Below are 72089 nucleotides of genomic sequence, written 5' to 3' on the forward strand. Positions count from 1 at the left end.
ACTTTTTTCTATAGAAACATAAAAAATATCTGCATGAAGTTTTTCACGTAAATTTAGCATATTAGAGTGAATAGTATAGTGAAATTGGTTAAATAGTTTGATCTTAATAAAAATTTTTATTCTGGATAAAGATTTAAAGATAATTAAAACAACGGTTACATTAAAGTACCAATTCATACCATTCAGTGTTCTGCCCAAGGACAGGTCTTTCACTGCAAACCCTGTATTCTCCAATATTTCTCATTTTCTGCCTTCGTCTTTGTCTCCTCACATGATCCATATATATCTTCTTCTGCCCCGAACTCTTCTGCCGTTCACCATTTCTTTCAATGCATCCTTCAGGAGGCATTTTCTTCTCAACCATTGACCCAATCAGTTCCTTTCCTCTTCCTGATAACTTTCAACATCATTCTTTCTTCATCCACTCTTTCCAACACAACCTCATTTCTTATTCTATCTGTCCACTTCACATGTTCTATTCTTTTCCATATCCACATTTCAAATGTTTCTAATTACTTCTCTTCACTTCGTCGTAATGTCCATATCTCTGTCTCATACAATGCTACACTCCACACAAAGCATTTCACTAATCTCTTCCTTAATTCCTTTTTCAGAGGTCTGCAGAAGATGCTTCTTTTTCTAATAAAAGCTTCTTTTGCCATTGTTATCCTCCTTTAGACTTCCTGGCAACAGCTCATGTTACTGCTTATAGTACACCCCAAGTATTTGAAGCAAATTACCAATATCTCTGGATATATTAATCAATTATGGGAAAATTTCTCATTTCCTTGTGTCAAGAATGAGGAAATACTAATATGCGTTACAAGAGCGGTATGTTGAAGTTTTCATGTTCGAGGAAAAGTTTGAAAAAGCGAAACGTAGTTGAGCTTTTTTAAGTTCCGAGAATTGAAAGAAAACAAACCGCTCGTGTATCGTACATTATTTTGTGCGAAGATAGTTTATTACATACCTGAAAGAGGAATTTCTAATTAGTTGCAATGAAATCTCCATCTTGGTTTCTGTTCAATGACGACAAATTTGCAAACCAAAAATATCTATCTTCAACATTGTTGCTTTAAAATGTTTTCTGTGTTTACTATACTCCAGCAGGCCGTGAGATACGTCTGTCTTTTTTCCCCCCAGTCTATAAATGCCGCCATGATGAGTCTGGAATCTTGTTGATTTTTTCACGGCTTCCTTAATGTTACTTGCATCACGAGTGCAGTAACTTTAGTGGAGTTGTAGATGTATATTATATATATATATATATATATATATATATATATATATATTATTTAATGTACCGAAGTACATATGATATTTTCATGCAGATATTCTGCGTCATCATACGATGAAAGAGTAATGGAACGGAGAAAAATTCTCTCCGGCGCCGGGATTTGAACCCGGGTTTTCAGCTCTACGTGCTGATCCTTTATCCACTAAGCCACACCGGATTCCACCCCGGCGTCGGACAGAATCGTCTCAGTTTTAAGTTCCAACTCTTGGGTCCCCTCTAGTGGCCGCCCTCTGCATTACGTCATAGATGTCTATGAACGAAGGACTGAAGTCCACACATGTGCTGAGGTGCACTCGTTATGAGTGACTAGTTGGCCGGGATCCGACGGAATAAGCGCCGTCTTAAATCACAAGTGATTTACGCGTATCATATATATTATTTAATGTACCGAAGTACATAGGATATTTCCATGCAGATATTCTGCGTCATCATACGATGAAAGAGTAATGGAACAGAGAAAAATTCTCTCCGGCGCCGGGATTTGAACCCGGGTTTTCAGCTCTACGTGCTGATGCTTTATCCACTAAGCCACACCGGAGAGAATTTTTCTCCGTTGCATCTTCCGTTGTCTCCGCATCTTGCACGAAATTTAAGTACCGTTCATTTACAGTCAGTCGCAATTCTTACTGCAACATTCCATCAACTGCATCTGCATCATCACTTGCCCATGAACATGTTAGGCCGCCTAAGTCTTCTTTCAAGGAAGGCGGCCGAATGACTTGTGATGATCCGACTTCTAATTGGAGCTGGCAGACGTTTCCATGTTATGTTAACACCACGTATTACAAACAGACGACGGAACTGAAGCAATGTATAACCATTACGTGCGCAGCGAATTTTACAAGAATTGCAGCACTCGAAGTGATCGTAAAGAAACTAACTGGAAATTCAAGTACAGTAATAATAAATGTTGGGGCTGTAACAGTAATAAAATGTGCATTACGACTCTTGGAATAAGATGTAAGCAGGAAGTAGTACGGTAGCAAGCAGCAACAAATAATAATTACTATTGTCTTGTGTAAACGAAGTTACGACTAGGAGCGGAAAGGAATATTCATAAATATAGAAGTGTGTAGGCAAAACCTGGAGAATAAAGAGAAATGAATTGGTAATGATAAAAATTAAAGAAAGGACTGCAGATTTAAGAAAACAGGGATGTTCTGAATACGGAAAAGAAGAAATACAAAGAATGAAATGAAGTTAAAATATATATAAGGGAAAAATTAGAAAGTAAAGAAGAAGAAGAGACAAGCAGCGAACATGGAAGAAAGGATGAAGAGAGAAGAATGCAAGAAAGAAAAATGTAATAGTAGCACGTGGAAAAGAAAGAAAAGAAATGAAAGTAGAAAGAGAAATGAAACAGAAAGAAATTAAGAAAACAAAAATGAAAGAGTACGAAATGAAGAATAAAATAAAAAACAAGGAGGGTAAATAAAAAGAAAAATTCTGAAGATATGGGAAAGGGAGTTAGAAATAAATAAAGACAAAAATAAGAAACAAAGAAAACAGGATATTGAGAAAAAAGGGAAGAATAAAATCAGATAAAAATAGTATATTACTAACAGTTAATATCTTATATATATATATACAATCCCACGTGAACTTGAACGCTTTACACTTTCTCTCAATGTTTCAATTTAAGGAGCAGTGATGTCATAGGCTATGGGAAGTGGCATAAGTTCCAGGTGTGCCAAATGACTACAACCAGATGTTTGAGGACACTTTGAAGACGCATTCCTTAGATGTGGTGGCGGAAGCTAATCATAATAAACGCAAAGTCTCTGATCTAGTGAAGTGCAAGATATCACGCGAGACACGTGTTTTACACTTACAGAGAAAGCAGACCCTGAAGGATTGCATGTGACATAATCGGTATGGCAACAAGGTCGAAAGCAAAAATATACCGCGAATAAAACTGAAGTTTATATAAAAATCACTTGGACAAGGATCCAGCTTCAGACCATACGGGAAAAGAGAACGAATTACAAATAAAGAACAACAAATGGAATAGATAAGTTCACATTTCAAGTAAACGAATCGAAGCTTGTATATAGAGTGGCGGGATACAAGAATCTAAATAAAGAATGAAATACAGTATATACTCTTATATTCGAACGAAATCCTGATTCTGCAAGCAAATAATGTCCTAGGCCTCTAGGTCTTCCTGCGGTTTTCCATTTTTGCACCCTTTCGTTCTCCTGGAACTGTTTGCACCTCCTCGGGTATTCCTAAATCCGATATCACAGACCTTCCGAATACAAGGTAGGCATGGTAGTCGCAACCATTATACCACTGTGTTGAGAAGCAAATTACCTCGAGAAAACCTACTTACAACAGCAAATTTTGTAGAATTTTTCTAAGGATCGAAACCCGATTCGACAGTTAATGAAATGTTGCCACAACAATATCGATGCTGTTGGTGATGACGCATATTGATATTTACTGCAAATCAGTACACGTGAAATCAATGCAATGTCCATTGTTTTACACGACTGGAATTCACTAGACTACTGTGTTTGTTTAGCAGCAAGGGTAACAGTTGTTTTATCAGTTGCGACAACATTTTAACATTACTAATTTCATTGTGATCCTCGAAGTAGGAGTCACGTCGACACATTCGCTACCGGTTGTGTCAGCTTCCATTCCGGACGAAGAGGAAATAATCTTCTCTTGAATATTTTGTGAAATATGTTTTAATATTATGATGCTCATTTCTATCCTTACAAAATACAGGAAATAGGCTTCGGTCACGTAAATGCCTTCGGTCTCTTATAAATCGAACGCGACTGTCAAGGAAATAGTGCGTACATTTCCCCTGGATCGAATGTGGGAAGGTTTTGTGTTGCTTAGTAGGGACACATAACACAGATTGAAGGGATGTCAAGGTTAGTAGATTAATATAGTTGATTTCGATTCTGTGCAGTTCAATTTAATTTGTAACAATGCAGTATATATTGCAAGAATGAATCTTCATTTAGAATCCTACATAGGCATATATTACGAAGAAATCGTACAATAAGTACTGCGATACGTTTTCATGGAAATATCCTGGGGTTCAACAACCATATGATTCAATAATCCAGGATTTAGTAAAGAAGTGAGAGAAATCGCCTCATTTTTAAATATAAAATCCTAGCCGAAAAAAATCGATGATACAGGCCAATGTTTCTCAACAGAGGGCTGCCCTCTGGAGGACCAAAGAACAGTTAATGAGGGGCCGCAAAAAATTTAATAATGATAATTTTTAATATGAAAATTTAAACAATCGACTATATGTGTTACATAAAAACATAATTACATCATTTTCTTTTTAATCTGATATTATCTACGAGTTTCCCGTCTCTCATTGCCAAAGACATGTTTTTATTAGAACGCAATAAAATATGAAAGGAGAATTTATTCGTTATCTTTCTGTTCATTGTTGGATTACGAATCTTTACTTTCGGTTCGATTCTCGGCGAGGTCAATGATGTTCGTGTAAAATCTATACTTCGGGACTAGGAGAGGTGGCGGTGCACAACTTCGAATCAATAGATTGTGCACCAATATGCCTGGGTTAAATCCCAAATATTCCGGCAGTGCATATGAAAAGAAGGTATATGTCACTGTTGATAGTGATTCGTCCGTTGGACGGGGACGTTAAGCCTGGCGGCCCCCTTAATGCTATTCGACAGGAGTAGGCTACGTGCCGGCACCGGATTTGAGTTTCCCCTTTTCCCTTCCTCACATTCATCATATTCACCTTTTCCTTACACTACACTAACACGAACACATACACATACTCATCCTAGTATACGACATAACTTCCCACAGATACGCATCATACACAGTGTGGGCCGCCGAAATAGTGTGAAAATTGGAAATGGGTCACAGTCCTGCCATCTATCCGCAATATGCGGAACCCGAATCACGTAAGTGAAGTGGGTAGGATTTGGATACACACACACGTTCATTACAGAATGCATGACATTACTAACTTTTAACTTGGGGCCTCACTAATGTAATGTGAGGAAAAGAGACCTAATCATAAACGCGGTTGAACAACATTGAGTCCACACCTGTGGAGTAACAGTCAGCGCATCTAGCCGCGAAACCAGATGGCCCGGGTTCGATTCCCGGTCGTGGCAAGTTACCTGGTTGAGGTTTTTTCCGAGGGTTTCCCTCAACCCAATATGAGCAGCAAATGCTGGGTAACTTTCGGTGTTGGACCCCGGGCTCATTTCACCGGCATTATCACCTTCTTCTCATTCAGACGCTAAATAACCTAAGCTGTTGATAAAGCGTCGTAAAATAACCTACTAAAATAAAAAAACAACATTGACACAGGTTATAGGCTAGAACTGTATTCCTCGAAATCGTTAAGAAACTTAGTTCAACATTATTCAATACATTAGCTTGGAAAACAACGTAAGTATGTACCGTAAACCAGGACAACTTTGTGACATATTTTTCTGTTTTATAAAATTAAATATATTTAAATATAATTAAAATTCATTTCAATTATGACTATGGGTATAATTACCTCTCGTCTTCTGAATACCATTAGGCCTATGTCTATTTATAAATCTGCATTAGGACAGTTAGAATTTGACAAATAACTTGTCACTCCTTCGTAGGACAACTTTGTGACAGCCAATTTTCTGCTATCTCTCCTTAGTATTGCAACATCTGTGACAAACTCAGAAAGCATATTGTGATGATTCAAACTGTAAATGTTATAATACAATTTTATATTGCATTATCTGTGACAAAGTTGTACCTGTAAATCACTACTTTAGGACCATTAAAGGATAAAAGGAAGCAAAAAATTCAGTTTTTTCGATGGAACAATGTCATCAATGCATTTTATTAGGTTATTATGTTAGACCTTATACTTCAGCACAAATATTTTTTTTGCAGAAATGAGGGTAGAAACTCTACTAAAAACAACAAAAAGAAACCCTTTAAAGCAGTTACTAATTTCATTACTCATTGGATTGAATAGAACCGGGTTACTTCTAGTAGGCCTAGGCCTACATCAAAAATTGCTCGCTTCCCTCTCTGCTAAGGAACTTTTATCTTGCAAACGATCTCCTTGTCTTCATACCAAAATTCGTCATTTTCTGCAGGCCATCTCCAGTGTTTTGCCGTCGGTTCCATTAAATTAATTAATATCCCTTTCTTACTTATTTTATTTATTGTTCCTGAATAATGTTTTCCCTCGTAAGCGACAACAGCATGGCTTCCAATAACTTAATCTTCTTCACTGAAAGAAACGAAATCTGGTATATACTGGACTTCAGGCTCAGATTCTTCTTCCCAGCTGTCAGTGGGCTCTGCATATACTGCGTTTAATTTCGCTTCATGAGTACTGCATAGTAGTAATAGAACCATTTAATTAGTGCCTTAGAGTGATGTGGCTCGTATTATTATGACGTCTTTGTTGTGGATGGTGGTATAGATTATTGTTGTTTAGTCAACTGTCTGAAAACAGGTCTGAACCTCGCAAGTGATAGTAATAAGACACCACTTATGAGGCAACTAAGCCAGGAGATAATTACCAATTATTCCTCCCTCCACTGCATACATCGCCGACTAGCTATGTACATATTACAAAAATCAGACTTTTTTATATACAAACAATTGTTCTTCCTCTAACACATATCATCAAGTGAGACGTAGGTCTAATACCTATTAGACTAATAGCTGTACAGATACGGAATTAAAATTTAAGAGTCCATGTAGGCAACAATTTCGCACGACTGTCCACAAGTAGCATATATACAGGGCAGGCGCTCTTGTTTACTGCACATGTGCAGTGTTTTGTAAGTGAAACTTATACAATAAGGGAGCTCCAAATCAGCGACGACTCGTGATATTTTTGTATGTAGGACATGAGATTGACGACTGATGACCAAGACAGAAACTAATATTAATAATAATAATAATAATAATAATAATAATAATAATAATAATAATAATAATAATAATAATATAAAAGAGCATGCAAAATCAATACAAATAGGCCTGTGTTAATCTTTGGCTCACCATTCTGGAACTGCCAATTTATTTGTAGTGAAGTTCGATTCTCCTCCCCATTTTAGTTTGCGAAGATGGCTCTTAAGCCATTATACTGCCCGGTATTTACCGATGTTCCGTCGTACGTTTGCGCAATTAATTTCTTGCTACAATTAAATTCTTATAAATGATAAAATACAAATTTAGATATTCTTTCGGCTATCCTGTCATCTGAAAGTCCTGTTAATTCTTGTATTTATTATAGCTTATTTAATTTATTTTTATGTAATTTTGTTTTTTATTCATTTTATTTTTATATTATATCGTTTTAAATTATTTATTATTTCGTTTATTCTATTCTCTTAAAATGACCAATGAACTGCGTTTAAGGAGGCTATAGGGATACTTGAAAATTCTTATTTTAGTCTCTGACAGGGTCTCCATTACCCAGAAAGAAGGATGGGTGGTAATATTAGGATACGCGGTTATATCCTCAAACTCCATACTCCGCCCTCCGCACCCTCCCCTGTCCATAACTTCACTGTTAGAAATACCGTTTGCTGTAAGATATTTGGATGGTTCCTCGGAAATTATTTCTGAACTGTGCAGTGGCGACAACTCGCGACAGAAAGTGGAAGCTTGAAGGCAATTAATACGTCGGAACGCAATGAAAATCAAAATCTGTAATGAAAATGTTTTCGCAGGAGTTAACATATATTTTCTCTTCTCAGAGGTACATAATTAAACTGTAGGATCATCCTCATATCCTTCATGGAGAAATCGCCACTGGTTCCAAATTTTATTTCCGTATCTGTACATCCAGCCAACCAGAACCTCAATCAGAGGACGGTATACAGTAGATTATCAGTCATAAATGGACAGAAATTCCCTGCGGATATCACCGTATAAGAATATAATGTGAAACAAAGGAATACAAATACAGAGTAGCGATTGGAAGGCTATAAATTTATAAGTTTCTCGTGAATCTAATCACAGTAAGCTTAATTTTGATTAACAATGGTAGTACAAGTGATATAATTTTGATTTCGACATGATGATTATGATGATAGTTATGATAATGACAATCGCCACTACGATTACTCGTAAAGTATTTGTTCTAATTCTCTTATTAATGGAGCCATGTTTATGAAGCTGTCAACAGCCACAAAAAGGACTTGTAGGCCTCATCATGTACATCCTTACACAATGCCTAATGAAGATGTTGCCTTGTCAAGTAAATGAAGTGCTACAGTTACATAGCAACCAAAGAAGGACAACATCTGCACTAGAAGTAGTGACGCAAGGCAATGCACCACGCCCCACAGTTCAGACTTCGAGATGTAGCTGCAATTGCGGAGCTTTGACTTCATGGGGTCGCCATTATATTAGCAAAGAAGATGGTACTCATACATTGAAACAGACAGATGGCATGTCAGGAAATACGGTTGAATACCAGAAAATACAAAGTTATAGTATAAATACGTGAAAAATCTTGGAATCGATTTTTGTCTTTTATAATTTATTTTCCCTGTATTTTACGTAATGATAAAAACATTAATATGATTTCATTGTACTTTTGTTTTTGACAAACAATGAGAAACACCTGCCATAGTTGATGGCCATTGATGATGGTCTACCCAAATTCGTGATAGCAGAACGAGCACTACAGGTGCAACAGAGATCATAATGGAAGGGGAACTATGAAAAGTATTAGTGGAATTAAGAGGGAAAACCTAGTAGTTTATCTAGGGTTATTAAATAATCAATACGAATATATAAAACAATGGACCAACAACAAAAATAAATTTAAAATTACAAATAAAAAGAAAAAAAGTAAAAATCGAAAGGGTCCAATAAAATTTATTTAATTAATAATTATGTTTTCAATAATTCATTTTGGTACAAAACCTGCAAATTGACTGAATAGAAAATAGGAATAATTAAATTCAATTTTTCGGTATCAGGGTTTCTGATATTAATTTACAAAGCTCAATTAAAAATTAAATTAAATTGCAGTAGGTTATAGAATGAGAATATACATACCCAAAACAAAATAAATGACCTTTCAAGGAAAATAAATAAAAAGAGTCAAAATTGTGGCGAATAATAAAATAATAGAGCAAGTGTCATCATTTAACTATTTAGGAAATATTATATCATATTGAAGACATAGAACAGAAACTACATAAATATAATGCAGTAAATGGAATTATAAGAAGACATTTCGGGAAGCAAATGTTAAAAGAAACTCAAGTCAAATCACATAACTTTACAGCAAAACAAATGCTAAAATTTGGCAGTGAAACATGGGTCATAAAGCAAAGAGAAAATCTAGAATACAGGCAGCTCAAATGAAATTTCTGAGATAAATTTTAGGAATTACAAGATTAGAGGAATGAAGATATTAAAGCAAAATTTAAAATGTAATAACAGAAATAGTAGAAGATAGAGATAAAGAATGCAAAATTCCCGTTATCCAAAGGCAGCTCTCTCGTACACACCAATAGGACGAAGAGATCAGGGAAGACCACAAACAAGATGGTTAAAAACAGTGAATGGAAACAGACTAAAGTGTCTAAACCGAAAAGTCAGAATAAGAAGAAGAAGAAGATGATGATGATATATCATCATGAAAATCAGGAAAAAATGTTTTTGTATTATTACAATACTTGTCACAAAATGTCAGCAGAATGCAACTCTGGGAATGTATAAACATTCCAGCACTTTCTTGATCAGTGCTGTTGGCGGAGAAAACTAGAATGAAAACTCTTTTATTTCTACATTCTCACAATTGAGACGCTGACGCAACAGAGATCAAGTTTCGTGTCGTGCACACAGAATCAATAAGGAAACGCCTTGCCTCTCTGCCGCCTTCTTGTTCATCGCTACGCGAATAAATAAGTAACGTCTTGCTTGCTTGCATGACACAATATGAATTAATCACGCGGTCTAGTATGCGGAGGAGCAGGGTTCGACCTATACAACAGTCGACTAGACTTAAGGAATTGTACGTAGTGCTTCTCAGTCCCTCGGATTATTAACACTTCAGTAGTATCTTTATATAGTTTATTCAATGAATTATTTATTTTCAAGTGCTTGATCGTTGCCCTTGGTGCGCTATAGGAGGCTGGTCTATTCTACACCCGTGATGAGACGCTATGATGGAGATTTGTTGGGATGCCACAGGGAAGCTACATATTATAATCAGAACTAGGAAGTTGGTACCGAAACTATTAAGTTGTATGAGCTTGGACTATACGGAATGAACAGTAGTAAAGCAGCTCTAAACTTCAACAAACCAGTACAACTGATATGTACTGTCAGGTGATAACCAAACTTGTCTTTGTGCCAATGGTCCTTGGCCAACGATATTCATGGATTCATCTATCTGTATTGCAAACCACGGTGGTAGTTTAATACAGTCAATTAGCTGAGACTTTTTTATCGTCCGCCATCATATTAACACGTCTAGTGATGGTATTATTAGATAATGGAGATTTTTAACATCCTTTGCCTGCGACTTTCCAAACAATAATTTATTAATATTTATTTTTTTATTTATGTATTTATTTAATCTGACAGGATTAAGGCCTTAAGGCCTTCTCTTCCATTCTATCAGATAGCACATATAAATACAAAAAATAAATACAAACACTGATGAAAATAATACAAATTAAATTAAAACCCTATAGAGGATCAACAGAGCCAAAAAAAAACACTATAGAACTCTCATCGAGCTAATACAAGAAAAAAAAGAAAGAAAGAAAAGCAGAGATAGCAATGGTGAAAATGATAACTAATAATGATAATAATAATAATAATAATAATAATAATAATAATAATAATAATAATAATAAATACATTACATATTAATTGTCAACTTTACAACAGCACAGTTACAATATTTATTATATGTCATGGGTTAAGCCGAAGTTGCGCAACCTGACAGGTGTTCAACAAGCAATTCCATGAACTACAACTTGCAGTAAACATGGCTTAACAAGTGATTCACTATTGTAAACATCTCATTTTTAGCAATTTCGTGAGCTACTAAGAATGAAGACTTTATGTTAATGTTATGTTTTATTTAACGACGCTCGTAACTCCCGAGGCTATATCACCGTCGCCGGTGTGCCGGAATTCTGTCCCGCAGGAATTCTTTTACATGCGAGTAAATCTACTGACATGAGCCTGTCGCATTTAAGCACACTTAAATGCCATCGACCTGACCCGGGATCGAGTCCGCAACCTTGGGCATAGAAGCCCAGCGCTATATCAACTGCGCCAACCAGGCCGAGCTGAAGACTTCATAAAAGCAGCATCAGTTAATAGAGATCTTCTCATGAGCGTTTTTTGATCATTGAAGGCCTTTCGTTGTCTTTCAAAATATTCAGGAGGTTTACTAAAAAGATTAGGATGAACTCTTTTCAGATGTCGTTTTAGTTTCGTTGACTTCAGAGCTTCATTATATAATTTTAAATTACATATGACACATACTGGGAAATATATCCAATCAATACTTTCATAACTTAAACAAAAATTAATATATGAATCCATGTAATTGCGCGTTTTGCTCTTGGAACTTCTTCTCTTAATGACATCTTCTGTTCGCGTTTTAGTCATTTCAGCAGTAGAAGATGTACGATCGTTTGTCGCTACATCATCCATATTATCTTCAAGGCACTGGTTTGCTCCAGAATCGCCTTGTTCAACTTTACATAAGTTATCTGTGCCTTCCTATTACCACTTTCACGTTTGAAATATTTGTACAGATTATTTTTCAATCCATTTTAATCGAGTTGCACAACAACGCAATGATTCTGGCAGACTGAAAGATATGTGCGGTTTACAGGGGAAAATAATTACATTTGTCTCAACAGTGAACAATAAACAAATCGTTTCTCATTCAAACTCCTGTACCCACTTATTCAATATTTCACTGCAAATTGCCCATTGTTGCAGTTGTTTTCCGTTCGAGATAGCATTTTTATACTATTGCTCTAAATACCGGTAAAAGAGTTGGCTATTTAACGACGCTGTATCAACTACGAGGTTATTCAGCGTCGATGAGGTTGGTAATAGCGAGATGGTATTTGGCGAGATGAGGCCGAGGATTCGCCATAGATTACCTGGCATCCACCTTACGATTGGGAAAAACCTAGGAAAAAACCCAACCAGATAATCAGCCCAAGCGGGGATCGAACCCGCGCCCGAGCGCAACTTCAGACCGGCAAGAAGCGCCTTATCCGACTGAGCCACGGGGTGGCTTCCGGTAATAGAAATTAAAGGTATGCAATAAACAAAAATTATTATGATCCCTTTTATTTTTTTAGTATGTTATTTTACGACGCTTTATCAACATCTTAGGTTATTTAGCGTCTGAATGAGATGGTGATAATGCCGGTGAAATGAGTCCGGGGTCCAGCACCGAAAGTTACCCAGCATTTGCTCATATTGGGTTGAGGGAAAACCCCGGAAAAAAACCTCAACCAGGTAACTTGCCCCGACCGGGAATCGAACCCAGCCCACCTGGTTTCGCGGCAGACGAGCTGACCGTTACTCCACAGATGTGGACGATACCTTTTATTTTATGTTGTTAATAATATAAGTAATATATAATATAAATATATGTGGATTGTAAAATTCACATATTGAAAATTTTATGAAAGCTTCTTAGAATTTTTCACGGCTCCCCTTTTACTCTACTAAGAACCCCAAAGGGACCGCGGCCCCCGGTTGAGAATCGCTGCTATACAGGATGGAAGTGAAATAACTCTGCAGATTTTGAGAGCGAATAGTTCATTTTGTATGTAACAAAAAAGTATAGTTCATAGTTTTCTCAGAATTCTTTTTTCCACCTAAATGTTTAGCACCCTCTTATTCGGTAACTATTGCGAGTTGGATCGTGATTTTTGTCCATATCGACAGAAAATCTAATACCTAAGGAATCACTTATCTCTTTGGCGTATTTCAATAGCGGGACGGTTTTCGTGTAAATTTAATTTGAAAACCACTAATTTGAAGACACTGACCGATGCAACCAGTTTGCAACATTGTAGCCATAAAGTGATATAGGAGGTAGTTCACTAAGGCAGACAGATCTGAGTTCGTTGACCTCTTACATCTATATTACGAGAAGAAAGAGCAGTATGTTAGCGGCGATGTTGCCAGAATGCTGAAATTTCAAACTTAATTGTCTAATTAACAACGCATTTAATCACAGAATGTAATATAGGTTTTCTATTCATTTAAATTTTTCCTATCGTCCCTTTCAACCTACAGAGTGTTACACTTCCACACTGTATATTTAGCCGAGCATTTTTATAGTTTCTGCTGCCATTTTATCTAAACCTTAACAAAAACATTATACCTTCATTCTATTTAAATACTGTTAAGGTGGATGCTGGATGTAGTCACTACCACCGTAATACAATTTACGTTATTAACACAGCCGCGCGTCTAGACCAATCACTTGTCGTTAAAGAACAAAACATACGATAAAGTACCACTTTTGCGTACAATGGATCCTGGAGTGCAGCAGCTCAACATGACAGTCGGACTACGAAATCTTTGATTCCACTATGTATAACTTGTTACTCACCTGTGATGAGGATCACGAACCTTAGATTTTCGTATTCCAGTGGTTCCTTCTCGATTTGAAGACAGTATATACTGGCTACAGTTTTGTTAAGGTTGATGTCATTATCTAATTCAATGGATCACTACGAAATTTAGGGGAGAGTCGGGTAGTATCGGACATCGGGTAGTATCGGACAGTGCGTTTCTTTCATCTACTACCATATGATAGTACCTGAATGACATGGTTACGTTTCTCTATGCGACATCACAGAAACGTAACCATGTCAATCAGGTACTATCATCGTGTAGTAGATGAAAGAAACTCACTGTCCGATATTACCCGATGTCTGATACTACCCGACTCTCCCCTAATGTTGTTCTTATGAAAAATGGTAAAAAGGAGAATTATCACCAAGAATACAGTAATCCTTTCCTTTATTTTCTATAGAAACAGCACTACATCTTGCAGTTATAGACTCAATTGGATCATTATCTAATCCTTAAGAGAAATGTGACATTCATAGTTTTTCCCGCGAACTCTTCATATATATAGCCTATATATATATATATATATATATATATATATATATATATATATATATGGTAAAGAGTCTGTTTGACTTCAGATTCTTAATAGTTCATGGACACTAGAAAATATAACATATTTCTTCGAAAACTTTCATGCCTTCTGTATGTTCAGTTTTCAATCTTGATTCTGTTTTGTGCCATTGATAGTGTTGTATTTCTTCTAGGTAGAATTTTGTCCTTATTAAAATAATTAATGTCCTTGTCTGATATACATCAGCAATAGCTTTGTAGCTGTCATTGATTATTTTAACAGCTTTCGACGCCTGCAAGATTTCACCGTCACTGACATACTCAAATATCTTTGGGCAAGAAAATAGCTGAATAAGTTATAAGTTGAACACCCGGTATCGTACATAAGTCAGTACGTGTAATTTATTTCCAATGATTTTACGTAAATATTTTCTTTGGAATACTTCACACGCTGTGGAGTTAAAGTCGATAAAAGAAATCCAGGATGCGTAGGTACCCTGACGTTTGGTCCTTTAAACATCACTGTCTTTCTTGGCGAATTAAAAACAAATAACACAAAACTATTACTCTTTGTTAAAGTGCTTTTGAAAAAGAAACTGTAAACAGTTTGTAGAATTCTATTCTTATCGCTTACTAGGCAATATAATTACAATGCAAAATAAATTGTTTATTTCTATACCAAAGTGCATACTAAATTGTTGCTTGTGGCACTGTTCTCGCGCAGACGGCCTCCAAACATTGAAAGGAGTGCTGCCACTTGGCGTCTGGACACGTTCCTCACCTCTGTCTCGGAGGTCGAACCATATGCCCTTGGAGAATAACAACGTGTCCATTACAGACTTTCTCTCTTTATTACGATTATTACCACACTGAACTACAAATTGTCGACATACATTATGGTTAGCAACAAAAGATTATAATCTAAACACTGTCTTCTGTGTTTCAAGGTTCAGACCTCTTCACCTTTCCTGGCTTCAAATCCAACTGTTTATGGGTCATCCTATGGCTCTCTTGTCTATTTGTTCATACTGCATCACAATTTAAGATGTTCTTGTCAGCTGAATTCTTCCGTACGCTTCTTCAATTCTATTTCTATTAATACATTTTCATACTTATACAATATTTAAAATTAATCTTCAACTTCCTATCTTTACGATATAGTTGCCTTCAGACATGCCAATATGCAGCCTGTAGATTTCTATTCTTCATAACGTCTTTCACGTTAGTTCTCCTTTTCAATCGTGGTTTTCATTTTTGGGAAGTGGTATCTGGAAAATGTCCTTAGGTTATCGTTCTTCTTGTAATTTTTAAATAAGTATACCCATAATATTTTAGTATTACATTTTCCGTGCACTACTTTATTAATTCAAGTAGTTATATTAATTTTCTACTAAAGCATTTCATTTCTAACCTCACCTTGTTACATCACTGATAATATTCTCCTCAGATAGCCAATTAAGTTCTATCACACTTACTTTCTGTATTCTATTTTCGGTCATCCGTTTACATTTAACTTAAATTCCATTCCCACTACTAAAATTCGACTAATATCTGTCTTTTAATGTCACCGCCAAATATTCATAACCATATATAGGGTTGGAACTAGTATCCTGCAGTGTTCGAACATGAGAGAGACACCCAAAACATTAAAAACTTTATCTTATTTTATGAAAAGCTAATCGTAAGATCTGTGCTAAAATCCTTGAGGGCCTAAACCATGAGTGGAGGACAGCGAATATGTTTATAACAAAGTGAAACAAACATGACAATCCTCATTTTGTACAGCGAACATAGACGAATATCGAACTTCGCCATACTCGACAAACTTGAACCGAACATAGAGCCTGTAACGTACGACGCTAGTTGGCACTGCTTATACCAGGGCCAGGCATGAGAGCGGCTCAGTCTAGCCGGCCAGAGCTCCTCTCGCCCCGCAAGGCACTTCAATTCCAAGCCAGAGCAGAACGCTCACGCAGTGGCGGACTCGCATTACAGCTACCTTCCCTGCATTAATGTAACAAGAGCCACGGTTGTTCTATTCATTCAGTCTGTCAGTACATAATAGTTTATAAGGATATTACATCAATCCATTGTACAGTCACAGAAGAAAAATCTGGCCGATGAGCAGCAAAACTCGTAATGTTACTTGTGCCGGTTTTGTTGTGATTATCACAGTACAAAGTGTCTAAGAGGGATACTGTTTACTTCTCCTCGACGTTGCTGGGCTAGGAGAGAAAGGCTTTCGGACTGTTTCTGTTCACATTCCATAACGTTGAAACTCTCGTGTTCTTGTCGACATAGGCCTACAGAAATTTTCTTAGTAAGCATTGTAGTAATAATTTTCAGATAGGTCAGTATACAATATAATATAACATAACATAAATATTTATTTCTTATTCAGTCTAAACGACTTCTTAGTGTTTCAAAAAAAGATCAATAAAATTTATAAATATAAATACTCATTGAAGTTAAAGGTTAAAATAACGTTTTCGCCTATTAGCATCTTCAGGCACTTGAACAATATTTTATATTAGTTACTTACGATATGTATATATCATAGAACGAATTGCATCATGAACAGCTCAACTTCCTGTTGAAAGTCATACCTGCATTCTACGTTTAAACCATCTGAAATTATTTCGACGTCCGCTCAATATGAAGTTTAATATTGGAATCAGTAAGAACCATAAGATTCTATCATTGTAATACATTTATAATTACATCAATAACAACAACACAAACCAGTAATTGATAAAAATATACGATGAAATGTATACATTAATAAGACATTATAGAAGTAATCACTTTTTATTACAAGGTAATATTTTATTTAATTTGAATCCATTTTAATGTCTACAATTTAACCTTTGTGTCCTATAGTTGTTTGTCGTAAATTTAAGTAGAGATGAGGATAATCAGTTCAACTATCACACATATCAAAACAATAATTAACTCAACTGTAGTTTATCATTTAATTTGTACACATGATTTTAATATGTTAGTTTTAAGATTGAATATTATATATATTCAACAGTCATGCCTTTTACTGTAAATTAATGCACCACATGATATTGTTGGATCAAGTGCCTGAAGATCCCAATAGGCGAAAACGTTAGCATTATTTTAACCTCAAAGTCAATGAATATTTATATTTATAAATTTTATTGATTTTTTTAAAACACTGATAAGTCATTTAGACTGAATAACAAATAAATATTTATGTTATATTATATTCTACAGAAATTTGTTATTTCATTGTTTTTACCATTGCGGATATGAGGAATGTTACTGATTTCATTATCATCTCCTCTGTTCGTCTCTCCTTAGTCTATAGACCAGGGGTGCTCAACCTTATGAATACTGCGGGCCAATATTTAATAAAAAATATTATTGGAGGCGCGCAGACATCGTCCAATAATAAATAATTTACATAAATGTCTTACTAATTAGTGATTACTGTAATTTATAGTAAATAATAATACAGGTCTGTTCAAATATATATATATATATATTTTTTTTTAATTTTAAGTTTGTAACTTTATTATCGGGCCGCAGTAAACATAGTGCACTGCTGCTATAGACATACTACGTTTATTTATGGTTTATTCTTATTTTAATATCTCCCTGGCAAAGCAGACTGCCAATATGACGAAGAGTAAACAAAATTGAGAAAGATGCAATACATAGGAACTTCGTTCTAAGACGATATAGAAGTGAACAGTCAGATAAAGTAAAATAAATATAAATTGATTAAGGCAATCCAATGCAAATGATATGAGTGAACGTTAAAATAAACTGAAATAAAAAAATATAAATTAATTGAGGTAAACAATTAATAATAGTGACGGAAGAGAAACATACATAGATTTGTTAATTGGAAATAATTTTTGTGCGATTTAAGGAAACGTTTGATTATATAAGCGGTTTACTATAACTTATTTATTTATTTATTCTATTTTTAAACGTATAGTATTTACTTTAGTTCTGAAAATAAAGGAAAATACACATTCCTGAAGTAAAATAATTAATACCGAATGTTCTTTTTATCACAAATTAAAATGTTCTTCTTCCTATGTAGCTCTAGTGATATACAACACTTTCCTTCTGGACTTAATAGTTTGTCCAGAAACTATTGGCATTGATCACTGCATCCATTCTTCTACTTACAGAAGTAACAAGGTTGTGGATATATATATCTGCATCTAAAACGAGATCCCACAATTCGTCTGCATTCCTAGGACGCCGACCCTGTACTTGTTCATTAACACCGCGTTGCACTTCCGCCCACACATTTTCTATGGGATTTAAGTCAGAACTTTTTGGCACCCATGGAGCCTCTTCGACATCGTCCCTGTGAATGTTGAACCACCGCTGCACGGCAACACATGTGTGTACGGAAGAAAAGTCGTGTTGGAATTTTATTTTGTTTTCGGGCTGAAACACACGCACACTAGATAGCATCACATTTTCCAGTATATTGGTGTACTGATCCCCATTCATATGTCCATGAATCCTCCATAGCGCGCCGCCACCATAACCAGAAATCCATCCCCACACCGACATGGACAAACGACCACTGCGTTGCCTCTGGACCACATATTCAGGGTCAAATCACTTGGATTGTTTCGGTCGATATACTTGCACTGGCCCTGTGCTGTGGTTCATGAACACCTTCTCATCCGAAAAGATGACCTCTTGCCCATGGATAGTTGTAATGCATGTGGCAAAATGCGACACGATCAATTCGATGGTCTTCAGTTAGAACTTCCTTCACCACCGCTCTTCTCGGCACAATATTGGCACTATTGAGCCTTTTACGAGCCGTTCTGTTGGAAGCAGGAAATCCCGTGTCGGCCACAAGCATTTTAGAAGTGTGAAATGGAAAGCGCCTCGAACGTTCTATTAACATAAGTTCTTGTGGTGTTGATGCCTTGGGTCTTCCGCGACCAGGTTTACGAGTTATGTATCCCCGCTCTTCATACTGCGCCCACCACCTGGACGCTGTTCTAGTCGCAAATCCGTAGCGTTCTCCAGCTAGCGCCGCGCTAAATCCGCCTTCCTCGATCAGTGCAATTACTTTGGCTTTGACGTCCATAGCTATCGAACTGAAATACTAATGATAATTTTCGAAGTGGTTGTGGCTATTTATAAACAAAATCTGTTGGTAAAAATGGACAGGGTCACGTGTCTAGGACTCTAGAAAAACACGAAGTATACAGAGTCATAAATCATAAATGTAGTATGCCTGTAGAGTGAAGAGAGACGAACAGAGGGGATGAAAATTACATTAACAACATTCTTCATATCCGCAATGGCAAAACCAATGGCAAAACAACTTTCTATATGTCGACTAAAACACAACAAACGTTGCAATTATACAAATACAGTATATTGTAGATTTTAAACAAAACATTCCGAAAGCCAGTCTCTCGTAGCGAAACAGCTACGAGGGGAAGTCAATAGTGTCCCTATTAGACACTCCGAACAGAAACTGTCCGAAAGCCTCTCCTTCCTAGCCCAGCAACGTCAAGGAGAAGTAAACAGTAGCCCTCTTAGACACTCTGTACTGTGATAATCACAAAAAAAAAACCGGCATAAGTAACATTACGAGTTTTGCTGCTCATCGGCCAGATTTTCCTTCCGTGACTGTACATTACAGAATTTATAACACTCTTATTAATTTAATGAAATAAACTTCGCTCTATGCACACACACACAAATCATTAGGCTTATTTACATAACCCATACGCACATACTGCAATCTCCTCACCACGGTTCTATGAGACAGGCGTATGGCTTCCACTTCCCCTACTTGCTGTGGACAGAGTTCATCTGCCAATATAATCAAACAACGCTTGATGAATTCACTTTCGTTGGATGTTTTCAATTCCTTTGCAATTTCGTGGAAAATTTTGTAGCTAATTCTCCTAGCCGATTCACTAAGTGCATTATAGTCATCCTGTTAATACATAATATATAATATAATATAATATATGGTATGATATGATGTGATATGATATATGATATGATATGATATATGATATGATATATGATATTATATATGATATATTATATAATATTATCAGGTCGAAATTTCGAATAGATTTGCCACTTTAGAAAGTTCCGACGAAGTTGAGAAAGAATTAGATGTTAACAGCGTGTGGGAAAATATCAGAGATAGTATCAAAATTGCAGCTGAGCAGAGCATAGGTTATTATGAAACTAAGAAAAAGAAACCGTGGTTTGATGAAGAGTGTTGCATTGCAGTAGAAAGAAGGAAACCGGCAAAACTGAAATTCTTACAGGATCCAGTTGAGGAGAAGAGAGATAATTATTTCAATGAAAGACGGGAAGCAAGTCGTACACTTAGGAATAAAAAGAGAGGTTACTTGAAGGAAAAACTGAATGAGGTAGAAACAAATAGGCTAGTACGAATAAAAACATTAGAGATTTATATAAGGGTATAACGGAATTTAAGAACGGATATCAGCCAAGGGTAAACGTGATCAAGGATGAGCATGGTGAGTTGCTTGCAGACTCTCCATCAGTCCTAAACAGATGGAAAAACTATTTTGCGCAACTACTAAATGTACATAGGCCAAATAGAAATGATCGGGACGAAATTGAGATACAAACTGCTGAGCCATATATACCCGAACCCACGCTTTCAGAAGTCGAAATTGCGATAGAAAATCTGAAAAAGTATAAGTCTCCAGGTATCGATCAAATTCCAGCAGAATTAATACAAGAGGGTGGAAGTGCATTATATAGCGAAATTTATCAACTTGTATTTGCTATTTGGGAAAAGGAAATTGGACCAGAACAATGGAAGGAGTCCATAATTGTACCTATTTTTAAGAAGGGGACAAAACCAACTGTGGTAACTATCGAGGAATATCACTTTTGTTGACGTCGTACAAAATTTTGTCGAATATCCTTTTGAGAAGATTAACTCCATATGTAGATGAAATTATTGGGGATCATCAGTGCGGTTTCAGGCGTAATAGATCGACTATTGATTAGATTTTTTGTATTCGACAGATAATGGAGAAAAAATGGGAGTATAAGGGTACAGTACATCAGTTATTCATAGATTTTAAAAAGGCGTATGACTCACTTAAGAGAGAAGTTTTATATAATATTCTAATTGAATTTGGTATTTCCAAGAAACTAGTTCGATTAATTAAAATGTGTCTTAGTGAAACTTACAGCAGAGTCCGTATAGGCCAGTTTCTATCTGATGCTTTTCCAATTCACTGCGGGCTAAAGCAGGGAGATGCACTATCACCTTTACTTTTTAGCTTTGCTCTAGAATATGCCATTAGGAAAGTTCAGGATAACAGGCAGGGTTTGGAATTGAACGGGTTACATCAGCTTCTTGTCTATGCGGATGACGTGAATATGTTAGGAGAAAATCCACAAACCATTATGGAAAACACGGAAATTTTACTTGAAGCAAGTAAAGCGACCGGTTTGGAAGTAAATCCCGAAAAGACAAAGTATATTATTATGTATCGAGACCAAAATATTGTACGAAATGGAAATATAAAAATTGGAGATTTATCCTTCGAAGGGGTGGAAAAATTAAAATATCTTGGAACAACAGTAACAAATATAAATGACACTTGAGAGGAAATTAAACGCAGAATAAATATGGGAAATGCGTGTTATTATTCGGTTGAGAAGCTTTTATCATCTAGTCTGCTGTCAAAAAATCTGAAAGTTAGAATTTATAAAACAGTTATATTACCGGTTGTTCCGTATGGTTGTGAAACTTCGACTCTCACTCTGAGAGAGGAACATATGTTAAGGGTGTGTGAGAATAAGGTGCTTAGGAAAATATTTGGGGCTAAGCGGGATGAAGTTACAGGAGAATGGAGAAAGTTACACAACGCAGAATTGCACGCATTGTATTCTTCACCTGACATAATTAGGAACATTAAATCCAGACGTTTGAGATGGGCAGGGCATGTAGCACGTATGGGCGAATCCAGAAATGCATATAGAGTGTTAGTTGGGAGACCGGAGGGAAAAAGACCTTCGGGGAGGCCGAGACGTAGATGGGAGGATGATATTAAAATGGATTTGAGGGAGATGGGATATGATGATAGAGACTGGATTAATCTTGCACAGGATTGGGACCGATGGCGGGCTTATGTGAGGGCGGCAATGAACCTTCGGGTTCCTTAAAAGCCATTTGTAAGTAAGTATATAATTATGATACGATATGATACGATATGATATGATATGATATGATATGATATGATATGATATGATATGATATGATATGATATGATATGATATGATATGATATGATATGATATGATATGATATGATATGATATGATATGATATGATACGATATGATATGATATGATATGATATGATATGATATGATATGATATGATATGATATGATATGATATATGATATGATATGATATGATATGATATGACCATAAATTAATAAAACTTGAAAAACATGTTTCTCAGGTACATTATATTAGAGTATCTATTCGATATTTATATTGCATTATAAGTTATTATAGTACATTTAGTAATATATAATTTTAAATTATACAAGAATTATGATATATCATAGTGTAGTATATTACAGTTCATGATATATAATATGATACATGATATATCATGAACTGTAATATACTATACTATAATATATCATAATACTTGTCTAATTTAAAATTATATATTACTAAATGTATAATAACTTATAATGCAATGTAAATATGAAATAGGTACTCTAATATAATGTACCTGAGAAACATTTTCTTTAAGTTGTATTAATTTATGGCGTTCATTACCAACATATTTGTCATATTCAGTAGCATGTTGTAAAGAATAGTGTCGTTGGATATTGAACTTCTTAATCAGTTAGACAGCACTTATCAGACAACTAGGACAGAAAATAATGGGTAGGGTGATCCTTCTTTTCCTCCTCCATTGCATACATCGCCGACTAGCTACGTAGGACTAGTCAGACTTCAATTGCATACAAATAATTGTTCTTCCTTTGATACATAGCCTGTGGTCACGTGAGATGTACTCTGATAATAGATGTACATATGCCTATCAGCCAGCACCTCAATCAGAGGAAAGTAGGTTGGGCAACATTACTTAATAAAAGAGAAACGAAGCATATCGACAAAAAAAATAGGTATACCGAATGTCGGTAACAAAGACTGTAAATGAATGAGTTGTTTAGTCAACTGTCCGAAGACAGGTCATACCACTCATGAGACAACTAAGTCAGGAGATAATGGGATAAGGTGGCCAGTTACTTTTTCACTCCAGTGCATAACCTATATCGCTGACTAGTTACATAATTAGTAAAGGACAGGGAAAAATACCTTGCAATGAAGTTAGGCCATACACGAACTTTATTTGTTTTGGTATTGGGTGATAGTGGCCGTAGAATGACATAAACAGAGAACTGACTGAGGCGCATACTGCACTGTTTGCAGATACAGTCTGGCAGCAGAAAAATGACACAAAGAATTACGATATAATATGTTCTATTATGACGTACGAGTATAATAATGTAATTCTGAATCATATCTAAAAAAAATAAGTCTAACGCCTGCAGTTTAATTATTCAGTAAAGCCTTAGTTTTTATGAATCGACGCATGCGACGTGCGAGGTGCGAGCCCCGCCTCGCACAAATCCGGACTACAAGAGGGATTGTGAGTGGTTTCTATGGCTGCGAGGTGCGCAGACCTTGCATCTCGCAGTTATAGAAATCACTTACTATCTCTCATTTAGTCCGGATTTGTGCGAGGCGGGCCTCGCACCTCGCATATCGCATGCGTCGGTTCAGAAAAACCAACGCTTTAAATAGAAGGAGGGACAGTGGGCATCCTTGTCGGACACCAGAAGAAACCATCTTCCAGGCTAACAATTTATCTGCAATTTTAATTGAGATTGAAGTATCTTCATATATATATATATATATATATATATATATATATATATATATATATATATATATATATATATATATATTATAAATCTTCTGAACAATTTGTTGTGTGATGCAATCATCTACTAATATTTTCAATAAGATATTACGATTTACATGATCAAAAGCTTTTTTGAAGTCCAGAAATGCAAGGTGTGTTTATATATTGAATTATCCATTTTTCTCAATCAAAAGTTTCATTGTGAAGTAACCATCACAGCTCGAGCTGCGTTTCTTAAATCCGTTTGTTCTTCGCCCAAAATGTTTTCATAATATTGATATAATTTATTTTTTATTAAATTTGCAAATATTTTATAACCAGTACTTAATAAATTAATTCCCCTATAATTTTCACAATCCTTTCTATTTCCTCTCTTGTAGATTGGTATCACAAGTGATTTTGACCAGCACTGAGAAGGCTGCTTTCCATTCCAAATCAGGTTGAGGAAGTTGTGAAATCTATGCAATCTCTGGTCATTCTCAATGTACAAATGTCTGTTTTCGGAGAGGCATAGGAGCTTCACTATGAAAAACATGAAGATAACATTCATTGTTTCTCTGCATTTCTCAGTTTTAGGCCTAATGTGGGCAAAAGACAGAATTTTACACAATTAATATTAGTGAAAGTCAAGTTAGTAGTTTTACTGCGTTTCATTCCAATGTAGAATGTTTTACACACCTTTTAACAAATTGTGGATGCATTGGGAGTTAAAAAGCAATCATCTTTTTACTTCATTTAAAAGTATTTAAAAATAAATCAATTTAAAAGCTGTTATTTTCTGAAATTTTATTGCATATTATTCTGTATATTTTAAGATTTTATAGAGCAATATTTGCATGCAAATTTCAAATATACATTTTAGAAATGTATAGTGGAAAACCTGCTCTTGGTCAGAAAACTATGAATGAATTAATTAATCCTAGGAACATTTACACTGACAAGTTGGGACTTGTCTATTATTTAATTAAGTTTGTAATATGATGACTATTTTCTCTGTTTTATAGAATTATGGATTTTCAGTAAAAAGCAATTTTGTGATTCTTCAGAAGAAGGACCACTTAAATTTTTGTAAAACTGATTATTGTAATCCCTATAATGAATTACTCATGAACATTAACGGACGGACATATCGCATATCAAAAGTAATTTTTTCGATAGAAGGACCGCTGTATTGTACTTAGTAAAATCGATCTTTACAGCAGCACAATATTAATTTCTCTTAAATGTCGTTCATTAAGAAACTAAAAATATTTGACAACGTAACTATTACAATACTTCTCCTATACGATAGTCTAGAAAGCTCTATTTTATTTCTCATTTTAGAAAGATTCAATGAAACATAAATCGCACGTTACTAAAATTACCCGTGATAAGAATCATGTAACCAAGAAAAGAGCACTGGCGAGGAACTTCACGTCCGTCTTCTGAATCCAAGAGGGTGCCATTATTTACTCCAGTTGACACAAAAGATGCAGGAATTTCCATATAATATGAAGATCAGACAATTTCTTGTGAAAAACGTTATTTGTGTTGTTACAGCAGAAGTTTAAGTGTTCATCGTCTGGCAGAATTGTATAATTTCTTGTTTGAATGTGCATGAGATAAATCCGAGGTCTACAGTATGCACATTTATGTAGCATTTAGATGCGAAAATCACCTTAAACACCAAAAATGCAATAAAAGTTGCAAATTACACAGATTTGTGTACAACGTCATTACATTTATTTAAACAGCAGCTCCAACTTATAAATATATATGAAAAAAGGAAAAAAATTATTTTTTTATAGTTCTGAATCATTAAAGCGAACATTGAAAAACAAAACAAAGCACGTACTTTAGATAGAAAGGAAATCCTTGGAGAGTATTCTATTTTCCTATGACTAATCATTATTTACTGAAAGATAAGCCTGAATACAAATGACTTTCAAGTTTTTACATTGTAGTATAGTCAGTAAAAAATAATAGCATAATCATGTATTCAGAATAAATCAATTACACTAACATAAAAATTATCGGAAAGGAAATGTTGGGCAGCCAAAAAAGAAAGAAAAAGTCACAGCTAAAAGAATAAAATCTGTAGGCATAAAGTTGGAACAAATAAAGTAGTATGCAAATCTGGCTTTCAGGTAGTAGCTCGCTGTAAAGCAGGTTTGAATAATTTCAAGGAAAAATTGTTCCGGGGCCGGACATCGATCCCGGGACCCTTCGCTTAGCGCACGAATGCTCTCCCGACTGAGCTATCCCAGGAACTATACACAACACCGTCAAAATTTTTCCTTTATATCCACACAACTGAAATAGGCTGACAAGACGCCAGAACCCAACTTTGAGTGCACACAAATTCTGTACGACTTAAATTGTGGCTTCCTGTTAACGTACCTGCAGTAACGAATATATTATGCAAATTTGGCTTTCAGGTAGTAGCTCCCTGTAAAGCAGGTTTGAATAATTTCAAGGAAAATTTGTGCCGAGGCCGTGTATCGATCCCGGGATCCTTCGCTTAGCGCACGAATGCTCTCCCGACTGAGCTACCCCAGGAACTATATACGACACCGTAACAGATAAAGTAGTCTAGTCAGTGAGTACTGGCGACCATAATGATGGATAATGATGGTTCTTCAAAAGATAAAATAACATAACGAAGGCCAAAACTTCTATGGAATAACACTGTCATCAACAACGGAATCATCGAACAGATCTCAACCTTAAATATCTGATTCACAACTTATCTTAAAACCATAAATAAGAAACAGAGAAGAAATGAGACAGATGTCAGAAAAATGTTCAAAGAGATAGAAGCACTTCATAGAACAGAAAGCTAAACTCCACACTAATATTCTGCAGAGTCGAGTTACTGTATTTTCGTAACTGTTATCTTAGAACGTTGCATCACTGAGTGACTATCTCCTGTATCGACGGTGGAATTGGCGATAGCGACATAATATTTTTGGAGATGAGTCCGAAGATTCTTCACGGAATTACCTAATAATACAATTAGGGAAAATTTCGGAAGAAAAAGAGTGACAGGGGATTGCATCGAATCCCTATAATTGCGTGAAACGTTTATGTTGCGCGTGATTGTTACTGTGAGCATGGATGGGATAGTAAGGCTGTTGGAATGTGAAATTGCAATGAACAAAAATATGTTATGACAAAGGATTGGATTCATTTGGAAATTAATACCACGGTTAATACTTTAGAATTAGACCATGTTAAATCAACTATTTCTGTCTTTATTTTCCCCGCATTTACTGATCATCCCAATTGTGTAGAAATAATATTGTTTATTAAATTATATTTAAGTTGAATATTCCGTTAAGCTTTAACATTTGCTGTACATATTCCCAACCTGAGTGAAACAGCGCGGCTCTTATCGCTTGCGTGGCGCTTAAATGACGTATTAACTTAAATTGTGACCAGATTTCTGGAATGTCAAGAGCATAAATGTTTGACAGTAAAACACAGATCCAAATACGAGTAATCATTCCAATTCGGTTTCGAATCCACGGCTGAGAGCAGCCTCGGAGCATGAGTCCCGTTCGCTAACTTCTATATCGTACCAGCACTTTCGGCTTGGAGTTTGAGAACCGGTATATTATTATTATTATTATTATTATTATTATTATTATTATTATTATTATTATTATTATTATTACGGGATTTACTGTTATCCATAGCTCTTTTCATTATGTCCATTAGGCACGCTTAAATCTGAAAGCAAATTGTATTTATCCCAGTTCCATTATTCTAATTATTGTATAGACGTTGCACATAATCGTAGAAATTTTCTCAAATCCCCTATCACTTTTTAAAATCCATTCATATTTTATAATACTGTTTTACATTTATAAACGTTCAAATAATTTGAAGCAATTTGCAATATGCAATGACGATGTATCATTTAAAGGACAAACTATAAATGTAATTACAAATTTTAAACTAAACTCAATATTTAAGACGAAATTCAATCCAGAGGAAACCTGTACTGGCAAAGATTTGAACCATACACTATTAGAATTATTAATATTTTTCCGTATAAACAACATCGACACTATTGAATCTGCAACGCGTATGCTAAATGTGTGTTATTTATTTGTCACAGATTCTGCTCGCTAATCGATGAATAATTATTGTATGAATATTAAATGAACAAAGCATTTATATATTGCCTAAATTATTAACAAACAACGTACACGTTATTTCTCCGACCGCTCTACGAGTATGAACAACAGTTCTAGCGAGAAGTTTCTATCACATTGCTAATATATCTCGATATAGTTTCCAAATTTTAGAAAAATCATTATCGTAATCTTATTCTCAGGCTGCAGTTTTATTGTAGCCTATATAATATTCAACGTTCCACTTAAATTTACGTCATTGCATCTTTCTTGGCCATGTGTGTGTACAAAATTAGGGGGAGTGACATAACCTAACATAACCTGAAAATTTTATGAAAATCGTATGCTATCTTGAGGTGCCACAATGGCCTTAAAGTTTTTAAATATTACAAAAAAATTCCCTCTTTATTTTTCAACAAAATAAAAAAACTGTAAACTTGGGTGTTTAAGATGTTTATAATGATACTGTCGTTCATTAAAACTATACATCTCAAAGTGAATATTTTGAAGTGACGCAAGACCACAGAGTTTTCATTACTTTTCAATAAAATTGGTTACGGTGTAAGGCATTCAGTAACTACTATGGAAGAACATGTGGTTTTGGTTCACGAGCCTAACTCGAGCTATCTATGTGATGTAACTCCTGAATCAAGAAACTCTATATTTTTAAAGCTGTCATTAACTACTTGTCTGGAAAAGGTTACAGAACAGAAAAGTTAGTAGCAGTAGGAAGTGTTGCAACAAACGTTAATACTGGTTGAGATAGCATTATACGAAAACTAGAATTTCACTACAAGAAGCCTCTCCATTGGTTTGTTTATCTCCTTCACATGAATGAGCTGCCTTTAAGACATCTGCTAATCCATTTAGATCGTGTAACACATGGACCAAATTCTTTCTGTGGTCCCATTGGTAAAGGTTTGAATGACTGCCTTCTGCCTGTTATCAATTACAAAGCAATTGAAGGAAATCCTCTGCCAAAAATTAATTTAAAGGAGCTAAGTAATGATCAGAAATATCTACACAGTATTGTCAAGACTGTTACATCCGGCAAATGCACTGAAGAATTAGATGATCTTCAACCAGGTAGAATGTCACATTCAAGGTGGCTGACAACTGCGAGCAAGATACTTCGTTTGTATGTTAGTACCAATGACCCATTGGAAAATCTGATCGAGTTGGCCACCTATGTAGTGAAAGTATATGCACCAGTGTGATTTGTAATCAAAATGCAATCAGAATGTTCGGATGGATCACGGTACCTCTGGAAAATGATTCTGTTCAGCAGATACCTACCGGAAAATCTTAAGATCGTTGTTGATTCTGTGGTCGAAAGAAATTCGTATTTCGCACATCCCGAAAAAAAATGTTAGCTATGCTAACTCATACAAGGGAAGCTATCAGAAAACTAGCTTTTTTCTCGTATACTTAGGACCAGAGGCAAACAACCCAGCAAGAACATAAGAAAATGTATGGTACCCAAGCTGAACTTCAATGCTTCGGACTAATATGAAATGATAAATCATGAGAGCTACATCGGTACTGACCTTGTGCAGGCCTGGTAGGCTATAGGCTGACTACGACTCAATTATGTATACACTGGTTTAATAATAATAATCCGTGGCGCTACAGCCCGTGAAGGGCCTAGACCGACCAGCCGGCTGCTGGCCTCACGTCCACATGCCGAAGCAGAGGTGGACAATCATCCAACCAGAATGGAGGTATCGTGTGGTTAGCACGATGATCCCCCCAGCCGTTATAGCTGGTATTCGCAACCGGATTTCGCTACCTATCGTAGCTCCCCAAGTGCATCACGATGCTGGGTGGGCACCGGTCCCATACACTGGCCGAAATTTCATGAGAAAATTTCTTCCCTCATGAGGAATCGAACCAGCGCGCATTCCGTAACGCGAGTCCTAGGCGGGATGCCTTAGACCGCGACGCCACGGCGCGGGACATACACTGGTTTAAAGGTTTTTAATATGCTACCTGTAAATATCAGACATTTGGAAATTCCAGCATTGAAGCAGAAAATTAAGTAACTGTTGCTAGCCAAACCATTTTATTCTCTAAATCAGTGGTTCCCAAAATGGGGTGGCGACCCCCCTGGGGGAATGGTTTCGCGAGATGATTTACGAAATAGAACAAAAATGCCTTATTAACATTACATTCATTTTGTACTTAGAAACACACACAATGGTGAACATACAAATAAAAAAATGTGCCAACAGTTATAAAGTAAAAGTAATTAATATGTTAAGTGTGTCTGTTTTTCAGAGAATAGCCTACAAAATCTGGACTAAGTATTCGATTCACAAACAGTGATAACATTTTCAAGTTTTGGATTTCTCGCTTTTAAAACAAAAGAAATCATAGACGAGAAATTGATTTCGTGAGAATATGAGGTTGCAAATATTATAAAAAATGTATGAGCTTCTTTGCGAATCTGAAGTATTCTTATGATGCAAAACTGGCCAATGCTCTGCGAAAAAATGGCCTAGTTTCAACATTCCATCAGTAGATACGTATTGCAATGAGTTTTTCCTTAATATTTTTTGGAGGTTCAGCCAGTTGAACGCAATGGATTTTTTACTTGGTTATTTAATGATGTTGATGGAATTGGTGACAGCGAGATATTTGGCGAGATGAGGCCGAGGATTTGCCATAGACTACCCGACATTATTTGCCTTACAGTTGGGGAAAACCTCGGAAAAACTCAACTAGGTAATCAGCTCAAGCTGTAATCGAACCCGCGCCAGAGCGTAACTCCGGATCGTCAGGCAAGCACCTTAGCCGACCGAACTACGTCGGTGGTTGCAATGGATTCGGTATCCATCTATGACTGTCGTAATTGTTTTGAGTTTCTTCCGAAAAACACTCAAAAGCTGATGTTTAAATTCGTACTTCAGGTAGTATCCGCTAATTTTGAGTAAAATATAGTTGTTTGCGATTTTACAGGAATTTTTATTTTTTGAATGGAGTCAGGAATTGGTACGTAGTGGTAAAGGGGGTCCAAACTGAATTCTTGCCCTAAGATGAGTCGCACTTTTAAGAAATTTGGGAACCACTACTCTAAATGAATGTTTTAGATCCAAGTTTGATTTTTAATCCACAGTTGTTTTGACGAAACCTATTGCATTGTTCAATATTTAAGGAATAATTAATATTAACTTATTATTATTATTATTATTATTATTATTATTATTATTATTATTATTATTATTATTATTATTAATATCGCACAGCCATAGGAGTTAACGCTGAAACAAACGTGTGCTTTAAAATAAATGTGTTAATTTGCTTTCTATATCGCGATGTGTTACATGGTACTATGTGCTGCAGCAATGCCAATTATGCACTAGAATTCCGCTCAGCATTCTAATTATATCCTTTAGAAAACGAAGCTGCTTTCTAAATAGTAATCTCTGGATAACGAAGCATCCAAATGTGCAAACAAACAGTTTGACATCAACTGACAAACGTCAAATATTGTGTCATTCTTAACTTGAGAGGTCGACCCACTTCTACGCACAAACAAGAAGAAACAGTATACTGCATGTTTTCATAATTGAAGAGGGCAGAAAAAGGCCGCTGAAACGACTTGTTAAATATTTCAGGTATAGCTTCGAAGAATGTAGACTTTTATTAGCAAGAAATAAAAACGATTATAAAAGCCACATGCCTGCAGCAACATAAACAAAACAAAGCCCACGTGACCTTGCGCCCGGGGAATGCTGGGACTTGGATGGACATGAAAATGAAATGATTCAGAGCTCAAAACTAAACAAAATTAATAATATAAAATTAAGACAATTCGACACCTAACGTGGTTTAAGAATGGTTACGAAGTATTTAAATCTTGAAGAGATTGCTTCTTACTGGTTAAATGAGAATATCGTTCAGATATGTTTATAAACTGGAGGTAAAAATCCACAGGATCAAAAATATTTCAGTTAAAATATATTTGAACATTAGTAAGTACAAACTTACATCGGTAGACACTAGAAAAATAATGATAAAATAGTTTCAATCTAAATCTGATATAAATAGAATAAAAATTAAAATATAATGCAGCAACAGTAACAAATACAATATAAGTGACACTCAGGAGGAAACTAAACGAATAATAAATATGGGAAGTGCCTATTATTATTCGGTTGAGAAGCTTTTGTTATTCAGTCTACTCTAAAAAAAACATGAAAGTTAGCATTTATGAATCAGCTATATTACTTGTTGTTCTGTATGGTTCTGAAATTTGGACTCTCACTTTGAGAGAGGAACAGAGACTATAGCCTAAGTGTTCGAGAATAATATGCTTAGGATAATATTTGAGTTAAGAGGGATGAAGTTACAGGAGAATGGAGAGAGTTACTCAACGTAGAACTGCACACATTGTATTCTTCACCTGACATAATTAGGAATATTAAATCAAGATGTTTGATATTGGCAAGGCATGTAGCACGTATGGGTGAATCCAGAAAAAGCATATAGTATTAGTTGGGAAGTCGGAGTGGAAAAAGACCTTTGGGGAGGTCGAGACATAGATGAGAGGATAATATTAAAATGGATTTGAGGGATGTGGGATATGATGGTAGAGATTGGATTAATCTTGCTCAGGATAGGGACAATGGCGGACTTTTGTGAAGGCGGCAATGAACCTCCTGGTCCTTAAAAGCCATTTGTAAGTAAATATAACCCAAATGTACAATTTACAATAAAAAGAAGTCGAAACATGAAATGAAGAATAATTATAAAATATAATATATTTGAGCTGAACAAAATGCATATGATTAACGTGAAATTAATGTAAAAGTAGCTTTCTGCTGGATAAAATAAGAAGTGACATAAAAATCACGAAGTTGCACTCTGGCGTGGGTTTGATACCCGCTTGGGCTTATTACCTAGTTGAGATTTCTCCGAGGATTTCCCAATCATAAAGCGAATATCAAGTATTCTATGGCGAATTTTCAGCCTCATCTCACCAAATACCATTTCGCTGTAATCAATCCTATCGACGCTAAATAAGCTAGTAGTTGATACAGCGTCGTTAAATAACCAACTAAAACAAGAAAATATACGTAATCAGCATTTTAAGCGAAAATTTGTTAAAAGTCATTCTCAAATTCAATCTAGATTCTAGAAAATAAAATAACAATTTAATGTTCACCTTACGGTTGGAGAAAACCCCGAAAAAAAAAAAACAACCAGGTAACCAGCCCAAGCGAGAATCAAACCCACGCCCGACAGCAACTCAGGGCAGTGAGACAAGCGCCTCAGCCGACTGAGCTATGCCGGTGGCTGATTATATAAATTACTACTGCATGTGTGTAATGAGAAAATATCAATAGTGAAACTATTTAATTATTTAACAAAACTATTACTTTATTTTGTAGTTTGCAATTAATAATGATATTATCTTGTGAAAGAAAAAATATTTGAAGATACATGAGAGGTCATAGCCTAATTCAAATTAAGGACTCAGGCAAATCACAGTTTCTTTCAAGTTAAGAGGTAAAGAAAATCACAGCTTATTTCCAGTTAAAAGTTCAGGGAGATAACCTAATTCAAAGGTCAGAGCGAAGGTAGACCATAGCCTATATTATTATAAGAACTCACGGAGATCAGAATCTATTTCAATTTAAGATCTCAGGGAGATTACAGCCTATTTCAAGTTAAGAGCTCAGAGAGATCACAATGTATAGTAGCGGCAAAAAAAACCGGACTAACAGAATAATCGAAGTCCCCGAAATGAGCCACTGCGCATGCCACGCCCGCATTCACAAGATAACGAGTAATCTATTGAAATTGTTGTAGATTCGACTGCTGACGTAGCCCATTTCGAAAGCCATTAGAAAATAAGCTGGTAAAATTCATGTTCTGGGAATACTAAGTTAATTAAGTACCTGAGCCATTCAATGAAGACGAAAACTGTAACCAGCTGCGTGGCTGTTGTTCAACTGCACAGGTGGTTTCGGTTCCAAGGAATATGCACCGACGGTCTGGAGTGAACAAGGCTCTGAAATCAGCTACAAGAGTCGGTCCGGTTTTTTTTTTGCCACCACTGTACATCAAGGTAAGAACACGGAAAACTCACAGCCTGTTTCAAGATAAGAGCTTAGGAAGATCATAGTCTATTTCAAGTTAAGGGCTCGGGGAGATCACAGTTTCCTTCAGGTTAATATTTCACGTAAATCAAAGCCTATTTCAGATTAAGAGTTCAGCAAGCTCAGAGCCCATTTCAAGTTAATAATTCAGAGAGATCACATTCTATTTCAAGTTAAGCGCTCAAGGAAGGAAATCACACTATAAGTTAGGAGTTCAAGAAGGTCACATCTTATTTCAAGAAGATAGCAGTATATTATTTCTGGTGAAAAGCTCAGGGAGATCACTAACTATTTCACGTTAAGAGATCAAGAAGGTAGCAGCATATTTCAAATTAAGGGCTCAGGGACATCACTGTCTATTCAAGTTAAGATCTCGACGTTTACCCGAACAGAATAAAGAAAATAAAAATCATCAACATGTAGGCTACCAAGTTCACATTCGATCGCCTTCATGTTTTAGTGCCAATTATACTGTATTATATGTCGGGTTGTTAAGTTATCTAACGATATTATACTCCTATTAAAACTTCATTAAAATATGAACACTAAGATATTATGCTTTATTTGTGTTCGAAACTTAAAATCTGCATTCAGTCAGCATCAATTGAAAATATACTGCATTGTATACAGAACAAGACATTTTCCGACACTTGCCTTACGAGACGCCATCTAGTACAAAGAAGACAGAATAAACATCCGGCCTCGGATCTCCTCGTGTTTTATCTCGAAACCGGAACATCCCTCTAACTTCAGAAGTGCTCAACATGGGCTTCACGTACAAGGCTGAGAATGGCGGAAAACCATTTTCAATTAATGACAGGTATATACCTCCATTTTACACATAGCCTACTATAAACAGCAGCGATAGTAATCACTGTATTAAGTGAGATCCTTCCGGATGAATTATTCACGATCACAAACCTCTATATTATTTTTGTTTGTAGTTCATCACTGTCACTGTTTAAATACTGTACTGGCACTACAGATAATTAATTGAAGAGCTTAGTGGAAGAAGGGCATATCCCACAACAAAAACTCGTGAACGTATACACTAGATGGTGACTTCTACCATATTTTGCAAAAAATATATATAAATAAATAAATAAATAATAATAATAATAATAATAATAATAATTTTGATGGAAGGGAGGGATAGCTCCTTTAATTATAAGATCATTCGCAATACACAATAACAATGAAAGTTGTCATGTACGTGTGTGAATTACGTCACGCTTCCCTTTCTGTCGCAATCATTTTATCCGTCAGTTTAATGATGCGATGATTTGGAGATTTCAAAATAATTGCCTACTAGCCGGACGATGCTGCGATTTTAAATTAGCCTTCGGAATTTTAGTTACCGGTGCATCTTGTTCTATAAAATAGATTATGTTACTAATATGATTTTAAAGTGCATATACTGTAAATCTCCATTTATGTGTGTTTAGTCAGCATTCCGAAGACTGGTTGAAACCTCTAGACCAGAGGACTAATAAAAATTATTACTTTGAGCAAAATAAGTTTAACTATTCAATCAGCTATTTTAGTTGGCAAACATTCTATGTCAAGAAAGTAGAAAAATAGTCGTAATGTAGAAGTTATTGATTAGATACCACTATTGTGTGCGATTTTGGAATTTGAGGTTCAAATAGCCTAAAGTCGTTTTGGAATTGGGTATTGTTATTTTTCATTTCTGAAAGAAGTATTCCGTCAACTGAAATGGCACAACAGGAAAGTAATTACATATAATTGGACAGAAACCAAATTTGAGATTTGCAAATTACATAGTACTCTTTGTCCAATAAACAAAAGAACTAAGCACCACGTTGAAAGAATTGCAGAGTTTGTGTAAAAAAAGTGGAATTTCTGATAAATGTCATCAAAATAAAAGTCATGACGAACAATGAAGAAGCTGAAATTAAAGAAGAATCTCGAATAATATAGACTAGCCTATGTTTATAAATACATATATTTAGGCCAAAGTGTATCATTTCACAAATAGTGTTATAAAGAAATAACCAGAAGAATCTCCCAATTATGATTTTTTTTAGTTCAAGCTTCATTCTAATGGAAAAAAAACATAGGTAGCTGTGTACCAGTGTAGGGCATTATTCGAATAATTTTTCATCTAAATGATTATTCGAATAAATATAAAACCAAAACATTTATCTAAGATTGATTCATTCATGAATAACGAAGTATTCGTCAATCGCAAATGAAAACATTATTCATCATTCGTTATTCGTCATTTTCAATAATTTATAATAGCGATTCAAATGTGGTTTTTAATGTTAGTTTCGTACAATTATGTATTTTGCGCTGACAACTGTTTGCAAACATCTGAATAATGATCAAATATTTGGACGAAGAAAGGATTTTCAATAATTGCTCTTAATGGTTGTCACTGAATGCATAAAATATTTTATTCACTTTGATTACATAATATAAACTTTACATCTCTGATAAATATGTTGTGAACACATTCATTACGCAAGTAGTGAGGTGATGATACTTCTCTCACGCAGATAGTTAGGTAATGATATTGCTATTACCTAACTGGTTGCGTACTGTGAACCACATATTAAATTATATAAAATTGAAATGATTTTATTTATTATAATCTTGTCGACCCGGTTGGCGAGTTGGTATAGCGCTGGCCTTCTATGCCCAAGGTTGCGGGTTCGATCCCGAGCCAGGTCGATGGCATTTAAGTGTGCTTAAATGCGACAGGCTCATGTCAGTAGATTTACTGGCATGTAAAAGAACTCCTGCGGGACAAAATTCCGGCACATCCGGCGACGCTGATATAACTTCTGCAGTTGCGAGCGTCGTTATATAAAACATAACATTTTTTATTATAATCTTGCTCAGGATAGAGACCGATGGCGGGTTTATGTGAGGGTGGCAATGAACCTCCGGGTTCCTTAAAAGCCATAAGTAAGTAATAATTAAGTATTTATTATAAACATTAATATCTTACGCGGGATTTCGATGGTACTAAACATTCAAGTGCAGAATTTGCAGAATTTTCAATATGTGAATCCACATTTGAATTAATTTAACAATATTTTTGTTTATTTCTCGTAGTACTGCTGTTCTTCTGTTATAAACAAAAACCTATCGTATTCAAAGTTAATGAAACAAAAATAGACGAATCGCCTCTAGCAGAAAGAAACTAATAATAATGCAATCGCTTCTCCAAATGACATGTTCAAAACTAATATAAATAATACAATTACTTGTATTTAAAAAATTAATTTTTTATCAAAGTGGATAAAACATTGTACGATATGCTTATCGTGACTTCATATTACAATACTCAACTGGTTATCAATCTCGTATTGTAATATGAAACGTTACGATACTCATATCGTAATTAACTATAACATCTTCGTCAAAGCGTTGTTGCGTGATATTAATTCTTGAAAGCTTGTATACTGTACTTCTGGTACAGTCGCAGATTTATTCCTTACTATCTCAATCTCCGTCATTCACTTTCCTTCTCTCCCCCATGCCAACTTCGAGCGTAGTCCTGTATCTGTCTGTCTCCAAGCAGTCTTTGGATCGTCACCGTTGTGTTCTGAGTACCTGTCAGGTAATAACTGCGCATGCGTCAAATGTCGCGTTTCTAGCTAGGGGACTAGTGTTCTATCCGTGCGGCCCGCGTTCGGTCCCCGGCTAGGTCGTAATGAATTTGTGGTGGACAAAGGAGACGTTGCAAAGTGGTTTTCTCGGGTACTCCCGTTTCCCTCCATCATTCCACCAACACTCTTCACCTCCCCCTCATTTCATCTATCATTTTCAATAGTAAAAATAGGCTGGAGTCAAGTCCTGCGATTAGTACGAGTTTCCGATATAGAAGGGCTTGTGTCTACGGCCTTGCGGCTTATCAGGTTATTCGTCCGTAAAACGAGACGTGGCTCTATCAGCGGCCGAGGCAACATTGACAAATCTCCTCCAGTCGTATCAACTATCTCAGGCCTGCAGAACTCGTAAGTAGGGTAAATATGACGTCAGTCTCACTCCACTTCTATTGGGGATGATCGACTTCTGCGTAAACTTGTTGACATTCTTTATGGGTGGAAGGTGCATCAGTGGTGGCACTGTAATTTCCAAAAAGGATTGTAATAAAGTCATTGTATTTATAATGCGTTATATCGTTTCAAGGTTTACGATTATGCTAGATTTTCTGTCGGTAGTTTCTTTAAGATTTCTTTGCGCCTAACCTGCTTTAGATTTTCCAAAACTTTCCTCCTGTCATCACCTACGGAAACATAAATTTGTAACATTTAAGTAATGAACCTTGAAATTAATATAAAAGTCACTATTCAATTCAATATAAAATGAACACAACGAGTGATGTCGTTAATTTAACAGTATATAAATAAATATTCAATATACAGTTCGTAATAATGAACTTAGCCGAAAGTTTGTCTATTCCATAATTCTTAATATGGGCTTTGTTGAAATGTTGTTTAATATTGAAATAACGAGTATAAATAAATTGGATTGGACACAGTAAACAAGCAATTCTTTCGTATTTTTCAACAACAAAATAATCATATTCCCATTTCTTTTGGAAGTAGTATTTCTTCACGGGTTTATATTTTGCCATGTTCCAGTTCTGTTGAAACTGCAGTACGCGTATTCTCGTACTGTGTATTCATTCAATCATTCATTCATTTGGCTGCAGTGCGTTACAATGTTGAATTTCCGATCATACAGCTATCACTAACTTATCGACATACAATTTATATATATATATATATATATATAGGTCCTACATAGCTAGATCTTCTTACATTATATGAACGCATACATTTTAAAATTTATTTTACATGTCTTTTACTTATTTATTTCCCTCATTCGTTTTCCTCTTACTTCCCAAAGGTATGTTCTTAAGGATTTTATTATCTGTATTGTATACCTGCCGCCGCGAGAATGAATGCTGATATAGCCGAACGCAACTAGAACTAGAACGCTATAACCACACTGGTAGTAAAGGTGGGTGGGGTAGGAGGAATACGAAGGCAGTCGCTCTGAGGAGCTACAGTTCTGCAGGTCTGAACTATCTGATGATGTGTTTGAAAATGATAATAGTTGTGGAGTCCAATTCAAAGATCACAAAAGAAGAGAAACGCAGTGATTCAAGATTCATAAATCAGTCAGTGATTAAAGTTTTCATATTTGATCAAAACTTGTTTTATAAGCCTCAATTCTACACGGGTCTTATAATATATCTTAATAAACTCTTAAAAATGATAAATAGATATTTCTTATATACTTATATGTTGTCATAGTCGTTGTTAATTTGTAATCATTCTATAGTGGGTGATGTCGGATTAAGAACTGGACTACATATTATAATTCGCCATGCCATGAGAACAGAACGGCGTAATAAATAAATAGTTTAATTAATTAATATGTTAATACAAATGTTAACAAACAAATAAATATGTAAATAAATAGATCATTGCTGAAACGTTTATTTAATTCCTAGAATTTATCTTTTTATTCATGATTACTAGACTTCGTTGAATTGTCACACGCAGCACGCAATCAGGTTGCCGATGTACGGTAGTATAGAGGAGGTGAGCGACCGCCCGGTCTCGTAGTATAAGCAGTTCATGTTAAGAAATGTCACCGGTCCAAATAGATAGAGCAGCTACAGCTAATGTATACCTATGTAAGCACTTGTTTTTGCATTACTGTGGTTGGAATAGTCAACGCTTAACATTTGTTCAGTCCAGACAAGAATTCAATCAAACATACTACAATGAGAATTCCAAATAATTGTCCCTGGAATACCCTTACCCCCGCAGCCAGTCTTGACCCTTTGGGGAACGTGATTGGATGCTGTTAATTATTATGCAGAACATTACGGCAAAATAATGGAGGTAAATGATGCATTGGATAGCACAGACAGTTCCGCTGTTGCAGCTGTAAAATCATTGCCTTCTGAACAGCTATTGCAAGATATTCTGTTCATTGATTCTAATTTTAAAATCGTGTCCAAAAGCATCATCCTGTTAGAATCGTCTAAACTACAACTCTCAGAAGCCCTTAATATAGTGGATAAAGTATCACAAGCCGTTATCCAAAATAACAATTCACTAATTTCAGAAAAAGTGAAATGTAAGTTGCGAAACATTATTGCTAAAAATTCTGCCTATTCACAAATTCGTATTACTAATGATGTACTATCAGGTCACGACAAGACATCTGAAGTTGGTGTACTAAAAAGTAGTGACTTTCCGTTCTTCAAATATGTACATGTTACATCGTGTGATTGTTGAACGTACATTTTCCCAATATAAAAACTGTTTAAGTGACCATCGGAGGAGGTTACTTTGCAGTCGCTCAAAATGTACGTAACTCTTCACTGCAATGCACATATTCAAGAATGATGTGAGTTTCTTACATTAAATTTTAAGAGTTAGTATATCTCACTATAAAATAATTGTGTATTTACATGTTTAGACATTTCCTACTTCAATGATCATTCATTATATTTCTTGAATGCAGGATACAGGTTTTATTGTAACCGCAGTATACTGCTCAGTGTTTACGTACTCCATCCGTTGCACGCTCCCTTGTCATACAGTCTATACCGCGTGCGTAGTAACCTTGCGATTCTCGTGGCAATTCCACGAAGTCTAGTGATTACGAATAATCTTGACTAATCTTACTCTCCAGCAACGAATAAATCTCATGGATAAAAATTATTATTTTTTTTTTATGAAAATAGACAGGGCACACAAATACGATCCAACCACAAACGCAACAGTAGCAACAGTATGGCAGCAATGAGTTAAATGTTATTGTAATTGGCATAATTAAATGTCTGAAATGTAAATAATGTTAGATGTGGAATACGTGCAAAAGAGCTATCCTCCATTGGGAGAGGTCAGTGCGTTTTATGGGATCGTTTTAGGCTATTATTATTACATTTCATTTCCATATAGTACGAAAGAACTCCTATATATTTATCATGAATTCATTAATAAAAAACGCATAAAGGTATTCCGACAGACATGACAAAATTACAAAGAAATTTCTTAGTATCATAGATGCATTATTCTGATTGAGGTTCTGGCTGATATGTATGTACAGCTGTCAAAAGAAAAAGTGGCCGCTCTCCTGAAACAAAGTTCCCTTCGGGTATCTTCGCTACAATTCGGAGACAGGCGATGTTACATGTTGTTGGACCACGTTGCCTGATATCTACAGTTATAATTGAAGTATTTTGTGTGTTATTCGATAGCGTAATGGTAGCGTTCAGGCTTCTTATTCATGAGGTCCTGCATTCGACTACAACCTCGTGCTTTTTATGTTCTTTTTTGTTCTGTTTTTGAGAGAGACAAACTATACATAATGGCTCCTTTCTCTTTTACGATTATTTTAGTAATTAACATCAGGTTCATTAATATATTATGCCATGACTTTATCATTATCATTATGATATTGTGGCTGCAAATGGAAAGAAAAAAGATTTTATTCTCAATAAAATATCTTTCGTGGCATAAACATAACAAATTTACTGGCGTCGGCCTTAAAACATTCAAACAATTAAGCGTTCAAAAAACAAAACAAAAAGCCACAATTCAATATTTAGTCTATCTTCCTCTTATCTCGATCATCTTGCAGTCGAGTGGGCATGGAATTGACTAGTCTTTGCAAATAGCGACTGTTCTTAGACACGATATTCCAGGCATTCTGAACATACACACATAAATGTTCTGTCCATGGGCAGGTCTTTCATTGCAAACCCAGCAATCTCCAATCTTTCCTATTTTCTGCCTTCCTCTTAGTCTCCGCATATGATCCACATATCCTAATGTCGTCTATTATTCTTTTCAACCAGAAACCCAACCAATTCCTTTTCCTCTTTCTAATCAGTTTCAGCATCATTCTTTCTTCACTCACTTTTTCAAACACAATTTTATTTCCTATTCTGTCTGTCAACTTCACACGCACCGTTCTTCTCCACATCCACATTTGAAATGCTTCAATTCGTTTCTCTACATTTCGTCGTAATGTCCATGTTCCTTCCCCATACAATGCCACACTCCACACAAAGCACTTCACTGGTCTCTTCCTTAGTTCTTTTTCCAGAGGTCCGCAGAAGATTCTTCTTCTTCTATTAAAAGCTTCCTTTGTTCATGTTTGCAGTTTTTCTTGGGAAGGATAGGTCTAAATGCGGTAACATCCCGTTGCTTTCCTCACATCACTATCTCTTTCGCATCTTATTAGCTTCCAGGGGGCCCAAGCGTAGAGATGAGGAGAGTGGATTTGACTAATTGGGCTCTCCGGACTTCACCGAAAGTCACGGCAAGGGTTAAATATTAATTCTATCACGATGTCTGACCCGATCAGAGACCGGGAAATCTCAATTAGCCTTTGCCCCCCGCATCCTGGACTAAGTTCTATGAATCATCAGAAAATCTTAGAGTGTGATTGGGCCAATTTTTCCGAAAATGTTTCCACACTTTTGCCCTCGTAGCTCAGCGGACGATCGTCAGGATTTAGATGTCAACGTCTCAGGTTCAATTCCTCGTTACTCCTTTTCTTTTTATTGTGGTTCAAGATAGTATAATGTAATAATACAAAAAGAAAAACTAATACCAGTATTATGCAACTGGATTTTTCCAAACCTAATATTAAATGTATGTTATTTATATCGCTAAAGAACGATAACAGAATATAAATGATAAATATCGGTTTGTTTAATTAATATAAGATATTATATAATACGTATTTAATTATCTAAATAAAATAACCTATTTTACAAAGAAAAATGGTTATTTGTGTTATAATAATTACTTACATAAAATAGAGATTGTTTATATTGCGAAAGAACAATAGCAATATAAATAACTTGAATACTGTTTTATAATGCTAATGAAGGAAAACAGAATATAAATGAAACTTGAATATTATTTACATCGCTAAAGAACGATAACTGTATAAAAAACGTGAATATTATTCATATCGGAATTTCATAGATTTATTACAGATGTCTTTAAGAAATTGTAGAAGAATAGTAATTAGTAACAGTGTCTAGTTTGATTGTGTTTGTGTGACTATTGTGTATTAATTTATGATGTATGGTACGGAAAGCTGCATATTTGTGTTTTAGAAGTGTTACGTATGTGTGTTGTTAATGTTTTTGTATGTTTAAAATTGATAACTGATATTTGTTTTGCAATCGCAATGCCTAATTTACGGATTGTTTATGTTTTGTTTACATCGCGTAAGCTAATTTAATTTTCTTTTCCATTTCTCTTTATGCTTATGTTTCTTGTGTATAAAACTATAGCCCTAACATACATATGTAAAATAGGGCTAACCCCCATTGGAGATACAATAATAATTATTATTATTCATATCGTTATAAAACGATAACAGAATACAAATGATGACCTGAATTTTATTCATATCTCTAAAGAACGATAACAAAATATAAATAACGTGATATCCATAAAGAACGATAACTGTATGTAAATGATAATTTGAATATCATTTACATCGCTAAAGAACGATTAAAAAATAAAATGAAAACTTGAAGAAGGCCCGAACCCACAACCTTTGAATCATTAAACAAGCACTCTACCGCTGGTCTACGAGGCGCAGATAGGGAACACTTTCATAGTTCCGGAACTGCTTGTACAAGCACATGCATCGTGTAACATCGCCGGGACCCGAAGTGGACTTTGAAAATATTCGCTGTTCACGAGTGCGGCCACTTTTTTCTTTTGACAATTGTACAGCTGTCAAAAGAAAAAGTGGCCGCTCTCCTGTATCAAAGTTCCCTTCGGGTATCTTCGCTACAATTCGGAGACAGGCGATGTTACATGTTGTTGGACCACGTTGCCTGATATCTACAGTTATAATTGAAGTATACTGTGTGTTATTCGATAGCATAATGGTAGCGTTCAGGCTTCTTATTCATGAGGTCCTGCGTTCGACTACAACCTCGTGCTTTTTATGTCCTTTTTTGTTCTGTTTTTGAGAGAGACAAAGTAGACATAATGGCTCCTTTCTCTTTTATGATTATTTTAGTAATTAACATCAGGTTCATTAATATATTATGCCATGACTTTATCATTATCATTATGATATTGTGGCTGCAAATGGAAAGAAAAAAGATTTTATTCTCAATAAATTATCTTTCGTGGCATAAACATAACAAATTTACTGGCGTCGGCCTTAAAACATTCAAACAATTAAGCGTTCAAAAAACAAAACAAAAAGCCACAATTCAATATTTAGTCTATCTTCCTCTTATCTCGATCATCTTGCAGTCGAGTGGGCATGGAATTGACTAGTCTTTGCAAATAGCGACTGTTCTTAGACACGATATTCCCGGCATTCTGAACATACACACATAAATGTTCTGTCCATGGGCAGGTCTTACATTGCAAACCCAGCAATCTCCAATCTTTCCTATTTTCTGCCTTCCTCTTAGTCTCCGCATATGATCCACATATCCTAATGTCGTCTATTATTCTTTTCAACCAGAGACCCAACCAATTCCTTTTTCTCTTTCTAATCAGTTTCAGCATCATTCTTTCTTCACTCACTTTTTCAAACACAATTTTATTTCTTATTCTGCCTGTCCACTTTACACGCACCGTTCTTCTCCACATCCACATTTCAAATGCTTCAATTCGTTTCTCTTCATTTCGTCGTAATGTCCATGTTCTTTCCCCATACAATGCCACACTCCACACAAAGCACTTCACTAGTCTCTTCCTTAGTTCTTTTTCCAGAGGTCCGCAGAAGATCCTTCTTTTCTATTAAAAGCTTCCTTTGTTCATGTTTGCAGTTTTCTTGGGAAGGATAGGCCTAAATGCGGTAACATCCCGTTGCTTTCCGCACACCACTATCTCTTTCGCATCTTATTAAATTCCAAGGGGCCCAAGCGTGGAGATAGGAGAGTGGATTTGACTAATTGGGCCCTCCGGACTTCACCGAAAGTCACGGCAAGGGTTAAATATTAATTCTATCACGATGTTTGACCCGGTCAGAGACCGGGAAATCTCAATTAGCCTTTGCCCCCCGCATCCTGGACTAAGTTCTACGAATCATCAGAAGATCTTAGAGTGTGATTGGGCCAATTTTTCCAAAAATGTTTCCACACTTTTGCTCTCGTAGCTCAGCGGACGAACGACGGAATTTAGATGTCAACATCTCAGGTTCAATTCCTCGTTACTCCTTTTCATTTTATTGTGGTTCAAGATAGTATAATGTAATAATACAAAAAGAAAAACTAATAGCAGTATTATGCAACTGGATTTTTCCAAACCTAATATTAAATTTATGTTGTTTATATCGCTAAAGAACGATTACAATATAAATAACTTGAATATTATTTATACAGTATCACTAAAGAACGATAACAGAATATAAATTATAAATATCGGTTTGTTTAATTAATATATTGCAAAAGAACAATAACAATATAAATAACTTGAATACTGTTTTATAATGCTAATGAAGGAAAACAGAATATAAATGATAACTCGAATATTATTTAAATAGCTAAAGAACGATAACAATATATAAAAAACGTGAATATTATTCATATCGGAATTTCACAGATTTATTACAGATGTATTTAAGAAATTGTAGAAGAATAGTAATTAGTAACAGTGTCCTATTTATTCTTCTTGGAGCCAAATTTGTAACTTTTAAAAGTGTGGTTACTATGTTGAAGTGTATGTGTTGTAACGGATGCTTGATTTGTTATGTATGTGAGTCAGTTATGGGATGCTTGATGTCGTCGCAATGTCGTAATTATAGTTTGATTGTGTTTGTGTGACTATTGTGTATTAATTTATTATGTATAGTACGGAAAGCTGCATATTTGTGTTATAGAAGTGTTACGTATGTGTGTTGTTAATGTTTTTGTATGTTACAAATTGATACCTGATATTTGTTTTGCAATCGCAATGCCTAATTTACGGATTGTTTATGTTTTGTTTACATCGCGTAAGCTAATTTAATTTTCTTTTCCATTTCTCTTTATGCTTATCTTTTTTGTGTATAAAACTATAGCCCTAACATACATATGTAAAATACGGCTAACCCCCATTGGAAATACAATAATAATTATTATTCATATCGTTATAATACGATAACAGAATACAAATGATGACCTGAATTTTATTCATATCCCTAAAGAACGATAACAAAATATAAATAACGTGATATCCATAAAGAACGATAACTGGATGTAAATGATAATTTGAATATCATTTACATCGCTAAAGAAAGATTAAAAAATAAAATGAAAACTTGAAGAAGGCCCGAACCCACGACCTTTGAATCATTAAACAAGCACTCTACCGCTGGTCTACGAGGCGTAGATAGGGAACACTTTTATAGTTCCGGAACTGCTTGTACAAGCACATGCATCGTGTAACATCGCCGCGACCCGAAGTGGACTTTGAAAATATTCGCTGTTCACGAGTGCGGCCACTTTTTTTTTTTGACAGCTGTACATCTATTACCAGGCACTTGACGATGTGTGCCTGAAGAAGGACCTTTTTTATACATCTGAAGTCTGATTATTATTATATGCTACTAGTCAGCTATGCACGCAATGAGGTGGAAAGAAAGTGACCACCCTCCCCATTATCTCCTGGATTGGTTGTCTCATGAGTGATGCCTTGCTGATATCACTTATGAGGTTCAACCTGTCTTCAGAGTGTTGACTAAACAACAAAAACAACAACGTGGATGCATACTTGTCTGAAACTCGCTAAATTGTTTTCTTACATCATAATATTTATCATCTCTACTTACGTAAGAGTGGAATTGTTCACTTGGTTCACATTCTGAACACTTTGGTATTGTTCGCTTGTTTCTGTCGCACTGGTTTTAGTCGCTGTTCACTTGTCTTCTTATGTTTCTCCAGTCTTCCCTATGTCTTGCTCTGTTTGAAGAGCTCTCCCTCTATAGGAGGAGGCCTTTGCCCTTAACGGGACATTTTTTAGGCTAATCATTTCACTTACGTAGTATAATAGAAGAAACGTTACTCTCCTCACGATTTTTTAGGCATGCCATAACCACCAGCTGATGCATGGTAAACCGATTGTACGGGTCAGTGTCTAGTTTTATTCATCGTCTCGACCCAGTAAGTGCAGCCTTGTTGGGGATTAAACATCGGTCCTGCCATATGCGCATCGACACCAGACGATTCGCACAGATCGTCCGAATTGGAGGCCTTGGAAAGTATACGTATAACAACCAGACTAATTAGAGAGCAGAATTCAAACCGACATGTGTGCACGGCTTTATCCAACGAACTGTGACATAAACAGAATTGGTCAACAGACGCTCTTTAAAACGAGACGAAATTACTTGCACTTTACTTTTAGAATTCAGTATCTTATGCTTGTACTTCTTCATGTAGCTAATAAAGAACTGTAACAGGGAAAATGGGAGTGACTCGAAAAAATCCTCCTGCACATCGAATAATGTGTAGTACATATTCTACTTGACACTCCAGAAGTTTATACTGTCTCCGACTTAGAATTCATTGTTGGGTCCTCTTGGTTCGTTTCTTCTGTTGTTCCATAAACTTTTTATTATAATTTCATTAACAGTGTTCTATGTGGAAATGATGGATCACTTCAGCTAATAAGTAATTGATATTAAAACACGGATGAGTATAAAATGATCATATAAACTGCCTCTTTAAGCTCCACCCTCTATGCCAGGCCTGTTCATTTAGTCAGTAGTGATGCAAACGTGATCGCGAGAGTTGAGCACTGTAAGACGTAATGTTTCCTCCCTCAATTCCTTCCACCTCCCTGCATGACAGAGGATATTCCATGTCGATTGTGGTGAAAAGAAACTTCCATTCGCAACGGAAGAAGAAATTATATTTTATGAAATAAAAATTAAATCCCTCATTTGCTGCAAAGTTTTACGTGCCTTTTCAAAACTAGTATAAAACGCCATTATATCACGTGTCACTCCCAATATTCTGATTTAAAGGTAAACTTTATTACTATTATTATTATTATTATTATTATTATTATTATTATTATTATTATTATTATATTATTATTATTAATTTCTTTATAATATTTCTAATGTTATATACTGTAGTTAAATGGTGTAAGTGTGGAATTCTTTTTTTTTTTACATTGTAAAATCAAAATACAGGACCCGTATATGGACAAGGACATTTTGGCACAGTTACATGTGATTGTATCAGATGTAATATCAGATTTTGATGTTTTTGCTCGAGTCGATGAAGAAAATTAGAGAACAATAATGGTTAAACATAATACTTATTATTATTATTATTATTATTATTATTATTATTATTATTATTATTATTATTATTATTATTAACATTATTACGCACATATAAAAATTAAGTTCTTTATAGTGAAGTATTGATTGAATTGATATAGGAACGATTTAATTAATAATTAGTAAATAACAGTTCATTAGTATATAAAATTATATATAACACGCATTTACATTACTTCACTGAAGAGAGTAATATGCATTATATTCATTTTTAAAACGCTTTATATTAATTTTCAAACAAATATTGATTGTGTTATAATAAAAATTAAGTGTAGGAAAATATTTTGTGGAATAATTTTGTGGAAATATTAATATTGACAATTCGATAACTAAACAACCATTCATAGCAGCTAGCAGCTAAATGAAGCAATCCACCACTGTCATAGTCCTCAACGTAGAATGAAGTGTTGCGGGCTGCATTCTGCAGTGATTCGGCGCTACTTATTGCTTTGGACACGCCTGCTCGCACTCGCATAATTATTAAGGATATCTACAATATGTTTATCTCAAGTTTGTAGTAATATGTAATGTTTCCAATCACAACCCAGACTTAATTGTGCAACATTTACTATGTGTAACTCTGAATTCAGCTGCTTCTTCTAGGTAAGTACAGTATTATGTCTTTATGAACGTAACCATGTAATAACAGTTAGTCTCCTCGCCATAGATAATTTGAAATTCAAACACAAGATGGTAGGTGCACAAGTAAACACATTAGCCCATCCTGTGTGCTATAATCGATTATTGTTCCAGTCCGACAGGTGGCCCGGGTGACATTCGTGAATTCAATGCTGACAAACGGGCCATATTGCTACAGCCCTGACAGAGTAAAGTCCCATTCCCAGGAGCCCGCGTCAGAGCTCTTAAATCTTATAACAGCAACTGAAAACTATACTAATCCTAAAACTTCACACCAGTCCATTTTTAACTACTACAGATAATATAATATGAAATGAGAGGAGGTGGAGAATATTGATGGAATGATGGAAACTGGAGTGCCTCATAAAAACCCTCTACAACGTGTGCTTTGTCCGCCACATATTCTATCACGACCAAGCCGGATATCGAACCTGGGCCACCTGAGTGGAAGATTAATGTGCTAGTGTTCAACCTGAGACATGACCTGCTTATGTTATACAGTATAGAATATATCTGACCAATTATTTTGAGCATAAAATATATGAAGAAATAAAGATATAATAGATTTAACTAGATTAAGAAGGTACAATTCAACAATTCAGAGCGCTAGTTTCTCATTTCTATCTATGGGCAATATATTGAAATCGTTCGTGACTTTTGTACAAGATGATATAATAAATTTATAGACAATCTGTCACAGAGTCTGATTCCAAAAACAGCAGTCCGCATGTTGCGTGATCAGGATGCTTATTGTTTACAAAAATATTCATTTTTAACTTCAAGGTTTACTGTAGATTCATACAGCCATCCACATTTTATAACTAATAAGCAGACAGTGTATGCGGTATGACTTAAGGAAAGTGAAGTTTCGTATCAGAGTATATGGCACGTGCCGCGTCTTTCGTCTTTTGTGTACCTGGCGTGTACAGCAACGTACAGTACGAAAGAACCCCAGTCCGTTCATAGTCATATTGCAAGGCAATGTTTGCAGTTGTGTTATCCTGCTCAAGTATTTAGTACCGGTATGCGTTAAATAGTGTTGTGCTGATCCATTCGTAATGTCGAAGGCAAAACGTTCAGTTCGGTCAGAGATACAAAGTGCAATTAAGAAGTAGGCTATGGGAATGACATTTTATATTAACGAAGACAATATCATGTGTAATGTATGTAAAATTGAAATAAAAACCAGAACAACTCAGGCTATAGAGAAACATTGCAACAGTACATCGCAGAGGAAATGCGTTGAAATGAAATCTGAGGAACCATCTACATCATCATCATCATCATCATTTAGTTGTGCGAGTCTAAATGAAACGTTTTGCAAAGACATGTGCAACATGATGCTCAGTGCAAATATTCCTCTAAAGAAATTGAGTGATCCTCATTTTAGAGGTTTTCTTCAGAATTATCTCGATACACAAACTGTTTAAACGATAGGCGAAGACGATTCAGCTTCGACAACTTACGAGAATATATCGTCGTTTACTGCAACGCTAGAAATTCCATCAATGATGACGAGGACTGAACCTTGCAAGGTATGCGTTAGAGTAAGTCAGTTTTCTTTTCCTTCTGACTGTACGGAGATACAGTAGCATGTTGACGTCGTCTGTTTACGTTTAAAACATGTTCAGCGAATGGTCTGAATATGCACCTACATTCAACGATAAGTCATCCCCCATCCACTGTCTACTAATAAGCATGATTTCATATTCGCAAGCTGAACTTACAGCTTTACGAGGCCTTGACATATCTACGTCACTTCGCTCAGAGTTGAAATAACTACACATTACTACTAAGATATCTCTATTATTTAAGAGTGATTAAGATTATCCAATGGCGTCCTCTGTGAGAAAGAGCCTCTCATGTAAACGAGGCTAATTTAAATAGTTCCAGTCAGTTATTCCAAAGAAGTTGAGCAATATAATCTTTGTCACTTTTCTCTCATGCCTCTCTCTGCATCGCCCGTGTTGACCATGGACTGTATAAAATCTTCTATTCACCCGTCTAAGTTTCTGTCTTCCTACAATCCTATGACAATTTCTTGGTCTGAAGCTATCAACCGTCGGCCTGGGTAGCGTAGTCGGTATAGCACTGCCCTTCGAGGTTGCGGGTTCGATCCCGGTCCAGGTCGATGGCATTTAAGTGTCAGTGGATTTACTGGCATGTAAAAGAACTCCTGCGGGACAAAATTCCTGCACACCGGCGACGCTGATATAACCTCGACAGTTGCGAGCGTCGTTAAATAATAAAAAAAACAAACAAGCTATCAGCCTGTTTGTACATCTATTAATGTCCTGTCGTATCACATATTCTCTTGTAACGACAAGTGTCTTAGTTTCCCATACTTTTTCTCATTTTCCTTTTCGAATCCAGTTTTTGAGACTAACGCCTATAAGTTGTCTTTTCTTTTATTTTTCTCGTTGAAATACCATTATTATTTTCTAACTCCTCTTATTAAACTCCATGTCTATGAAATTTAAAGAATAAATAAGCATGGTCTTTCATTTACAATGGTAAAAAGTAGATTGTCTGCATTGAATTTGTAGCTCATCACTTTGAACGCCTGTTTTGATCCATCAATAATAATCGTCGCCATTATCATCATTATCATCATCATGTTACCTTTAATTACTGGACTCTGAGCTATTTTGTTTTCATTCTTGTGGGGATAGTCTATCAAGATTATAGACATTCACAATTAACGAAACTCTAAGTTAATATGATAAGAATGTCCTAAATCCACCACTTAAGATCGTTCGATCAATGAGACAGAAAAGAGGGAGAGTAAGTTAAAATGTGTCTGAGTGCGCTTGCTTGAAAGGCCTATTGGGACCCATCCTAACATGTATGTGATTTCCTAGCCAAAAGGCCACTTGTCTGACTTCCTTCACACCGCCCCAGTTAAGGGACTTTGGTAAATTTTGCAAGGAAAAAAGCCCAAAACCTCGTTAATGTTCTTGCTAGTTTAATGGCTGGCTAACGTACAAGACGTTAACATAAATCCAGTACCTAATAGTGGAAGATTAATGCTCAAATTATCCTAATCACTAGATTTGTAAGTAGAAGTGCTATCACTTGATCTACAGCAAGGGACAAATGTTGAGAATAAATATAAAAGACTTATAAAGCAATGCGAAAATATTTAATCGTGTGTGATTATGACCAAGTCTGTAAACTGGTTGTGTGGCAACACCAATTTTCTGCTAACCATGATGAGAAGCGTCCTAAACAAGCGTCACTCTTATTTCTTTATGAAAACATGTGACTATGTCTGAGGAACATTTTCATTAATGAGCGAAGGCATGACATACCGGTACTTGTGGAAAAATACCCTACACACCAAAATATACAATAAATTACGATAATGATATAATATGTTTCACAAGATGTCATAGTGATACATCTGTTACATTTCATGCGGTATAATTTACGAGAAATTGCAAGCCCACAATATATGGAAGTTCTACAAGACTACCAATTATACTCACAATACAAATTAATCTAAAATCATTTTAGGACACTTTTTCATTACCGTCTGTAATTAAAAGCAGTGATAAATCTGGTAGGTCAATAAAAAACAAATTGAGCTTCGTTATTTATTGCAGAACGATAAATTTATAATGTAATTTTAAATGATAATAGGGCACCGCATGTCTACAGGAATGACTAATAATGATTGCTAGTTGTGACATCTTGTTCTTTGCACCTTTGTTTACCTTGCCTATATTCTTGGCTGAAACAATATTTGGTGGTCCATAGGTCCGCCACGTGAAGCCATTCATCCTCAGTGGACTATTGATTCGAGGTTCGCGGGTCCAAACCAGGCAGAGGGTGAAGAACTTCTAGGAGTGATAATAATAATTCATAGCATGATTGTCGTCGCCATGGAAGTAACGTTGTGCTTCCCGTGTTGTAAATTTAAGGCATTAAAAAGAAACTTGTCTTTGAATGAGGGCTCCGGACAAAATTTACCAGCCATTTCTCCACGCCCACGTGAAAATTTGGAGGCACCACAATAGGCCAATATCAGTTTCCTAAAGGCATGTGTTATTATGCTATAGTTTATACTAGCGTCGTGAAGTTCGATATTCGCCGATGTTCTCTCTGCAGAAGGAGGCCTTGTCGTATTTGTTCCACCTTGTTACAAAAAATATTCGCTGTCCTCCACCCCCACCCCTTCACGTTTTAACCGCTTAAATATTTTAGCACAGACTTTGCGATCAGTTTTTCATATGAAATAAGACGAAGTTTGTAATGTCTTGGTTGCCTTTGTCAAATTCGAACATTGCAAGAACTAGTTTTTACCACGTTAAAAAATTCTTGCTTACAGTAAACAGCTCTATCTTTATTATATAGCCTATAACATCAACACTTCATCTGGGTTTATTTGATACCGGGAGTAGGACAGATATGTGCAGTCTCTTGGTCTCACGAAGCTGCCTTATTTGATCCTTTACAAAGAGCATACAAGACTGACGTTGACAGTCATTCGTAACCAGAAGAAATGGCAATGTAGCACTTAGAAGACGTAATACACCCACAGTTAATTGTATGCCTTTCTTGCACTCCGAGGAAATTTATACATGAATTGAAACATTTTCGGTATTGTAGCACAAATCTGTCGCATTTTATGTCATATTACTTCCAAAATATCTGAAAATCAGATCCCCATTTTCGTAATTTATGTTGCAATAGTAGACTATCACTAAAGTTCTGTAGTATTCTAATTGTCCTTAACATAATTACATAAATCATTCACTGTAAACCTTTTCTTCTGGAAGAGTTCCATATGAGTCACTATCCGTAATTTGACTCCTGTTTGAGACATCGTGGTTTCCTCTAGAAATAAAAAGTAAAGATCCATTCTGATTTTTTATATAACAGTAATAAATAATAATTGTTTAATATTTATTATGAAAGCATTAAAGTCCCCGTTATTAAGTAAACAAATTTAACGTAAGAAATGTAACTTTTATTTCAAGACTAATTCTATTAAATCGATGCCTGAAATTATTGTAAATTAAGTTCAGTTGTTTAATTTATTCATTAACTTTAAAGTAACATATCATTTACTCTTTTATTGGGGTTTTGGTCCGTTTGTGTCGATTTTGTACGATATCAGCCGATGTTTCCTTTTCGAATGAGGAAAGTCCTGGTTGCAGGATTTTTTCTTGTTAATCGCCTTGGAAGAAATGGCAAATATCTTAAAAAGGCGCAAGTGGCACACTTTGCGGTTTAAAGCATCTTTAGCCCATACATTTCTCTAGAATATAGAGTACTAAATGTTATCATTATGCTTTGATATTGGCCTACAGTATATTATTTAAGATCTGCTTAAAGTTCAACAATAAAAATAATAATTGAATTTTCCCCTAACGAATATAGTTAATACTACAGACACAAAGATTTCAGTATATGTATAATTATTATTATACCAAAAAATTGCACATACTTTTATCCTTAAATTCCAGTAGGAGTGAGAACTTGCTCTTGTTCACACTTCTTTGCAGCCATAACTGCTTTCACAGTGACTATAACAGTTTCACGCCAGACGCGAAGTCAGCATCTAAACATTCAATTTTGAGGCTCTGAATTATTTTAGATTATTCTTGTTTTTAAAGACTGAATCATGACAGAGCGATATGTTTGGAGTGATACTGAACCATTTTTAGTTACATCTTTAAGGGTGACCAAAATTATTTTTGTCCCGCTAAATTCGTGACTTGGACTACCCTGCGATGGCGGTCTTATGTGAGGGCGACAATGAACCTCCGGGCTCCTTAAAAGCCATTTGTAAATAAGTTACCGGTTCTTATACTTCTGGGGTTACTTTGTTTCAATTCCCGTATAATTTTTCCTACGTAGATGTCGAAGAGAATGAAGGAAATATTACGTCCTTGTTTTAATCCTCGATTTATCTTAAGGAACACTTTATTAATTTCAACGAAAGTGTTGTCATGAAGTGATTTAATTGCATTTATCAAATTCCTTAGTTTTCTATAATCATTTAGTATATTCCACAGTTTCTACCTGTCAGCCCGGTAGACTTTCCCGTGATCCAAAAATAACATGTATAATAGTAAACTGAACTCCCTTCACCTCTCAATTAGTGGTAAGTAAATTTAATTTCAATTTCAATTAATTGTCATTTTATAACTTAAAATTTATTCACTGTGGTTGGTGGTAGTAGAAATCAATGTATTGATTCATTCATTTATTCAGTGTTCTGCCCAAGGGCAAATCTTTCACTGCAAACTCAGCATTCTCCAGTCTTTCATATTTCCTGTCTTCCTCTTTGTCTCCTCATATGATAGGCCTATATATAGGGCTATCTTAATGTCGTCTATCATCTGATATCTTTCTCTGCCCAGAACTCTTCTCCCGTTCACCGTTCCTTCCAGTGCATCCTTCAGCCAGTGACCCAACCAATTTCTTTTCCTCTTCCTGATCGGTTTCAGTACTCTTTCCAACACAGTTTCATTTCTTATTCTGTCTGTCCAATTCACACTTTCCATTCTTCTCCATAACCACATTTCAAATGCTTCTATTCGATTCTCTTCATTTCGTCGTAATGTCCATGTTTCTGCTTCAATACAATGCTACACTCCACGCAAAGTACTTCACTAGTCTCTTTCTTAGTTCTTTTTTCAGAGGTCCGCAGAATATCGGTATAAAATAATTGTAACTGGAGATAATCTTTACAATCCAAGCGTAACAACACCGCTTAACATTGTAAGTCCTGATGCGTGCAAAAAAATATATCCAATACAAAGTCTACCGTGAGGATATTAATTCAACGATTTTACTATACCTTTTACCTGCAGTTTACATCAATCCATCCATTCCCTAAGCATGCTACCGATGTTTTAACAAGACCTTTAGAAGCATTATGTATAAAGAAAAAAACATGGTATGCAGCAAAAATTCGGTATGCAGCATGAAAGAACACGTGTTTTTCAATAGTTTAATATAAAAAGTGAGATGAAGACAACCTTCGATATTTGCGCTCAAGGCTTTAGTAGTCGATTACTGGAAGGCTCCCTCCATTCGGCGGAACGGTTTCCGTGAGAGCAGACGGGACTGACACAGTTTAGTCAGGGCCGCCCGCACCTGATTCATCCGCGCACTGACCTAACCTAATGAATGAAGGCTAGCGAGTTCTCTGCGAACCTGGTCACCGGGTCGCGACGGTAGAAGAAGCGTCGGCAGACGGAACCGAGACAATCTCCTCGGCCTCTTGTTACTACAGCATCTACCGGGGACCGAAGAGCGAGGTCTACAATAGGCAACCTGGGCTGTGACAGGAATTACTCAAGAAACAAAAATAGGAAGTTAGTGTCGTAAAAGTAACACGTACTTTCTTAAAACTAGAGCCCGGATGTTTAGGCATTTATAATACTTAAAATAGGCAGAAAAAAAAAGGCAATAAAAACGTAAAAAGGCAAATAATCTTTGAAAAAGGCATTCTAAATTTTAAAAAGACATAATATATTTTAGCAATAAATTATTTAAACTATATCAACATAACTCACATATTTACTTCGTATGTGACATATGTTGACTTATGAAATACTTTTTTTCATGATTAACTGTCTTTTCACAAACCTTACATAACAAAACTGTACCATCAGTTGAAAACACATGGGCACCAAATTCACTAACGTAAGCATGAAGTTTACTCTTCAATGGTTTACTGAATTTAGGCATTCTAGCTAACCGATCTTATAACTTCTGTCACCCGACAATAACTGACTGTTCCCCATTCCAATTTCTTTCTCCTACAATAATAAACACGTGTAGCACAAAATTGTAATAGTAAGATTTGAAAATATGAAAGCAAACAATTGAAAATGCTACGTGACAACTTCTATGAGAACGAGCTTAATATTTAAAATTATAAAACTGATTGTTGGTATCTTGAAGACATGACGATATTATATTTGCAACTGTGGATTGTCGATCATTATTCATATTACACCAATAGTAGGCCTATTAAAGCACGATTATTAGCAAATTAAGCACCGAAATAAATTACTTTTATTTACTATTGTTAGTAAAGTTAGTCATTGTTTCAAATATTTAAATTTCATACATATTACATTACAATTAATTAGGAAATTGCAAATTAACAAGAAATATTGCTTAAAAATGACAAAAAAGGACATTTATTAGTAAGAAACACCTTAAAAAGGCAAAATAAAAATGTCCCTATCACTTTTATTTACTCCAAATCACATTTATATCTATGCAAGTAATGATTTACCGTACTTCCACCCTGTAAAAAAGACATTTTGTCAAATATCCGGGCTCTACTTATAACTATAAGGCGTTACTGAAAACGTCAGTTCTTTATTATATTACAAATGGTATTCTTACTTCTATTATATTTTGTTGTTTCATCGTTCACAAGGAATACAGAAGTAAAATAATTTACTATGCTCATAAGTAAGGAGGAAAAATTAATTTTCTGCACAGAAGACATTCAGTTTTAGTTCGAAAAGTAATTTGTGAATAATGTTATACTATTCCCAACATAGAGCTTTCTGTACATAATCGCTTGAAATAGTACTTCATACTTTACGAACTAAGGCTTTTAAAATTGACAAATGTGAAAATTGTATAAGATATTTTATGAATAAAACATTTCAGTTAAAATAAGGAAACTCAATCGAAATGTTATAATTACGGTTCGGATAAAGTAGCTGTATCAGGATACGCATCCTTGGTCCCTGCGTTTTGTTTAAAAATATTAACTAGGACTGTACTGTCCATTCACTTATATTTAGATAAGGAGTGAAAAGCGCTCTTCCCAGCAGTTAATGTTTGTAAACAAAACGCACGGACCCAGAATGCCTATCCTGATACAGCTACTTTATACGAACCGTAGTTATAATATTATGACACTTCCGCAATTTTTGTCATTTCTTTAACGACGCTGTATCAATTACGCAGGTATTTCGCATGGAATTGATTATAGAGAGATGAGGCCGAAGATTCGTCCATGTGAAGACCTGACGGGCACGCGGGCGGCAGTAAATTGCACTGAAGCTCAGGCTTCCGGTATGTAAATTACACTAATTTTGTACTTGGCAAATTCCATTGAATATAGTAAATTGTAGTATTTCTCATTTCATAACTCTTGCGAAAATAATTGGTTCAGACTGTACCCAGAATTATTATTATTTGGAGAGAGTATTTTACGACGCTTTTTCAACTGCTGTGGTTGCCAAACCTCTGAATGATATGAAGGTGATAATGCCAGCGAAATGAGTCCAGGGTCCAATGCCGAAAGCTACCCAGCATTTGTTCTTAATGGGTTGAGGGAAAACCCCGGAAAAATCTTCAACCAGGTAACTTGTCCCAACCAGGATTTGAACCCGGGCCCGCCCATTTCACAGTCAGACTCAGAATTATAATGTTGCATGAAGTTGTACTTTATTTCGTTAGCTGACTCCTTGTTTCAATTCCGTTGTTCATTATATGACATGATACTGTTGTAAAACGAAAATATTTAACATTTTGAACACCTCAGACTATGTCTCAGTACACTAGCAGCGCCTACAGCTACATTATCGGAATATCTGTCATACCTATGCTATTGAGCGAAGAAAATCATTTTTGGCGATTTTTAATTTTACAAAAACAGTGAGCTTAAATCTGGTGAAGTGAATCTACTATATATATATATATATATATATGTATATATATATATATATATATATATATATATATATATATTCCGAAAATGTAATGCAAAGGTGTACACATTTGGAAATAGGTAGTAAGAGAAGTCAATATAGTAGAGCACCAAATTGTGAATGCTATTGCTAAACGTAACGCAACGAAATCTAGCCAAATGGTTCTTACAATTTTATTCTAAAAGAAATGCCTGCCTACAACAATCTTGACAAATGAATTAACTCCGATAAAAAAAAGCTTATAAATTATTCACATAAGGAAAATTATCCCAAATTACCAAATACAGAAATGAAACTCATACTATTCTTACTCAAAATGTAATTAACAAAGAAGATTTTCTGCTGCAATGCAAATGTATACAATTTTATTATAATTTTCATATTTTTTCGTGCCAACTTCTAAATTTTAGTTAGATGTTCTTCAGCGTCTTTAGGTGAGACTTCTGAATATTATACTAGAATGTTTCCTCAATTGCTTATTATTAAGGCTCAATGAATGGTTACTACATCCCCCTATTATTGTTTACTTCCAACTAAAAATGAAAATTCTAAAAAAAAGCATTTCGTGTTGTTTGTCGCAAATGTGAGGGACAATTTAATAAGAAATTTGAACCCAACAGAATAATTACAGTTCTAGAAATAACTATCCGCATTGATTTCAAAGCCGTGTGGATAAATACTGGAATTATTCTCTATAGATTTCATTTGAGTAATTTATGACAGAAGTTAGGCAACAGGACAATGGTTACACTATGTATTCGGGTTCAATTAACCGGATGAAGTAGAAGATCTGTTTGCTTTTGATCTGAAGCTCACACTACCTGAAAATGTGGGTGTAATGAAACATTCTTCTTGTTTAGTTCAGAATTAAATTGGTAAGAATCTGAGAATGAGTCATTTCCTCGCAATACGCGAGCATAACAGTCTTCACAATTGGGTGTGAATCTTTCCATTCGTATTTTAACTATTTTTCAATTTTTTTCTCATCCATCGATACATACTTTTAGTCTCTCAATAACCGAGAACTGCATAAAAATCAGTAACTTAAAAAATTTATACATGGGGAGAAATTCACACAAAAAATATTAAAAAATAGTTATAACACATTTCTGACTACCAACGGAAAAAATTGAAAGCTTCAAATTAATTAAAAATAATTGTTTTAACTTTCCCAAACAGTAATACCTATTGTTTATCCAGTATTGAATAAACGCAGAATAAGTCACTAAAAGTATTTTAAAGTTTTAGTACAGTGTAGTGCGTGCTAACCTTTCAAGATCACGGCCTTAATGCAGTTCTTTGTGTTCGACTCCTCGCCCTTCCAGTCCAGTTTACAAGATAAGTGAGTAGGCCTTCTATTTATTTACAATGCAGTGCAATGTAAATCGCCCGACCTGATATTCTCCTTAAAGTTTGGGAAACCCTCGGAAAAAACACATTGTAAACCCAATTAAGTATTCAGCCCACGCCTGAGGAAAAGTTCGAATCGGCAAGCGAACGAGATACTGCCTAAGCTATGCCGGTAGCTCCACAATTTTTACCGGAGGAATTAAAGAGTTAATTTCGCAGAAATGCGGTTTTAAGGCTAAATTGAAAAAAAAAAAACATTTGGGCAGAATTAGAATACGTAAGATACACCCGAAGAGCTGAAATATAAACGAGAAGAACATAATCGATTGGAATAGGCTAATGACTGGCTTTTTGAGGGTCCGACCCGGAATCAATCAATACACTTAGCCTTGCTTTAGCCAGCTGTGCGCCCTATTTTATACGCGATGATTGTTCTAGTCTGACGGGTGGTCAGGGTGACATTAGTAATGCTGACAGGTGGACCAGCCTTCCTCAGCCAGACAGAGCTAAATACAATTCTGAGACGAATAACAAATAAGTCAACTTGGACTCTCACTTTGAGAGAGGAACAGAGGTTAGTGTATTTGAGAATAAGGTGCTTAGGAAAATATTTGGGGCTAAGAGGGATGAAGTTACAGGAGAATGGAGAATGTTACACAACGCAGAACAGCACGCATTGTATTCTTCACCTGACATAATTAGGAACATTCAATCCAGACGTTTGAGGTGGGCAGGGCATGTAGCACGTATGGGCGTATCCAGAAATGCTTATAGAGTGTTAGTTGGGAGGCCGGAGGGAAAAAGACCTTTGGGGTTGCAGAGACGTAGATGGGAGGATAATATTAAAACGGATTTGAGGGAGGTGGGATATGATGGTAGAGACTGGATCGATCTTGCTCAGGATAGGAACAGATGGCGGGCTTATATGAAAGCGGCAATGAACCTCTGAGTTCCTTAAAAGCCATAAGTATAACAAATAAGCCAAAGTTCCCGGAGTCCTATGTCCTTCCCATATGAGCATCGGAAACCCATACTACCCCTAAGTCTTCAGATCAGCTTATTATTACACATTGCAGAAAATAGATGAAACAAGGGGTAGGTGAAGTGTATTCGGCATCTTTGCGATCGGCTGGCCCTCTCGTAGACAGTTGCTGTTATGTCCAACGTCGCAGTGGCATGTGAAAAAAAATGTGGGATTGCATATTTTGTTTCATGTTGGTGACTTTCTGTTTCGTCAATAAGCATGACGTCGTTGGTATGGATGTACACAAGAACTTTCTTCTGTCTGTAGAAAATGAAATGTGACAGAATATTTTAATAGAAACTTTCACGAACACTTTGATGTCTTTTAATATGGTACGCAATGTGTCTGAAATGTGTGTGCAGCTATAGACCTCACTACTTCCACCCCAATCGATACGCGCTTCTTTTCTAACAGAAGTTCCTCGGTTTAATTTGGACTGTTCTGCTAGTGTCCCTCTTCCCCTGCTGTAACTACGGCAGCAGCTGTAGCAAGCGATTGTCATTCTGTATCAGCGGAATGCGGCCTGTCTGGTAACTGTATATCTTGTACTAGATTTGGCAGAAAAATACGAGTAGCTTGGAAACACATGGAGAAAGCACATCTTCCTTGCAGATGTGCTGAGGTCACCGTGATTTCCATTCACCAACGTGTTACACTGTAGAAACAGATTTATTTGCTTTATTTTCTCGATGTCTATGAGGTCAAAGTTATTCGAAAAGCACTGCATGTTCGTACACATTTATTTATAAATCTATAAATCCATCAATCCAGCTTCCGAACAATTTTCGCATACACCAATTCATCCTTCTATTGACCCTTCCATCCACGAATTCATCGTCATCCTTACGTTTCTTCGTCCTAATGGTGTATAGTTCCGGATATTTTTCGGAATTAATATGTGATCCATTCTATTATTGTATTCCATGTAGTCTTCTCTATACTGTTTGATTTTATCTGTAAAGCTTGGAAATATTCAATTCTGTTCTAATATCCTAGCTATGTTTCTTGTCTATTGTTATGTAACCGGCTATACTCCTCAGGAAAATCATTTTCGATACTTCTATTCTTTGTTCCTACTTTTTAAATATCCAGTGTTCTGTTTATAGAATTTTAGTGATCAGAAAATTAGTGGGTTCAAATTTGGTAGCGGGCGATGGATTTTAAAAGGCAGTAAAATAGTTGGAATGGCTCCCTCTGGGTAGTTCGAGTAGAAGCTACGAGTTCCGTACAGTACATTTATCATACTTAAGAAAACTCTGTCACTAATAGAGGACTAAAAAAAAATAATTATTTACGTTATTTCTTGCGTACGTTGAATTCTGTAGCTGAATTTCTTCTGCCAGTTGAAACTGTCGCTAAATAATGTAGGCCTGCTACTATGCACACATACACCTACCTCCTTTCTTGGCTCGATTTTTCTAGGGCTAAATCCGGATCGAATCCTGACACTTAGGCTTGCTAGGCTCATTATGATACCCTATAGACCTACGGATTGAAAGGTAGGTCTATCCAATTCCTGTTCTTTTGACGGACGAATACTGGACATATTATGAATGGAAAATTCCTCTGGTATTTTGTTCCACTTGTTCTAAGATTTCTCACAAATAATTATTTTACATTATAGTTTTTTTATGCAATTATCTTTTAAACACATTTAGAAATACATACTTTTATAAACGTCTTTACATTAAAGTTCTCAGTTCCAACAAATATTTTGCATAATGTTTGTCGTATTTACAGTGTAAGAATAGTTTAATACTTCAATTACTCGTAGGCCTATTAATAAATCACATTAAGTAATGGATGCTTGGCAACGCCTAAAGCCTGAGTATTGTAGGGCCGCGTTTAGTAGCGAGCTGGACTCCATAGTCCTGATTATGACGTAGTCGCGATAAGCAAGCTGTATTCACAACATCCTACAAGCGTTGGTACTAGCGTAAAAAATCATTTGCTCTATATCCGCAGCATAAGTAGCCTATATTAGAATTCCGATAATGAGAATAAGATTACGCTATGGATGTAGTGGCAAGCCTTTATTTATTATTATAAGCTCATTGCCAAGTGTTGTGTACTGCACACTTCCTTACGACGTTACTGAACTTTAAGCAATGTAAAATACAAATGTAGACAAAGACTATCCAGGTTGAATAATGTGTGAATTAGCAGTTAAAATGCCATTTTTTACATTCTGGAAATTATATATATATATATATATATATATATATATATATATAGTTTTCTGCTCAAGGCTAGGTCTTTCAATGCAAACCCAGCAATCTCAAATCTTCACTACTTTCTGCATTCCTCTTAGCCTCCGCATATGATCCATGTATCTTAATGTTGTCTATCATCTCATATCTTCTTCTGCCTCGAACTTTTCTTCCGTTCACTACTCGTATAACTTCCAGTGCATCCTTTAGTAGAAAGTTTCTTCTTAGCTAGTGATCCAGCCAATTTCTGTTTCTCTTCCTGGTCAGTTTCAGCATTATACATTCTTTACACACTTTCTTGCACAGCTTCATGGATGAATATATAGGCCTATAGGCACATATTTTCATAAATGAATTGTAATAATTACATACTTCACAATAAATGAATGAATATAAGACGGGCCAAATGCCACAATCCACTTCAACAACAATAATTGAAGATTTGAAGCAGCTATTGCAGAATATTTTGAAGAAATTGATTTTGATCAGATACTGTGCGGAAAATCAATTATTATAATTCATTTATGCAAATATGTGCCTATAGGTCTATATATTCATCTATGAAACTGTTCAAGAAAGTGTGTGTAAAGAATGTATAATGCTGAAACTCATCAGGAAGAGAAACAGAAATTGGCTGGGTCACTAGCTAAGAAGAAACTTTCTACTAAAGGATGCAATGGAAGGAACAGTGAACGGGAGAAAAATACGGAACAGAAGAATATATCAGATAGTAGACAACATTAAGATACATGTGTCCTATGCGGAAACTAAGAGAGAGGCGGAAAATATAAAGATTTGAGAATACTGGTTTTGCAGTGAAAAACTTGCCCTTGGGCAGAAAACTGTATATTAATTCATCCATTTATATGTATATTTTAAATTTATTTAAGTACTTGGAAAAAAGTAGGAAACATAATATAAAAATCAATTATTTTTTCTTTTCTTTTCATTACGTATTCCTCTTCTTTTCCATTTTCCTTTCCCTATTTCCTCGTTCTCTGTTACGTTCTTTGTTTGTATTTCTTGCTGTTTTCTCTGTTTTTGTACGTCTCCTGGCCGTTTCCATTTTCACCTTCCTCTACGTCGTTTTCTTCTTCTCGCTCTTCTTACATCCTCATCTGTCTTCTCTTACTTTGTATAGTGCATCACTTGATACTTATTCCATTAATCTTATTTTTCGCCTCATATTTCTTCACTTCCTTCTCCTTCTCTGCCTTCCTACTTTTTTCTTACAGTTCTACTTTTCAAATGCTTTTTTCTTCACTCCGACAACTGACAAATAGTACTTGTACTTCATAATATGAAATAATATACAGAGTGAGTCGTAATTATGTACTATAGACTATTGCAGAGTATTTTATACACCAAAACCAACATATTTTGTCCTATAAACGTATAGCCGATACTACATTGTTGTCAAGAAGTGGCAACATTGCGCTATTTCAAAGCTAGTCTACCAATTACTCGTGGCTAAAATCGTAAATAACAGTCGGCGTTACTTTGTGGTCAAAATGAGATGCAAACTAGCTTTGAACTAACGCAATGTTGTCATATCTTGAAAACAATGCAGTATCGGCTATACTTTATAGGACAAAATATGTTGTTTTGGTGTATAGAATACTCTGCAATACTTTATAGTACATAATTACGACTCACTCTGTATATTTTAAAAGTGAATTCGTTTCAACAATCAAACTACATTGAACAGGTGTTGTTTAATTTGAACATTAACTCAAAAATTATGTTAGACCTAACGCTTCTTTGTTTCGTAAAATAAATGTTGATAATCTTGTTTCAACGGTATAACCATAGAATTGTAAAAAACAGTTGTAGTCCATTATAATCTTTTTGGGGAAAGCCACGTAGAATCTTGATCATAATATCCGATTCCGAGAATAGATTGCCAAATTAGCAAGCTACTCTACGTCTCGACCATTTAGCTTTTATTTACGATCAGTGAAACAGTGCAGAAGACAGAGGACTCATCTGAGACTCACAGCATCACAGGTAATAAAATGTCCATTAAAATAATCATTTATATCAATTGTGCATTACGAGGCAAAGGATGGAAAATCGATACTACATAGTCGCATAAACTGTATGGCACTTAGCTATCTAGCTTCATAATAAAATATTTATCGTTATGCCGAGAAGAAAGGATAGTCTACTGCTTGCAATTACCCACTGTTAACGATGCTGTGTCCACAGACCGCACAGCTCTGACGGCAGTTGTAACGTGTCATTGCATTGGCTGCTCCACACCCGTAGGCTATTAAACAGATCAGAGCGAATCTTCTAATAAAACAATATGGGTAAATTGAACAATTTAGCAACTATCGCGATACAAGCAGTCACCAGATTCATCACTGTATACAAAGTAATCTCAGCATCACAAGAAAGTGTGAGTAAACAATCGCTGCTGTGATAATTGCAGTATTGTATTGCATCGTATTTTATTGTATTATGTGTTATTCTATTCTATTTGGACCCGTTCTCATGTATTACATGATTATTTTTTTCAACTATGTCCTGCTTAAGATCGTTATATGTTTCCATTCTATTTTATCATGTACTGATTTTCTCAGCTATACTACATTTCGTTCTTTTCCATATCGTCATATTCCATTTTATCGCATTATTTTCTGTTTTTTCAGCTATGCTACATTTTATTCTGTATCATGTAATTATATTGCTCCATTATTTTTCCTTATGTTCTGATATTTTCAGCCATGTTACATTCTTCTATTCTATATCGTTATATTATGCTACGCATATTCAGCCATGCTAACTCCTGTTCTGACACATGTGTTTTTTTTATTCAATTATATCCCAATATATCCTCTTACTTTTAGTTATTCTACATTCTTTTCTGTCGGATGTCACTATATTGTTCCACTATGTACCATTACATTCTATTATTTTCGGTTATACTACATTCTGTTCTATATCATGTCATATTCTTCCATTCTATTTTATTATATTCTGATCTTTTCAGCTAGGTTACATTCTCTTTCATTCTAATTCGTTGTACACTTGGTCAAAATGAAAGTGGCCGTTCTCTTGAGCAGTGAAAATTTTCCAAGTCCCTTCGGTTGAGCGCGCAGTTCACTACCGGAAACCTCCGTGCTCCGCTTTAGTTAACTTTATAATACAAGGCGCTGATTTGGGCTACCTCCACAATATGCTTCTAATATTCGTAGAGAATTTTTTTTTTGTGCTTTTTTTCACTTTTTACAATTCGTTTTAGTGTAATATAATCAAATAATTTTACTTATGTTATTTATTTATTTAACCTGGTAGAGATAAGGCAATCAGGCTTTCTTTTCCCCTCTACCAGGGGATTACAACTACAATATTAAGAATACAATTACAATTATAATTACAATTAATATTAAATTTACATATGAAATAAAAATCAAAGTACTAAAAGATAAACTGATTAATGAAAGCTAGACAGTTTATTGTAAAAGTTAAGAAGAGAGAAGCATTTCTTTTATTGATTAAGTAAAAATTAAACCTATTCTACGCAGTAAGAAAATGGTTAATAAGCTTGCTTTTGAACGCTACTAATTCCGACAGTCTCTGATGTCACTGCGTAGGGTATTCCACAAGCGCGAGAGCGAGATTGTGTATGATGATGAATACGATGATGTCTTATGTGTTGGTATGGCTAGTATGCGGCTATTTTGCGTGCGTGTGAAGAGATTATGATATGATGACAGGTAACTGAAACGGAAGGCAACGTAGGTAGGTGTAGAAGTGTGAAGGACTTGGAAAAGGAGAACAAGAGAATGAAAATTTCTACGTTCGTTAAGCCGTAGCCAGTTTAGAGTTTGGAAGGATGGGGTAATGTGGTCAGTATATAGTGTTTGTGTTACAGTATTCACTCTGAACGATCTGTCTGCTTTAAATCTCGTAAATGAATTATTTTCTTAGAAGATTTTAGTTGTGTTCCCCATTATAACTACTAGAAGAAGATACGCAATCTTTTGAACAAAGCTTGGCTGTCCCGAGCGTTCACGGGAATACCTGATTCGAACTTAGTCTCTTAGACGCCGGCCACTTTCATTTTGATCAAGTCTACTACAGCTACGGTTTATTCTTTTCTGATACACGTCATTTTATGGTTTCATTATGTCCTCTTATTTTTTTATTATACATTCTTTTCTGTCGAATGTCTTCATATTATTGCATTATGTACCGTTATATTTTCTTCTGTTCAGTATTCTACATTCTGTTCCGTCCCATGTCATTATACTGCTCCATTTTGTTCCTTTATAACAGTGGTAGACATTTTTATTCATTTTAGTCGTTCTACAGTCATCGCCGCAATCTCACCTATCTCATTCACCTCGTGCGCTACGGTAGATTGTCTAAAAACCCTGCTTGTTACTGCTCAGTGCATACAGCTGTACAAAGTCATTCTTATCCTTAATGAAAACAGAACTGGTTTATTTATTACAAACAGTCTGGATTTAAAACTCAAATTCATGTAAACAAAAACGTATTTTTTTTAATAAAGAGCTCACCGGAAAATTGAACATAACATTTAGGCCTATCATAATGATGGTAATCTTTTCCAGAATTCGTATTTTCTTGAGGACATATACGTTGTGCTACTTTAATGAGGCACTTTTTAATAACTTCTTGCGTTTACTGTTTTTTGCTTTAACAATTTCCAATGCAACTTCATAGATCTAATTTGCTTAAAGAATGTTTTTCCTTGTGAATTCCGGCTCCGTTGTTGTAGCCTACTTGGTTTATTTTTGGTTGATTTTAATTTTTTTTTTTCATAACACTTGTTTTTTAGTCCTACTAGTTGTTTAGCACGATCAGCACCTTCCAAGGGATAAAGTCTGTAAATATAGTGATTTTAGGCTATCGTGAACATTACTTTTATTTCGAAATTAATATGCATAGATTCGTACATAAATTTGTAATTTAATATAGCGATGGCCACGATGCCGCTGCACATTTCTTATATTTAGGACGCCAACAATTTTTTTTTGGAACAGAAAACATCTGTTCTTGTCTTCCTAACAAAACTAGGTACTGTTCTTCCCATTCCTTACGGAAATAATATTTCCTTGCCTTCTTCGATTCACTTGGGTTACTTCCTTCGAAAGGAAGATTCATTCTTATTAAGCCGTCGCTGGTAACTACGCGAGTGAGAACACTGAAGCACGTCAACAAACTCTGCCGGCACAGGTAAACTAGAGGGGGGCGGGGTTGATAAGTCGCGTTCTACAAGTTCTGAAGGTAAGTTACTACATTTGCTTTATATTATCATATTTCCTATCCAATGGCGGTAACTTGACTCCACTCAAATGTTCCCACCTGGGGCGAGACTCCGAAACTGTTTTTTCTATATTTTTTTTTATTTTAGTAGGTTATTTTACGACGCTTTATCAACATCTTAGGTTATTTAGCGTCTGAATGAGATGAACGTGATAATGCCGGTGAAATGAGTCCGGGGTCCAGCACCGAAAGTTACCGAGCATTTGCTCATATTGGGTTGAGGGAAAACCTCGGAAAAAAACCTCAACCAGGTAACTTGTCCCAACCGGGAATCGAACCCGGGCCACCTGGTTTCGCGGCTAGACGCGCTAACCGTTACTCCACAGGTGTGGACTCTCCGAAGCTGTAGTCTGTTTCTTTTTCCGCCATAGGAATTGCCATTGGTGCATCATGGGAGACGAACTACAAAGCACCGCATGATAATATTGGTGATGTTTAACGGAGCAACGGTGGAATGCCGGTACGGAAGATGGGAGTACCACTTCGAAAACCTACCACCAAGCATCATCTTTGTCCACCACAAATTCCATTTTTCCCTGCCAGGATTTGAACCCGGGTAACCAGCATCGAAAGCCACTCTAGCTAACAACAGTGTGCCATATCAGAATCTAGTATTCTTCTTCTTTTGTGAGACTATATTGTGCTCTGACCTACGTCAATACGTACGAATAGTAGGAGAAAGAAGAATAACGTGCATAAGATTTGCTGCGGATATGACGTTGCTAGCAGAAGAGGAAACGATACTAAGGCATAGGCCTATGCTTCAGGAGCTATATGACAGCTGTGAGCAGTATGAGGTGTTGTGTTGGAAAGAGTAGGTGAAGAAAGAATGATGCTGAAACTGATCACAAAGAGAAAAAGGAATTGGTTGGGTCACAGTCTGAGAAGAAACTGCCTACTGAAAGACGCACTGAAAGGAACGGTGAACGGGAGAAGAGTTCGGGTCAGAAGAAGATATCAGATGATAGACGACATTAAGATATGTGGATCATATCTGTCGTCGATTTGCAAAAGGGAATATGTCCAAAATAACAAAGTGTTGGGAAATCGCAAAAAAAAAAACATATCAAACTTAAACAATTAAAAATGTTGATGGATCCTGAATGTATGTATCCATAGTGATCTAATTAGAAAAAAAAAGATATATATATAAACATTTTAATTTTTTAACTTAGTTAAAGCTGTTGCGATTTTCCAACACTTTGTCATTTTGGACGTGTTCCTTTTTGCAAATCGATGACAGATATGCGGAGACTAAGAGAAAGGCAGAAAGTAGGAAAGAGATTGGAGAATGCTGGGTTTTCAGTGAAAGACCTGCCCGTGGGCAGAACACTTGTATGTATGCGCGCGCGCGCGTGTGTGTGTGTGTGTGTGTGTGCTGTTTCATTCTGTTCCGCTATAGCCTGTTCTGTTTGTATTAATGTGTTCTATTCCATGTCACACTGTCCCATTCTGTTTCGTTATATTTTGTTTTTTAATTGATACCAGTCTATATTGTTTTTTGTCTCATGTCGTTATATTGTTCCATTTTGTTGTACATATTAGTTTGTCTTGTCCCATTCTTTATCCGAAATATTATTCCACTTTGCCATACTTTTGTATCCCGTTTTGTCCCTTTTTTCTGTCATTTTTTATATCTTATTTCATTGGTTATTTTTCTTATTTATCCTTCTGTCTATTGAGAGGTAAAGCCAATCCCACTAAAAGCCAAATCGGCACAGAGGATTGGGGGGGGGGGGAGACTAAGGCTCTCACCTTTACCATTATTCCGCATTAATAGCAGTAGGAATATCAGTTCTATGTTCCCGCGGCCTTTACCTCCAAGGAAAACCTTTGATACTCATTTTTGTTAAAGGCTCAATAAATCTCAGGGCCATAGTGCGACTGGAAAGATGAGATAATTGGAGAAAAATTCCTTTCCCCTTCGGGAATCGAACCCACGACCTTACGGCTTTGCAGCTTTACGCTTTAACCGCGAAGCTAAAGCACCACCGTTGCATCATATTCCTCTTAGTCTATTTTGTCCATATTCCTCAACTGTATTGTTCCACTTTGTTCTTTTCTTTTCATGTTCATTGTTGTCCTCCGTTTCATTATTTTACATCTCACCTCATTCTGCATTTTCTTTTCTTCTGTTATGCTCCGTTGGCTACGTTTTGTTACTATGTTTTGTTTTTCATGTTGTGTATATTGTTCCGTTTTGCTGCCCTATTGCGTAAAAGTATTAATTCAAGTAATCTTGTTATCTTTAAATGCATACAGTGTTATTTGGGAGGCCGGAGGGAATTAGACCTTTGGAGAGGCCGAGACGTACATGGGTGGATAATATTAAAATGGATTTGAAGGAGGTGGGATACGATGGTAAAGACTGGATTAATCTTGGGCAGGATAGGGACCGATGTCGGGCTTATGTGAGGGCGGCAATGAACTTAAACGCCATAAGTAAATAAGTAATCTTGTTATCTTTGGGCTGTAACAGGAAGACACAGCTGTTGTCGCTTTTTTTCATGTGTTGCCATGGCGGGTTCGACTTCCTATGCAGGTCTGATATGCATCGCGCGCATCTATTTTTATGCACTGGAGCCTGGTTCACTAGATCGGAACGAGCACTTCCTGACGTGTGAATTGGTGATGCCCATCCCTCTACTATTCCTTGTGATCAGAGCTCCACACCCACCTTTTACAATCCTTCATCTAAAAATTTAGTCTGTGTATTGTGTGCCATCAACCTCTATTCTCATCTTTTCATTCTTTTCAACCTAGCCGCATTTCGATCAGCTGTTATGATAGAGACAGAAGTTCGTCCTTCGATACGTAATGCAATATTTTGCTGAGTACAAAACAGTTTTAGGACAGATTTCCTTCAGATAACCCGTTTTGCATACCTCTGATGAAGACAGCAGGAGAGAAAGAC

The sequence above is a fragment of the Periplaneta americana genome, chromosome 3 (genome assembly GCF_040183065.1).
Source record: "Periplaneta americana isolate PAMFEO1 chromosome 3, P.americana_PAMFEO1_priV1, whole genome shotgun sequence".
NCBI classification, from domain to species: Eukaryota; Metazoa; Arthropoda; class Insecta; order Blattodea; family Blattidae; genus Periplaneta; species Periplaneta americana.